At 40.9% G+C, this 72,089-nt stretch overlaps 2 protein-coding genes across 2 annotated transcripts in view; both read right to left on the bottom strand.

The window, feature by feature from the left end:
- Positions 1–13,758, bottom strand: part of LOC143297165 (solute carrier organic anion transporter family member 2B1-like) — a 26,293-nt gene extending 12,535 nt beyond the window's left edge. Inside the window, exons 1-7 of the mRNA XM_076609354.1 lie at positions 13,639–13,758; positions 11,622–11,785; positions 6,530–6,770; positions 5,892–6,058; positions 5,424–5,517; positions 3,977–4,063; positions 1,071–1,391 (exon numbers count right to left, since the gene is read on the bottom strand). Of these exons, the coding sequence (XP_076465469.1) occupies positions 1,071–1,391; positions 3,977–4,063; positions 5,424–5,517; positions 5,892–6,058; positions 6,530–6,770; positions 11,622–11,785; positions 13,639–13,720 (1,156 nt within the window). The 5' untranslated portion in view covers positions 13,721–13,758. The remainder of the gene's footprint in view (positions 1–1,070; positions 1,392–3,976; positions 4,064–5,423; positions 5,518–5,891; positions 6,059–6,529; positions 6,771–11,621; positions 11,786–13,638) is intronic.
- A 15,188-nt stretch (positions 13,759–28,946) lies between these two features.
- On the bottom strand, positions 28,947–57,107 carry LOC143296872 (DDB1- and CUL4-associated factor 12-like). The gene is made up of 9 exons (XM_076608846.1): positions 56,893–57,107; positions 53,366–53,736; positions 50,784–50,990; positions 49,650–49,710; positions 48,062–48,237; positions 46,980–47,042; positions 45,751–45,922; positions 42,897–43,051; positions 28,947–38,608 (listed from the first exon to the last, which is right to left on the bottom strand). The coding sequence occupies exons 1-9, from the start codon at positions 56,990–56,992 to the stop codon at positions 38,453–38,455; spliced, it is 1,461 nt and encodes a 486-aa protein (XP_076464961.1). The 5' UTR covers positions 56,993–57,107; the 3' UTR covers positions 28,947–38,452.
- Between the last annotated feature and the right edge of the window lie 14,982 nt (positions 57,108–72,089).

Raw genomic sequence — 72,089 nt, 5'->3', positions numbered from 1 at the left:
TGCTTTCCTCCAAAAAAAAGTTTAAAATGTATTCTGTACATAATATCACAAAGCATTGTAGGAAATAAAAGGGGTTTGGAAGCCAGGGAGTGGGGCATGGGGGCATAATAGCAGATTCGAACCATGTATTTTCTGTTTGAGAGTAAGTACACTTAAATTACAACGCTAAAGCGTGCCCACCAATGCTGGTAAAAGAATAATATTTAGAAACATGTTTTAGCATGATAAATCAGAAACAGTATTTGAGGTGATAACACTGTTTAAACAATGCTATTTCGGCACATTTCAATTATTCAAGAAATTCTTTGAAGGTAAAGGAGACGTTGCTATCGCCTCAGGCTCACCGCATCATGTAGCCGTTTTCTCCAGATCTGCGGAGACCCGTGTTTGAAAGGCTTAAAGAAACTACAAACTGGCCCATTCAGTTTCTCTTTCATGTTCCTTTTTGTTAATTATTCAGTATCCACTTTAAGTATCTATGTGCAGTAAACACGTCGATGGTGTGGTTCGTGTCACTGTGTTCTATCCTGATTTTTTAGTTCTATTCTTTAAATTGCAAACAAGATAAACAAGGTCATGCTGTCTTCAAACCCAAACATTAATTGTGACTTTTTGGATCCAGATACTCAACGAAATAAACCGTTGATGATAAGGAAATACAGCTTAATCTGGAAGACTTACATCCCATTATTGGTATGACTATATTTTATCCCACTAAGTTAAATCCAAATTTGGTATTGCCAGAGCCAGTATTTTCAGAGAAAATAACAAAGTTAAAGTCTACCACGGACACACAGACATAAATACAGAGACAAATACACACAAACACAGACAACCGAACATCGGGTTATTACACAGACTCACATTGTTTACACAAGTGAATTAAAAAGAAAGATATAATTAGATTCTTACCAAGAGAACACAGACTAAAGAACAGTGCCATTTTTCAAGTTCTAATCGGTTATGTCCACGATATAGTCGTATTTGTATGTGTGTGCATTTTGTTTGTGTGTTGTTTTTCTCAGCTCCACCATGGCTCGTGCAGAAGACAAAGAACGAGAATGCCTCACCTCTCAGTTCTGAAACAGCACGTCGGGCCAGCAAGGGACACGACTCCTGCTTCGGGCCAGCTGACCTCCCCTCCTCCTGACTGCTCTCACTCTCTCTGCACAGAGGCAGCGACGACAGGGGCGATGGTGGGGATGGAGGTAGAGGTGGTGAGAAGGGTGTGGGTGGAGGTAGAGGTGGTGAGGGGGGCGGGGGAGGAGGCTGGAGGTGCCGGGGGAAGCGGCAGAGGAAGACAGGCGCCACAGCAGCCAGGGAGCCAAAGATGAGGAAGCCCAGCCACCAGGCGCCCACCCAGTCTGGGTGTGTCGGGTCTATGTCCGTGGCTGTCACAGGGGATGGACATGCAATGGGTGGGTGGATGGATTGATGGATAGCGGACAGACAGATGGATAGAAAGGAGTGATGTTTGGGTGGATGGATGGGTGCGTAGACGAGTGCGTGGGTGAATTGGTGGATGGATAGAATGATGGATTTATAGTTTTGGTAGATGGGTAAGTAGATGGATGGATGGAGGGAGGGATATATGAGTGCATACAGGAGCACTGGAGTCTAACAAACTTATGAAAGAATGAATGAATCGAACGTCTTTACATATCAGAAATATTCTTTTCATCGATGAATGATTGTGGAAATCCCAAAAAGGGCCTCAGTCTGGGTCTTAGGATGAACCAATGTTCGATGTGAACGTGTGCATGTCAATCCCACAAAGGGACTCAGCCTCTGCCTCTGCCTCCGGGACTGACCAATGTTCGACGGCTTGACCCATCTGCAAAATTTACATGCCATGTACAAATGGATCTGTGGACTATGTCCAGTGAGGGTTAATGGGTTGTGGTAACCTCCCCTCTCTTTAGGGACAATCTACTTTAGGCAGGAGGTATGGAGTGCCGTGAAGAGACGTGAGAGTTATCCTTGCAGTGAGTTCGTGTTGTGCAACACTTATGCCTTGAATTATCCTGAACTTATGAAAAAATGGAGTGTAGCATTTTGTGTTGAAGGAGATCAAAGTGGATTCTCTCTCAAATCTGTACCCTACCATTCATTTTCGATTGTTGGGTCGAGGCAAGTTTACCACCTGGTCGATGCGAGTTCGACAAGTGGTTTTGAAATGCAGTTTGATCTAAATGGTTTGATCAACATTTTAACGGTGCCGTTGGCTGTGCAGAGTTTATGTTCAGGGTGTCTGGTTGGTTTGTCGAAGAGCCTCGAGATCTTAGATGCATCTTGTTGTGGTCAGTCAGCCTTTGATCTGCAAGCACCCCCTTGCAGTCCTGAGTGACCGCCCCTTGGGACAGCAATCCCAAAGCGAATTACGTCTGCTTCGCCGTGTTTCACAACAACAGTTAGGATTTTTGTTAGTTTAGTCAGTGTGGAGATTGACCACTGTCTTGTCGGGCGGAGGTTCGACGGTTTAGATCTGTTAAGTTTCAAGCCTTTGTTGTGGTTTTCAGCACTGCGGTGTAGTCAATCTGAGATGGACTTGTATGGTCGAACGAAGGTTCGACGGTTCCAATCTATTCAGTTTCAGATCTGTAGTTGTGGTAATGAGCACTGATGTATTATCTGTCTTTGGATAAAAGTTCTAGGTTCTGTTTCTGTCAAGGATGAAGTTCCTATTCTGTTCTGGTGAAGAAAAGTTAGACTGAAAATTTTATCGTTACTATTTTGGTGGTGAGTGCGAGTGTGGAAGAGAATAATGTGCCCATTGTAAATATTACTAAAATTGATATTCTAAAAAAAATATTTGGTGAACAATATACTTCACAGCATTGAAAATTTAATACCGTTTCGTGCGTTAAATCGTTTTACTGGGTAAAATAATTGGAAAGGAACAATGGGTATACAAGGGCGCCACAGTATCATTAAGTGGGATTTTGAGTAGGGCTCTGTGTCTGCTTGTTCTGCATGAATTATTCTAATCTTTAAAAAAATTTTAATGGGCAGATATCTTTTCACATTTAGTTTTAAAAACTATTTAGTTACAGTAGCCCTGTTAAAGGGTGTTTTCAACTCTTGTTTACTGAGCCGAAAGTGAAGGAGGGGCTGTGTTCCTGTACTGGGGACTTAGTGAAGTGCTCCTGTGCAGATCTCCTTGGGACCGATATCCTTGGTGGACCACTGCTTGGGCTGGGAGATGGGGGCGAGGGGGGATGCTGCTGAGAACTGACTCGTCGGGTGCTTGGGAGCTGACCAGTACTTTTCAGTAGGAAAGAAGAAATGAATTATTGTGAATGTTATCTCAGGTGTGGTCCGTTTCAAGAATGTTACTGGTGTCAAAGTGTTGTCATGTTTTGTATACTGACAAAATCTTACTTCTAGATACACATCAGCTTGACTGTATTCTAATTTTGCACAGACTCCCATTAGTCATATAAAACCCTTAAATAGTTGGAGTTTGTGACAGACTGACATTACAGAGTATTTGAAATAATGTAATTTGATTTGATAGTCTATTTATCCTAAGTGGAATCTAACTGTACATCAAAGGGAAGGGGTTTGGGAGAGCGAGGTGTCGGGATCAGGGGCAGTGGAATGGAGAATGAGAGAACAGCTGTAGGTAACGGCAGCAGTTACTGCAAAATTTATTGAGGAACCATCGAAATGATGTTGAAACGTGGAACACTATATAGTACGGGACTACAGTTAGCACATTACAGCTTTTCATAGAGTCCCGCTCGGCAATGGCAAAGCAAAGCACGGGGGAGTATAGTATAGTATAGTATAGTATAGTATAGTATAGTTTTGTAGTGCAGTATTCCACTGCAATGCATTGCATTGTATCGTGCACATCAGGTTGCAGCAGAACAAAACTGTCCAGTGCAGAGCACTATAAAACACTACGCAGAAAACAATAGTCACATCACGGTCCAGCATTGCGTGTGCAGAGTGGTGTGGAGGGCAGACTTACGTTGCAGGGACACGTGCACTTTACTGATGGCGCCGCCCCCCAGAAAAGCCACGGCCGCTCCCAGCATGGACACCGACAAGAAGATCCCTGTAGGAACACAGAGACACCAGTGTTCTTTCCTGTGGGAACACAGAGACACCAGTATTCATTCCTGTGGGCACACAGAGACACCAGTGTTCATTCCTGTGGGCACACAGACACCAGTGTTCATTCATTCATGAGGGCACACAGAGACGCCAGTGTTCATTCCTGTGGGCACATAGAGACTTCAGTGTTCGTTCATTCCTGAGAGCACACAGAGACACCAGTGTTCATTCATTCTTGAGGGCACACAGAGATACCAGTGTTCATTCCTGTGAATAATTGTAAGTTTGTCAACAGACGATGACTTCAGTGTTCATTCATTCCTGAGAGCACACAGAGGCACCAGTGTTCATTCCTGAGGGCACACAGAGACACCAGTGTTCATTCATTCCTGAGAGCACACAGAGGCACCAGTGTTCATTCATTCCTGAGGGCACACAGACACCAGTGCTCATTCATTCCTGAGAGCACACAGAGACACCAGTGTTCATTCATTCCTGAGGGCACACAGAGGCACCAGTGTTCATTCCTGAGGGCACACAGAGACACCAGTGTTCATTCATTCCTGAGGGCACACAGAGACACCAGTGTTCATTCATTCCTGAGGGCACACAGAGACACCAGTGTTCATTCATTCCTGAGGGCACACAGAGGCACCAGTGTTCATTCATTCCTGAGGGCACACAGAGGCACCAGTGTTCATTCATTCCTGAGGGCACACAGAGGCACCAGTGTTCATTCATTCCTGAGGGCACACAGAGACACCAGTGTTCATTCATTCCTGAGGGCACACAGAGACACCAGTGTTCATTCCTGAGGGCACACAGAGACACCAGTGTTCATTCATTCCTTAGAGCACACAGAGACACCAGTGTTCATTCATTCCTGAGGGCACACAGAGATACCAGTGTTCATTCCTGTGAATAATTGTAAGTTTGTCAACAGACGATGACTCACGGGAAGGCACTGCAATGAAATGAAAGATGTCTGCTGAGTCTATAAAAACTACAAATGGAGAAAGTTTATAAAAACTGTTGTCTGTAAAAGAAAACTCACTTTTGGTAAGAGGCGTCCAACGTTTTGTAAGACCATAGGTCTGTCTTCAGCACTGTGTTAGTTGAAAATGACAGTGGAGGCAAAAGCAATGTCTTCGTTGTGATCTTTCGTTCTCCGGCTGGTTTTCTGCCTACCCCCCCCCCCCTCCCTCCCGCGCCCCCTTCCGCATGCACCCTCCTTCCTCGTCTGCTGCCCCCCCACCCCCCCTTTTTGTTTGTTTATTCTTTCTTTCTTTCTTTCTTTCTTTCTTTCTTTCTTTCCGTCATTCCAAACACTCCTCTCCTTTCCCTGCTCCCTGTCGCCTCACCCATGTAGAATCCAGTGTCAGTCTTCTTGGCGTTGCTTTCAATGTATTCTGTGAACATGGGGAATGCTGTAGTGCCCATGGCTCCTCGTATCACCTGTGCATTAGACATCACGTAAAACGCGCGCTTGCGCGCGCGCGCGTGTGTATGTGTGTATGTGTGTGCACGTGCACGCGCAGAAGTAAACTGATTAGATAATGCTTATTCAGCTATCCATCACATACACATACACGGACACAGACACAAACACACACATACAAACACACAAAAATACACGTACACACATGCATCTACAGACGCGCATGCACGCACATACACAAATTTTCATACACATGCACACGCTCACTCATAGTACCAACATACATACATGAACACACACAATTACACACACATACACCCCTTCAACACACATACGCACACACCCAAGTGCGTGCGCGCACACACACACACACACACACATACACACACACCTGGCAGACGATGAGGAAGACGTACACGGGGAAGGCCCGTGGGTTGTAGGCCAGCTGTGTGGCCCCTCCACTGTCCGCGGTTCCATTCCACAGGGCTCCCACACCCTCACACCTCTCTCCCTCTCCCCCGCCCTGCCCCAACCAGCACAACGGCGGTCCAGTGTCAGCTGCCATGGATATAGCAATAATAATGATGATATTGATAATGATAATTGTAATAATAAAATTAATAATGCTTCTACAACTACTACTACTACTACATTTCTGTAGCATACTTAATAAGAATGGTATAACTGATAGCAAAACAACAATACCAATACTACTACTATTATTATTATCAGTAGTAGTAGTAGTAGTAGTAGTGCTATCATTATCATTGTTACTATTATTGTTATTATCATCATCGTCATTGTTGTTACTATTATTGTTATTATCATTATATTATTATCATTATCATTAATTTTCAAATCACATTCTTCCGAAATGGGTTAGAGCTCTACGTGCTTCACGATAAAAATACATGAATGGAAGGGAATACGCCAAAATAACTTAACACACACAACTGTGCACACACGTGCGCGCGCGCATGCACACACACACACACACACACACACACACACACACACACTAAAGGTCACCTGCACCAACAACAGAGCTGTTGTGAACGTCAGACACGGGAAAGATGAAACGCGACAGACCGATCATAACGCTAGCAAGGCCAAAGATCACAGCGGCAAAGGTCATGGACCTCGGCACGTGCAACCTAGAGGCCAGATAGCCAGAGGGCAGCACGAGACATAGACTCCCGATCTGGGCCGACGACACGATCTGCCCAGTCTGAGAGGACGTGAAGCCAAACTCTTTTTCCAGGGACGTTATCTGATGGAGGACAAAGAAGACAAAAAGATTCATAAACTGGCAGTATGTAAAATATCGAGTGTGCAATTGCACACACACACACACACACACACACACACACACACACTACAAAGAGTGAAGAATCAAGATACAAGAAAATGTTATTTCATAAACAATTGGAAACACTGAATGTAAAAGTGGATTGGTTCGTTCGTTTATTCATTTATAGTCTGTTCATCTATGATGATGATATTAGACTGAGAAGTGGGTTGGTGGTGACAGTTTTCCGTCTCCTGCACAGCTGGTTTAGACAGAAGTATTCTGCTGCTCATCTGGTTTGTACAGTGAGCTAACTCTGCACCTCTGGCGATGAGAGTGTTAACTAGCAATGAGCATTCTAACATATTAAATCAGAAATAAAAATTAAGATCAGGATATGGCACTCTTTATGAAATTTTCATGCTTTAAATATCCCCCGCAAACCATCCATGACAGACGCTGCTTTGCCAGTAGAGATAAACAGGACCTTCCAGGTGTAACAGCAAACCTTACCTCATCAGCCACTGTTGAACTGTTAGGCCTTCTTTAGGTTCTGGCTGGTGGTCAGTCTTAGTTGCTGCTCCAAACGCTATGATGGGGTGGCTAAGTTATTGACAAGGGACCACATACAGAACTTAAGAATGTATCATTGTGTGAGACGAAAAGACAAAATGAGTAATCCTCGAGATGGAACCATTTTGCCTGATGTAAGATTAAGTTAAAATCAAGTATGCTTTTAACTTATCTAAGTATGTATAAGCACAACGTGCATAATCTGCCAGTGAATGACACATAGATTTGTTTTTATAAATATTTGGAGCATTTGTTTAGAAGGGGCTTTCATTTAAATTCTGAACGCACGAGTGAAGATCACTTGGTCAATTCCGAAACGCTAAGCTTCAACTAGTGTCGCTGTACACCATTGGGTGAGCTGAAACTTGTGTTTCCGCTAGACCTTATTTAATTAAATATCTCTTTTGTCGGATCAGTAAATTGCAAGTATTATATACAGGCAGAATCGTCGCAATTCCATCTTTAAATCTATTCCATTTGTGTTTGCCTACGTTAAACTGATTTAACACAGTTTGTAATTTTCAGCGACAAGCTCGCTAAGCCATACCCTTTTCAGGTGACTTAAATTAAGAATATGAATTTATCTTAAATAATCAACACTTCATTTTATACTCATTAGAAAGTAGGTGTTGAGCTCTTTCTTGTGCGACCTATCCGACGTAAATCGGTTCAGGAATCATTTAGAAATCTATCACTGAACACCTTGTAACAAACACAATTCTAATCAGATTTAGCCTGATTGGGGACCTTCTGTTTCACGGGCCACGCGAGCGCCTTTGCAGTTCGCTTAACTTGCATAAGCATACGGAGTGGGTGATCGCTGGTCACCTTTCTACCTGGCCAGTCACTGGCTAAAGCCTGCTCTCTCTCTCTCTCTCTCTCTCTCTTGCTGTGTCGCAAACAGTGTGTGTGCGCGTGTTCCCGCAACAGCTAGCATCATCACCATATCTCTTGCACTGTTTTCTCTATTCTCTTCATCTTCTCCTTTATCTTCTCATAAATATTGTAAATAAAACAACAGAAAACCCTTTTGTGACTGGCCTCTACATGTTCCTGGCCTGCACGTGGAACTTTCCTATCCTTTAATTCGGTAAATCATTCAGTTAGTTCTTTTGTGCCGTCCCCTTTAATATAATAATACCACTTGGGTATCTCAGCTACAAAAGTGGCGTCACCAACAGGATTTTGATCCTTCAAAACATCCTTACGGCAGGATAAAGATCCATCACAACATAGATGAAAAATTATCCCTTTTAATGTTTCAATTCTTTTATCCAAATTAAATCCATCCCTAAACCACAGCCCTTTACCACCAAGTGTACTTTGTTACAACTTGGCACTTGTGAGCAGGGATGTTTTAATTCTTTAAATCTCTTATGAAAATTAAGGCCCCTTACCACTAACACATGGACAGCAACAATATTGTCTTACTTTTGTTAACAGATCAGTTGTCCACATCAAAGGGTGTCATGAAAGACACTTCATTAAATGCTGTCCACATCACGAAGCATACCTCTCAGATGAAACAATCATGTGAACATTATATCATTATGTCTGTTTCGTATGAAACATAAGACATCAGTCGCTCTGGCAACACGTGCTACACAGAGAACAAGTGCTGCTGAGGAGAGTGGGGGGTGCGGGGGGTGGGGGGGGGGGGTCCGTACTTTTTGTGCTTTTCGCAGTCAGAGAGACTGATTGGTCGAAATATAATCTGTCCCAGAAGACAAATTTGACAGTTTGGAATCAGGAGGAGTGTGGGAACAAGCTGGGGAACATATGTAAAAATGACGTCATTGTGATCTGCATTGTCACTTCTACACCCAGACAATTCCTTGAGTGCTTAATATCCATAAAGTAAGATTTAATTCGCCAGATAGAAAGTATCATAGAAAAATCCTTTCAGAAATAAACAGACATTGACTTCACTTTGTCTCACTGCAGTCTGTGGCAGTATCACTAATAGTGAGGAAAAAAAGCCATGGGGCTTTAACAATACTATCAATATTACAACTCATGTTTTAAGACCCGTGCAAACAGGATCCATGTTGACAGTCGGAAGTGACGTCATGGCCCGGCAGCAGTAAAACTTAGTTTTTTACGTGCAGCTTGTTCAGGATGTTGAACAGAAACTTATGTGGACAGATCCAAACATGTACACCACATCTGCAGATGTCTGATCCTCGGATAAACCCAACGCGCTGACCAGGCCTTGATGAACTGGTAAATGACAACAGAAATGTCACCAAATGTCTTTGTTTTTGAAGCGTTATAAATCAGTTTTCAATTGATGAACTTACGAAAACAAATAATGGAAAATATGTACAACGTTTCCAGTCAATTTACCTTTAGATGCTTGCCAAAAATGATTACAGCTCACCACCCCACCTGTCAATGTCTCTGATTGACATTTTGTGCAGGAGGTGTTATTATTGACACGTGCTTCCACCCGTGACCAGGTGAGAGAGAGAAAGAGAGGGATTCAAGATTCAAGATGATTTATTCATATAGGCCAAGGCCCCTAAAGAAGGGGTATGTGAACAGACTACAATGAAAAACAAAGAAAAACAAAAACAAATAACAATTCACATAATGCAACATACATAGAAAACTCGATATAACATAAGTTCCAAATGAAAACTAGCCTAGCAACGAAACAGTGTTTTCATGACGTAACAGTTAGAAAGAGAGGGAGAGAGACTGAGACAGTGGGCTGTGGTAAAGAGACAGACATAACAAACTGAACAATTTCTTATGGCACTTCCACATAAATAAATAACACTGAAAGCAGAAATTACACTGGGCTAATATTCAACTGTTTAAAAAAATAAATAACAGAATGGGTGTCCACGAAAAAGAGAGGTTGGAAACATGACACGTGACTGATTTTAGCAATATCGGGTGGTCAAGAACAAAAACCTACCTGCCGTTCTACAAACCCGCAGGCAGCTTACGTTTAGAAGAGGTAAATATGTCGAATCCTTTTGTTGCGGTGGTTATTTTAAGGGAAAAGAGGCGTTTTGCAGAGAGACCGTGTCTAGAATACAGGCTCTGGTGGACTTGATTTTATCCTTTGTTCGCTTGCCAGTAAAAAAAAAATGACGTATTGAGACTGGCAGAAGTCATAACATTCCATATGACTTAAGTATGTAGCTATGAAGTGAGTGCACTTGAAAACAATAGATTTGGAATGCTTAATGACTGCAGATCATCAAAATTCGTTCATTCCAGAGAAATATTTGAATCTGACTCCGTTATTTTACTTCATTTTTGCAATTAGCTGTAAAGCAGGGAGGACAATGTGTCGGAATGTGAAAGTGGCCCCTAGATTTGACAAGTTGCTGACTCTAATCAATACTTTGCCACAGAAGCTTAATTTTTCTCTTTTTTATGCTTTGCCACTGAAGCTTTTTTCTTTTTTTCTATCTTTTTTTTTTCCCCACTGTGGGACGGCATGAAGTAAAAGAGTATGCACAGAGTTAGAAGGGAATCCCCGGGATTGTTATTTATAGACCACGGATTTGCTGCCTGAGTGCACTCTGTGTGTCTTGAATATGCAGATAACCTGGCCTTCAAGGCAAACTGTAACTGCGGGTCCCTGCCCTGTCAAGGATAACTTGCCTTCAGGCAAAATGATTTTTGTCTTGAATATGGCCCCAGATGGGCTAATATATCCCCTAAGAGCTATCCATTCCACTAAAATGCAGCACCAAAGTACGCAATGAATAAACATTTACGAAAATGGAACACGTTAGTTTTAATCTTGTCTGGATTAGCATCCAATCTCAATAACCTAATAATAAAATTCAGTTGATAAGAGATCAAGTTCCTAGTGTTGTGGAGCAGACCTGGCGTTAGCTAATGAAAATGTATCACTTGAAAATAAGAGTACAACTTATCCACCCTCCCCCTTGTTATGACTGGAACAGAATAGTTTTTGTCTGCAAAATAAAACACACGGTCACATTTGAATATACAAAAATACTATCACCTGGGATATCCTAAATGAAAAGTTTTGTTTTAAGAATTTATGCCATGATGCTTGCCTCCAAATGATGATCCGATTCATTCTTGTATGTCGCCGTTGTTGCTGCAACCAAAGGATGAGAAAAACGATAAGGGGACACACATCAAAAGGAAGAAAAAACGACTAGAAATATCCGAATGCAAGAAAAGAGAGAGGAACACACAAAAAAGAAGGAAAAACAATGAAGTGAAAACTGTTTTTGTGGCATACAAAACATCACAACACAAACCAACCTGTGACATTATAAAAACTGTCGTGCAAAACTGGGTCAGAGCACACAAGGACGAAGCCAATGCGAAGGTCAGAGGACTTTTCCTGCCCAGTGTATGACAGAATCCCAGCATGCTGCACCGGCTGGAGGACTGTGTCACTTCCGTTTCCGTTCCCTCTATGTGCCCTGCAAGGAGACATAAAAAATTCATGTCTTGTCCATGTTAACTTTTGACTCAGTGTCTGGAGATCAACCGCCATTGTAGATAACAAAATGATATCACCAGGAAAAAGAAACAAATAGTTCTAAAAGATCAAGAGTTACCCTATGACGCTCATTCTCATTTATCTCCAAAGGTAGCTCATTGATATACAAAGAAGGTTCACCTGGCTGCACACGTCACCTTGCTTAACTGCATGAGAACACATCGCAACATTGACAATTTCGTTCTTCACTTACTTGAACTTTCATTTCATGCTTTTCAATACACGAATACAAGTTGCATTTTATTTAGTTTTTCAAATAAATTGTAAGTTTCCGAGAAATTGGATCGAAAACTTTTTCAAAGTTCACAAAAACAACATAAACCTTTGATTTATTCACAAGCTGTTTCTGAACGGTAGTTAGTAAAATAGTTGATGATTACGGTTAATTGTAGAATACATTTTCATAAAACCTGTCCGATTTTTCCGAGTTATAACATTCTGACTTATCAAATCGTGCAGTTTATAACGAAAACGACACAAGGAATAAGTCTATATTTCTTTCTTTCTTTCTATCTTCTTTCCCTCAACAAGTTTATGATGAGTCATCGGGGCCGCTCTCAGAAGAACTGTCAATCGGATTCTTCCAGATCTCACAGTTGTGTGTGAAATCCTGGGTCTCTGGAAATAACTTTCCTTTCCATTTTTCAGTGTTGTTAATCCATTGTTTTTTTCTGTCTTCCCTTCTATCTCCCTCCCACAACAGTTCCTTGGAAGATTGTTCCAGTAAGACTTTTGGATCTTGTCATGTGTCAATGCCAACGCAGTTTCCCTTCCTTAACTGGTGTCGGCAGATCTTCATACGGTGAAATGTGCTGCTCGATGGTACGGCTGGAGCACTTTGATTGCCTCATGCATCGCACGACTGGGGAACATCCAAATCTATGCAAGTTGTATTCATAATAGACCTTTGTCAAGGGTTTTTTTTTCTATAAGGAGAAAAACACCCAAAAAACAGTAAAATGCGGACATCATGTTTTGAAAATATATATGGAGAAACAGACAAACAGATATGCACACAGAAAAAACAGAGACAGACAGAGAGAAACCAAGATATCCACTTCTCCCATGCCATGTCTGTGTCTGTGGCACCAGTACTTATTTGTGTGTCTGTGGAACCAGCACTTGTGTCTGTGTCTGTGGAACCAGCACCTATTTCTGTGTGGAGCCAGCACCTATTTCTGTGTTGAACCAGTGCCTGTGTCTATGGCACCAGTATCTGTGTCTGTGTCACCTTTGCTGTACCTGTGTCACCAGTACTTGTGTCTTTATAACCAGTCCCTGTGTCTGTTTCACCTGTCCCTCTGTATCAAGTTCCTGTGTCTTTGGCACCAGTGCCTGTATCTGTGGCACCTGTACCGGCACCTGTGTCACCAGGACCTGTATCTGTCACCAGTACCCGTGTCTGTCACCAGTACCTGTGTCTGTGTCATCTGTACCTGTGTCCGTATCACCAGTACCTGTGTGTATGTCACCTGTGCCTGTACCTGTGGCACCAGTACCTGTGTCTGACACCAGTTCCTGTGTCTGTGTCACTAGTGCCTGTGTCACCTGTGTCTGTATCACCAGTATCTGTGTCTGTGTCACCTGTACCAGTACCTGTGTCACCAGTACCTGTGTCTGTGTCACTTGTACCAGTACCTGTGTCACCTATACCAGTACCTGTGTCACCTGTGTCTGTATCACCAGTACCTGTGTCACCTGTACCAGTACCTGTGTCACCTGTACGTGTGTCTGTATCACCTGTGCCTGTACCTGTGTCTGTATCACCAGTACCTGTGTCTGTGGGGGAAGCTGGAGCATCAGACTGCAGCAGTTGTGTGGTGTTGACGACACACTCACTGGACTCTCCTTCCATCCTGGTGTGGTCACCGCCTGGTCACTCCCAAGTCTTAACTCTCTCCATACGAACGGCGAAAGAGACGACGTTAACAGCGTTTCACCCCAATTACCATCATCAAAATATTGCAAGCAGAAGGCTCTTATACTGAAGAGGTGAATGTTGACAAAGAATACCACAATTCTGACGACGGAAGCTAAAGGTTGGGTCATTCAGACACCCACTGGACATCCGAGGGGTCTGTGTAGAGGAGAAGAGATGACTGGCCGTATTGAGTGAGTTAAGACTGGATTATAGTCCACATACAGGCACAGGAATTCATTATTCGACATGTGCAACAAATACATTTATTAAGTAAATTGCAAATAAGCTAACATTAGTAAGTTCTAGCATATAAATTCATTGAACTTTTCAAAGTCGGTGTGCTCATTTGACTAAATCAATTCTCTCTCTCTCTCATGCCCAGGGCTGGATGGAAAAAGCATGTGTATTTGCTTATCTCATTACCCTGGTAAAATAAATTTTCGTTTCCTCTCTCTCTATCCCTCTCATAATAAAAAAAAAAAAAACATATACAGAGGATCTAACCCCTCAACGAAAACAAGTATGTGTCATTTGGATTCTCAAACGAGAAAACTATTTGGTATACCCGATATCACTAGTTTCGTCCCCTGAGGATCCGTCAGGGTTTCTGCCTGTGCATTGTACAGTCCTCGGTGGAATGAGATCTAAAGAGACCTTTTAAGATTTATCAAATTTGTTCACCATCTGACCAGGAAGAGGGTCACCGTTCAACGACTTCGATATTTTTCTGTGTAACTGACTGATCATTTGTCATCGCGTTATTGTTTAATTATTGAATTATTAGTGAATTACAAAGAGGGCCTAAAATTGGTATAGCACCGGGCGAAACCACGCGAAGACAACTGTTGTGCTTATGCAATGTTTAGCAGACACATCACAAGTGAGGGCTGTGTGGGCAGGATTTGAAATTGTGTAGCTGAGACTGTGTATTTGAAAACTGGATGTTAAAACCACCCAGTGATTCAGTGTAAAAGTCTACCAGGTGTTAAAATCACACTGGTCAGTGTAACAGACAGTCTACAAGCTTCAGAACAAAGATAAGTGATTTTTCTGTGAATTTGATTAATAATATGTCATGGCGTTATTGTTTAATTTTTGAATTATTAGTAAATTATTGAGAGGGCTCAATGATAAATTGTCCGCCAAATGCATGGAAAAATCACTTATCTTTGTTGTGGACAAAGTGATTTTTACTGTGTAAAAATTGACTGATAATTTGTCATTGCATTATTGTTTAATCATTGAATTATTAGTGATTACAGAGAGGGCCTAAAATTGGTATAGCACCGGGCGAAACCACGCGAAGACAACCGTTGTGCTTATGCAATGTTTAGCAGACACATCACAAGTGAGGGCTGTGTGGGCAGGATTTGAAATTGTGTAGCTGAGACTGTGTATTTGAAAACTGGATGTTAAAACCACCCAGTGATTCAGTGTAAAAGTCTACCAGGTGTTAAAATCACACTGGTCAGTGTAACAGACAGTCTACAAGCTTCAGAACAAAGATAAGTGATTTTTCTGTGAATTTGATTAATAATATGTCATGGCGTTATTGTTTAATTTTTGAATTATTAGTAAATTATTGAGAGGGCTCAATGATAAATTGTCCGCCAAATGCATGGAAAAATCACTTATCTTTGTTGTGGACAAAGTGATTTTTACTGTGTAATTGACTGATAATTTGTCATTGCATTATTGTTTAATCATTGAATTATTAGTGAATTACAGAGAGGGCCTAAAATTGGTATAGCACCAGGCGAAACCACGCGAAGACAACCGTTGTGCTCATGCAATGTTTAGCAGACACATCACAAGTGAGGGCTGTGTGGGCAGGATTTGAAATTGTGTAGCTGAGACTGTGTATTTGAAAACTGGATGTTAAAACCACCCAGTGATTCAGTGTAAAAGTCTACCAGGTGTTAAAATCACACTAGTCAGTGTAACAGACAGTCTACAAGCTTCAGAACAAAGATAAGTGATTTTTCTGTGAATTTGATTGATAATTTGTCATGGCGTTATTGTTTAATTTTTGAATTATTAGTAAATTATTGAGAGGGCTCAATGATAAGTTGTCCGTCAAATGCACGGAAGAATCACTTATCTTTGTTGTGGACAAAGTGATTTTTACTGTGTAATTGACTGATAATTTGTCATCGCATTATTGTTTAATCATTGAATTATTAGTGAATTACAGAGAGGGCCTAAAATTGGTATAGCACCGGGCGAAACCACGCGAAGACAACTGTTGTGCTTATGCAATGTTTAGCAGACACATCACAAGTGAGGGCTGTGTGGGCAGGATTTGAAATTGTGTAGCTGAGACTGTGTATTTGAAAACTGGATGTTAAAACCACCCAGTGATTCAGTGTAAAAGTCTACCAGGTGTTAAAATCACACTGGTCAGTGTAACAGACAGTCTACAAGCTTCAGAACAAAGATAAGTGATTTTTCTGTGAATTTGATTGATAATTTGTCATGGCGTTATTGTTTAATTTTTCGAATTATTAGTAAATTATTGAGAGGGCGCAATGATAAATTGTCCGTCAAATGCACGGAAAAATCACTTATCTTTGTTGTGGACAAAGTGATTTTTACTGTGTAATTGACTGATAATTTGTCATCGCATTGTTGTTTAATCATTGAATTATTAGTGAATTACAGAGAGGGCCTAAAACTGGTATAGCACCAGGCGAAACCACGCGAAGACAACCGTTGTGCTCATGCAATGTTTAGCAGACACGTCACAAGTGAGGGCTGTGTGGGCAGGATTTGAAATTGTGTAGCTGAGACTGTGTATTTGAAAACTGGATGTTAAAACCACCCAGTGATTCAGTGTAAAAGTCTACCAGGTGTTAAAATCACACTGGTCAGTGTAACAGACAGTCTACAAGCTTCAGAACAAAGATAAGTGATTTTTCTGTGAATTTGATTAATAATTTGTCATCATGTTATTGTTTAATTTTTGAATTATTAGTAAATTATTGACAGGGCTCAATGATAAATTGTCCGTCAAATGCACGGAAAAATCACTCATCTTTGTTGTGGACAAAGTGATTTTTCTGTGTAATTGACTGATAATTTGTCATCGCATTATTGTTTAATTATTGAATTATTAGTGATTACAGAGAGGGCCCAATATTACAGAAGGACCTGTAGTTTTCCGCAAAATACAATCTGCTATGCAACAATACCCAGATGCACCCTTCCACTGGCTAAGAGGAGAGAACCTGACTAAAATCCCGAATCCCACGGCTTTCATACAGTACCAATGGGATGAATGGCTGTTGGGTTAAACTAACTGTATGCAGTCTGGCCTTAGGGCGACACCAGGCTGACGGACTCCACACAGATGGACATCCATTGCCCTTCCCTGATAAGAGGCTCTGTCAGGCCGACCGAATATTTTCCCTCACCACATAGCTCACCACATAGAACACCCTTCTATGGATACTAACAAAACCCTGTCTCGCGTGCACCTCGGGGATCAGCTGCATAGCACGAGACATAAATTCAGATCCCCCAAAACCCAGAACAGGCGTGGCAAAAGAGGTGGGAAAAGATTGTGCTTAGGTAGCAGAATGACAAAAGCAGAGCGGCTGTCAAAGAAATTCTTTAGAATTGGCAGTTGGAATTGTTCCAGCTCGAGAATAAGAATCTCAACAATTGAGAAATTGGCATATGATTTTGACATTTTATGTCTCCAAGAGACCAGGACAAGTGCAGACAGATCAATACATTTTGAGAATTTCACAGTCTTTCAAAGGAATGAAGGAAGAGGAGTAGCAATCATACTGAACAAAAACCTAAAAAACAAAGTTTCCACCATAAATCTAGAGAAATGGTGTAGCAAACTAGTGGGGGTGTGTCTTGAAAAACATGACGGAATTCACAAAAGCATTGTGCTCATCAATGCCTATGTTCACCCAGGAACCTGCACAACAAAAGAGGATTGGGCCTTTTTAGAGGAAATAGAGAACGAATTTGGAGACTCAGTCATTATCTGTGGAGACCTTAATGCAAGATCGAAGTTATGGGACCAGCGGAACACCAACCCACAAGGACTCGCACTTGAAGGAATGATAGAGGAAATTCTTCTTAGCCCATTAACAGCCACATCCCCAACTCGCCTTGGAACAAGACAAGGGGACAGTGACAGTGTGATCGACATCGCTCTAACATCTCCAAAATTCAGAGCAGAAATGAATGCAGAGACGCTTCCACACCAAGGCAGTGACCACCTCCCGGTAGTTTTCAGTCTACTGAAACTGTCAGATAAACCCTGTATGAAACTGCGTGATCCATTTCAGTATGAAAACAAAGAGACAACCATCATCGAAAAATTAAGACGCAGAAGAAACAGAAGAACGGCACCGAACAGGATGCAAACTATTCAGCCCCCATAGTGGAATACCGACACAGAGAGAGCCTGGATATAAAAACATGCGGCTGTCAAACTTTGGCAAAAAGAAAGAACAAAACCATCTCCGGACAAAGATATTGAAACAAAAATGAAAGAAAAAACTAAACAGTTTGAAGTCATTGCTCAAGAGGCCAAAAATGACAAGTGGAAACAGTTTTGCGAGGCACTCAGTTATGACACAACATTGTCAGAGTTCTGGCAATTTTATCGTGGCATGGAAGGGAAAACGAAGCACAACAACAACCCCAGACATGTTAGACACTGACGGAACCAAGCTTAAGACAAACGAAGAAAAAGGATCCGCCCTGTTCAAACGTTTCATACAACAGAGCGATCAAAGAAACTTAGATGAGAAAAAGAAATATGTTGAGGAGTTAAACCAAACCCTTATGCAGACTGGACCCGATGATGACTTGACAATAGATGATCTAAACGAAACAATAGCCAAATGCAAGAAAGAATCGGCTCCTGGCCTAGACAAAGTTCGCTACTCGGACAACAAGGAGCTATCGGAAGAAGACAGAAGCAAACTTTTCAATCTATATCAAAACAGTTTCCACAATGGACATGTGCCTGTCCCTGTATCAACGCTTGCTCCTTGAGATTCTATATTTTTTCAGCTGTTCTCCCCCCCCCCCCCACCCCCCCGAGGAAAAAACAAAAGCAATGACAGACATACCAGTGACACAAACAACGCAGTAACCATGTGGAAACTGGAGAATGCACTGAACACTCAGCCCTCCTTTAAAACTCACTCCGGTCTCCCTTGCTTTTCCCAGAAGAGGACCCATTTAAAAGGGTAAGGGAAAAAATCACAAAAAATACAAAATATAAAGTAACTGAATGAAACTCACTGTACTTGACCCACTGACCCCTCTCCTCACGTCGTGTGAACGCCCATCCCCCTCCCTCCTTGAGGTGACGGGCACACGACGCGTGGGGAACGTCACGGGCACACAACGCGTGGGGAACGTCATGGGCACATGACGTATGGGGGAACGTCACGGGCACAACGTGTGGGGAACGTCCGTCATGGGCACAACGTGTGGGGAACGTCACGGACACATGACGTGTGGGGGAACGTCACGGGCACACAACGTGTGGGGAACGTCATTGGCACATGACGTGTGGGGGAACGTCACGGGCACAACGTGTAGGGAACGTCACGGGCACATGACGTGTGGGGGAACTTGAACGTCACGGGCAACGTGTGTGTGTGTGTGCGGTACACAACGCGTGGCGAACGTCACATCTACACAACGCGTGGGGACGTCATGAGCACATGACGTGTGGGAGAACGCCACGGGCACATAACGCGTGGCAAATGTCACGGGCACAAAGTAAAAAAAGAAATAGGGTAGGTATGGGTAATTGTGATCGATCCAGTCGAAGCGACCAGCTAAACGTGTGTACTGTAAAGATATGTTGTATGACAGTCAAACGTAATTCTTTTATTTTCTGAAGGCTTTCTCCGACTAGCTGCACCAGGAACAGTTCATCTGCTTATTCTTTTCAACGTTTTGTCGACGTTTGAAATAGCAAGGGTACCCGTGAGTGTAAATGCGGACGGGTAAGTGTAATTGCGAACGATGATGGCCTTGGGTACATGTAGACAATTAAAACAGGAGCAGGTCTTTAACTCATTAAACATATTATTGGAACATCCCACTAGATTGTTGTACTTTAGTTTTGATCACACATGCACACAAACAGACGTTTCAACACACACACCCCACATTGCACACACTCTCTTTTGAGTATGCTCAGTAACTGTACAGCATCGTTCGCAGTTACTCACGTCAAAATATCCTATGGTCTAATTGCAGACGACAATATTTTGCAGATTCCTGTTAAAACTGATCTGTCACCAATATGCTTTCTTAAATTCTCCCAGCACTGGTATAGACCTTGTTCTTTAGAAAACCGGAAGTCAGTGAAAAGTTCAGTCTCTTCACCTTGGGACGTCCGGATGAGGCAACATGGCGACTCTGTCCGCTGAAACTGAAAGAGCGCTTGAATCCATGAAAGTTAAAGAACCGAAAGAGTATTTTAAAAAAGAACGGACAACCAATAAGTAGCACGAAAGTTGAACTTGTTCGTCGTGCAAAGATTTTCAATTGTCGCAGAACCAGAAACAAGATGGCGAAGTCAAGTCAGTTTCTGCTGTCACAGAGACATTTCTGCTGTCAAGCGACATTAAACCTCCCGCAGGTTTTTAACAACTGAACTTAAGAAAAAAGTATTGCTTCTGTGTGTGACCCATTCAATCAGAATCAATAAACATTCTAGCTTTTCATATTGTTGCTACATAGTATGAGTGAGTGTGTGTGTGTGTGTGTGTGTGTACGCACGCACGCCTTCTAAAAACAGATTTCAGACTTGAGAAAATGGCCATTGCTGTTCCAATGAATTTGATCTTTTTCTGGCTTTTCTATCACATGACTTTTTAATACATATTGTGGGGAGGAGAGTGTTGGAGTTGATCATGGAAATCTGTGGGGAAATGAGTGGTGCAGTTTAGCATGGAAATTGTGGGGAGAAGAGTGGTGGAGCTGTGCATGGAATTTGTTTAAGATAATCATCATCAAGACTGATTCATGTGTGTTTCATCACAGTTGCATTGATGATTAACTGCAAGTAAAGAATGATTTCATCTTATGGTGTAGCATGCATGCATGTGTGCATACAGTACTCACTCATTCATCATTATAAGTGACATGCACTGATAAGTCTTCTCAAGACTCCCAGACATTCAGACACACCAGTCTGGTACAATCAGCTGACCTGTTTACCTAAAATGGATATGTCTGTACTTTCACCAGGTTAGAATATGTATTTCTTTTATGGAAACCTGTAAGTTCATTGTATCTAACAACTGGCCAAAGGATTAACACATACATACCAGCTTTCTCTTTGCTGCCATTTTTTTAGAAACTGGTAGTGCTGTAAATTCTTTGTGTAAATATTTGCATTTATTTACATATATGCATGCCCCACCTCCCAACTTTTATTTCCTGTATTATTTTTAACCATATATATATATATATATATATATATATATATACATTTCATTTCATTTGCTTATAGCTTGCTTGTGAAATCTGTACAATAAAATCTGGACTGTTTACAAAATGCAGTGTAAACAGGTCTGAGTCAAACACAAACCGACTTGAAGAAAATCACTTTGATTAGATATTTTATTTTATTTTTTTGTATCATTCATTCATACCTAAATGCTAAACACTGAACAATTGTCTAAACAATTTGAGTTATTTATGATGTGAACACCATTTAGTTTTGGATGTTGTGCATGTGTGCATGTGCGTGTGTGTGTGTGTGTGTGTGTGTGTGTGTGTGTGTGTGTGTGTGTGTGTGTGTGTGATATACATCTGTATTGAAGTTCAATGTCTACTACATTCACAAAGTTTTGATTTTTTTCCCATGATCAGAAAGATAAAACCACAAAACTCTGCAGTGAATCTTAACTGCTTTGAACCACACTGCACCCCTCCCCACCCCCACCTTTCTCACTCAAAGAGAAGAAGAAAAATCACAGCAACAATTTCTGAAGTCTTATTTAAATGCACCATATGATCAATATCATTAGCAAGCAGTGGGTATAAGCTTTGGCTGTTGAAATCAAATTATCTCTTGTATACAAGTGATGTATATATTGCATATAAATCAACATTATATCAGATAAATATAAACAGTATATAAACAGTTGCAATATTTGTTCACATCAGTATGAAAAAAAAAAAAAAATCAGAAGCATTCAAACTCCACAATTCCCAAGAAGAAAGCTTAAAAAAACTTCATACACAGATAATAATCTGACTGTCTTACACAATTTATCAATACCAATGATCTACCTAAATCAATCCGCTCTCAACTAACACACACACACACTCTCTACAAATTGACACCCACTACTGTAACCCCCCTTCAGTCTCATTTTTCTGACAAAACAGTCTTCAGGCCCTAGTAAGTCATCTTTCACTGTGTCAGCAGTGTCAGATTGGTGTAAAAGGGGAAGCAAAGCTGTCAGATCATTACATATTTTCACTTCCAAATTTGTTAAATTTGGTAAAATTACTCAATTTACTGTCAGCAGCACTGGTTTCCACTGCTGATGCAGAAGTAGCAGTGATGTCTTCTTGGACTTGCACATCTGACAGCTGTGACAAAAAAAGAAAAGAAATTATAATTATAGCTTGAATGATATGACATTTGTTTTAGTTACACATTTTCAGTCAAACTCCATACAACCCCCAAAATGTGTCAGATTTATTCACTGCATTATGCATGTGCAGAAACTCAAGCCAGTGAGTTGTTTAAATTTGCAACAATAACAATGCTTTATCTTGCTCTCTCTCTCTCTGTGTGTGTGTGTGTGTGTGTGTGTGTGTGTGTCTGTAAACATTCACGTTGCCTGTGGAAGTAGCAAGGATCTCACTGTCTCAGTATCATTGTTAGAGCACTTTCTGAACATATGCAAGCATTTCCACTTTGAAAGAAGTATGTGCTGACAAATGTTATACAATGGAAATTCTGCCGTGTTTGTTTCTGGGGTACACTAGTCAGTTTTGTACTATGTGCCAGAGATGCATATATCTGTGCTGAATAAATATCACAGCTAAGAATGTGACCAACAAACACACACAAAAATTCCAGTTGAATGATACAACATTGGTGACTGGAAGTTGAAAAAGACCAATCAGCTGGTGTACTGTAATTCTCCGTTTTAAATGTTAAATTGTGCTTTTGGATTCAAACATTAGACAGATAAATGTGTGAGAAATGAAGACAGTATAATCATCCCTCTTTGAGAAATCAGACCCAAAACATTCTTAGGCTTGGCTGTTGAATTGATCGTTGTTGCTGATCGTTTTTGTATGATGGCGGGGAAGACAAGTTTTCGTCAAAACAACATTCGATATGTTGAAACATTACCGAAAGAAGCAAGGGAACAGTCCAATGCCAAAATTTGGGTGATTGGCGACATAGATCCCAACTAAATATCAACTGAAGAGAGACAGGGATTTTAGTCAGTCAAACCTCAGTCTCAGCGTCTGGGTATAGACCGTGTTCGTTAGAAAACCGGAAGTCAGTGAAAAGTTCAGCCCCTTCACCTTGGGACGTCCGGACAAGGCAACATGGCGACTCTGTCCGCTGAAACTGAAAGTGCGCTTGAATCCACGAAAGTTAAAGAACCGAAAGAGTATTAAAAAAAAAAAAGAACAAAAAAAAGAAGAAAAGAACGGACAACCAATAAGTAGCGCGAAAGTTGAACTTGTTCGTCGTGCGAAGATTTTCAATTGTCGCGGAACCAGAAACAAGAAGGCGAAGTCAAGTCAGTTTCTGCTGTCACAGAGACATTTCTGCTGTCACAGCGACTTAAAACTCCCGCAGATTTTTAACAACTGAACTTAAGAAAAAAGTATCGCTCCTATGTGTGATCCATTCATTCAGAATCTATATACATTCTAGCATTTCATATTGTTGCTACATAGTATGAGTGAGTGAGTGAGTGTGTGTGTGTGTGTGTGTGTGTGTGTGTGTGTGTGCGCGCGCGCGCGCGCCTGCTAAAAACATATTTCAGACATGAGAAAATGGCCATTTGCTGTTCCAATGAATTTGATCTTTTTCTGGCTTTTCTATCACATGACTTTTTTTTTTCTTTTTTTAAATTAAATTTTTTTTTTTTTATTGGAGTAGCTTTAATACATATTGTGGGGAGGGGAGTGTTGGAGTTCAGCATGGAAATCTGTGGGGAAATGAGTGGTGCAGTTTAGCATGGAAATTGTGGGGAGAAGAGTGGTGGAGCTGTGCATGGAATTTGATTAAAGAAAATAATCATCAAAACTGATTCATGTTTGTTTCATCACAGTTGCATTGATGATTAACTGCAAGTAAAGAATGATTTCATCTTATGGTACAGCACACATGCATGTGTGCATACAGTACTCACTCATACATCACTGCAAATGACATGCATTGATAAGTCTTCTCAAGACTCCCAGACATTCAGGCACACCAATCTGGTACAATCAGCTGACCTGTTTACCTAAAATGGATATGTCTGTACTTTCACTAGGTTAAAATATGTATTTCTTTTATGGAAACCTAGTTCATTGTATCTAACAACTGGCCAAAGGATTAACACATACATACCAGCTTTCTCTTTGCTGCCATTTTTTTAGAAACTGGTAGTGCTGTAAATTCTTTGTGTAAATATTTGCATTTATTTACATATATGCATGCCCCACCTCCCATTTTTTATTTCCTGTATTTTCTTTTTGAATCATAAATATATATTTCATTTGTTTATTGCGAATCAAATTTGGACTGTTTACAAAATGCAGTGTAAAAAGGTCGAGTCAAACACAAACAGACTTGAAGAAAATCACTTCGAAAAGATATTTTATTTTATTTATTTATTTTTGTTTCATTCATTCATACCTAAATGCTAAATATTAAACAATTGTTTAAACAATCTGATTTTTTATGATGTGAGCACCATTTAGTTTTGGTTGTTGTTGTTGTTGTGTGTGTGTGTGTGTGTGTGTGTGTGTGTGTGTGTGTGTGTGTGCACACGCGCGTGTGCGTGCGTGTGTGTGAATTACATCTGTATTGAAGTGCAGTGTCTATATTTACAAAGTTTTGATTTTTTTTTCCATGATCAGTGTTATCTCAGCTGATTTGAAGCATACTGCACCTCCCCAACTTTCTCCCTCAAAGATAAGAAGAAGAAAAGGGAAGAAAAATCACAGCTACAGTTCACATCAGTATGAAAAAAAATATCAGGAGCATTCAAACTCCACAATTCCCAATAAGAAAGCTTTTAAAAAAATCTTCATACACAGAAGATAATCTGACTGTGTTACACAATTTGTCAATACCAATGATCCTTCTGAATCAATCTGCTCTCAACTAACACACACACACTCTACAAATTGACACCCACTACTGCAAGCCCCCTTCAGTCTCAATTTTATGACAAAACAGTCTTCAAGGCCCTAATAAGTCATCTTTCACTGTGTCATCAGTGTCAAATTGGTGAAAAGGGGGAAGCAAAGCTGTCAGATCATTACATACTTTCACTTCCAAATTTGTTAAATTTGGTAAAATTACTCAATTTACTGTCAGCAGCATTGGTTTCCACTGCTGATCCAGTAGTAGTAGTGATGTCTTCTTGGACTTGCACATCTGACAGCTGTGACAAAAAAAGAAAAGAATATATAATTATAACTTGAATGTTATGACATTTGTTTTTGTTGCAAATTTTCAGTCAAACTGCATACAACCCCCAAAATGTGTCAGATCTATTCACTGCATTATGCATGTGCAGAATCAAGCCAGTGAGTTGTCTAAATTTGCAACAATGACTATGCCTTATCTATCTCTCTCTCTCTCTATATATATATATATATGTGTGTGTGTGTGTGTGTGTGTGTGTGTGTGTGTGTGTGTAAACATTCACACTGCCTGTGGAAGTAGCAAGGATCTCACTGTCTCAGTATCACTGTATGTTACAGCACTTTCTGAAAATGTGCAAGCATTTCCACTTGAAAGAAGTATGCGCTGACAAATGTTGTATAGTGCAAATGCTTTGTAGTGTTTGTTTCAGGGGTACACTAGTCAGTTTTGAACTATGTGAATAAAAATCACAGCTAAGAATGTGACCACAAAAACAAACACAAACACACAAATCCAGTTGAATGATACAATATTGGTGACTGGAAGTTGAAAAAGACCGGCCAGCTGGTGTACTGTAATTCTCCGTTGTAAAGGTTAAATTGTGCTTTTGGATTCAAACATTAGGCAGATAAGTGTGTGAGAAATGAAGACAGTATAATCCCTCTTTGAGAAATCAGACCCAAAACATTCTTAGGCTTGGCTGTTGAATTGAAACAAATATATTTTGAAACATAAAAATGAATATTCTATTCAAAATGTCACATACCGTGCTTGTTTTGAAAACCTTGTTTGTAAAAAGTGAAGGAATATCATCGCCACTGAGGGTGCGGTCCTTGGCTTCAGTTCACGCAGTGATTCTGAGATCGCCACGCTCTTTGCTGTCGGTTTGTGGCTGTTATTCGTTGCGATATCTTTTTTTCTTTGAAGTTCGAACAGCACACACAGTACTTAGTTCCTTCCGTTTTCCCCCAGACCCATTGTGAAGCATTTACACAAGTACAATCGACGAACTCGCAACTTTCACTTTTCGAGACGTCCCACGAATTCTCTTTCCGGCTTAATCAAGGGCAAATTAAATTTTTTTTTAACGAACAAGGTCTACAGGGACCTGTACAATAATTTCTGCACCATAATTATGAGTGCAATGGTTTACACATACGGGTATTTGCAGTACTCTCTCTTTTACCGAGCTTTGTATAACAAGGGAAAACTTCGCGATGGGCTGCTCGTTCGCACTGTTGGTGGCCGAGTGACCAATGTCCAGCCTGTGTCATTGGGTGTCCGCCTCCCAGCATGCCCTGCAGCCCTGTATATATTGAGCCTACATTGTAGGTTTGGGCACTTTTTGCAATACTCATTTTGCTTCAGCGACGCCATCATGGATACCTCTAACATGAACTTCAAACGTGCTCAGCTCCATTTGCAGGACCTTACGGACTATGTGCGTTGCAATTCATCCCTCGAAAATGTGTCTGTGCGCGCGACAGCGGCACCCGCAGATACTGGTTTAAACCAATGACGACTTCAGGCTATCTCCAATGTTGTGTGGAGGCAAATGTCTCAATTCATGTTACAACAGTCAAGAATGCAGGCCCCTGTGGGGCCTGCCAGTGTCCACATCCACAGCTTCAGCCAATCTGGCCCAGTCTGTGGATGTGAGCTTGGCTCCCTGCACCACTGCGGCATCTGCTCTCTTGCCTCTGCCGCTTGGTGGGCATAGCCATATACCAATGTCAACTTTGTCAGTATATGTGACAGGCACAAAACATTGTCAGCTTCACATGCTTCATGTTGTTCACGGACGGACTCGACATCAATTCTGCCTCGGTCAGACAACACAGGCCCGGTACTGGCGTATTAAAGAACACTGTTTTCACTCTCCCGGAATAAACGTAATGGAATGAAACTAAAGTGTTTAAGTTTTATAATTTTCATTGATTCCCCTTCAGGTGTTTCTGCAAGCACGAGATATAATTTTTTTGTCACTGAAGAACATGCTTCATATCGTCCATGCAAGCTGTCGAAGAAACCTGTGAATAATGACTGATCTCCAAACCTTTATTTCAGTTTCCTTAAACATTATATAGCAAAGCAAATAAGTAAAAAACTGGACAGAGGCAGTCTTTCCACAACACCAACTGCTGTAAACAGGAAGACCACCGCATGCGACACTGCTCAGCCATTTTGGAATCGGCCATTTGAGGATAATGTTGTTTGGGAGCGTGAGGTTGATCGTGTGGCTTGACAGCGTCGAAAGTCTGTTCATCAGCACAAGCCATTATCGCCGACTTGTTTCCACAATTTGGCGCACATTGATCTATCCCTGGGTTGTCTTGACTGGGGGTATTCTGAAATAAATGCGAGTCAGACCTATTCTGGCATCCTCGTCTCTCTGTGTATGCATCCGACTATGCCGCGTTTTTATAGAGGTCTATACTTGGCTTGAGTAAAATGTTTTTCATGTCGGGAGTTAGGGTTGTGAAAACTACTGCAAAGTTTTTCTCTTTAAAATGGGACATTTGCTGTATTATAAGCCGCATGCAGTGAACTTGTTGAGTTTCAGGTGCTGAATCAAAGGGAGAGCAGCTAGCAGTTGATACTGACGACTAAGTGTGGTTTGTAGAAGTTTTACACAACACCCGTGTACATAATCTTTTCTTTTTTATGTGAACTTTGCTGCAGTTATCGCACACATTTGAAACATAATTAATTGTAGACATGTGAGAATGCAAACAGATAGAAGCTTCTTGACAATGTTACAAGATGATAAGAACTATTTTTTTCTTTATCTGACTGACCCCCCCCCCCCCAAAAAAAAAAAAAGAAGAAAAAAAAAAAAAGAAGAAGAAAAAAAAAGAAGAAGAAGAAAAAAAAAAATCACCTGTGCCTCCCATTTTAGCTGGTTGTCGATATTGATGTTGATGTTTGTTCAACAGCTGGATATTATGTGATAGAATGAGTGGATTTTAAGCCTTTTTATCCCCATACAGTTACACTCACACTGTTTTGGGGGATGGGGTGTTGGGGAGGTGGGGGGGAAGGTTTAAGGATCATACTGTTTTCTGAGCACCTGCTGGTTGTAGTAAATTTAGAGCACATCAATGATAGAATGCAAGCAAGCTTAGCTAAATTTACTACAACTTTATCAAGAAGAGTGGATTCGCCTGCAAATGTGTTACATGATACTACAGACGAGGAGATGCATAGCGGAAGATCTTAAATATAAAGGCCCAACAGTGGGCCAAGAACACAGAGAGATAACTAGAGAGAGGGGGACAGAGAGCGAAGAGAGAGAGAGAGAGAGCAAAATCTACTGATTAAGCACACCACAGCAAAACAACCCCCCCCCCAAAAAAAACAGGACACACACTGTACATGTTGTACTTCTTTCTCTCCCTCTCTGCACACCAAGCATAAGTATCAAACAACGTCAAACCCATATTCAGTTGAAGCCAATGTCACATACATGACCACCTTTATTTTGCTCAACAAACAAGTGGCAGACATTGACCATTACACAACCAATCTAATCCATTGGAAAAAAAAAAAAAAGGGGGGTGGAGTGTGAGAGGCCAAAAATACCTTGCAGCGTTCTGCTCTACAAGTGACAAAAATGGCACCAAACGACACTCTCCATCCTGCTACATTCTATCGCTTCACACCTGACAGCACACACACACGAACGCACACACACACACACCTAGAGTTTCAAGCTTTGAAGTGCTGACCAAATCTAATTTTCTCAGTCAGGCAAGTAATTTAAATGAAAGAAATTAAATCTCACATCATGATCTTTTCATAGAAAAATGGTTTCAAACACACACACACACACTCAAACACACATACATGCACAAGATTTCAAGATTATAATTAACATGTGACCCCTACTGGGACACTGAGGATTTCAGAAAGCAACATAATCAATAACACAACAGCATTGATCAAAACGTTTGCATCAAATTCAAAGATAACGCAAGTGGTAATTCTCCAATATCAATGTGAAAGTGTCCACTACAACACTGAAAGAACCTGTTTGTCTGCAGAAAACAAGTTACAAAATGAGAACACACACTAACACACACACACAACACATCTACAGTTACACAAACACACATCAGGCATTACCAGCACCAGTAAGCTGAGTGAAGGATGACGATCATAATCATAAACTGATGACTGGGTGCCAGCTTCTCCAGACACATCCAGATCAAATCACTATCATTGCCACATACAGTGTTCTCACAAAGTTAAGGACCACGTAGGAACTCACACAGTTTTCCTTTTTTTTTTTTTTTAGGAGGGGGTGCAGGCTGGGGGTGGTGAAATGCTGCTTAAATACAAAAACACTGTGGTGTATGAAGCCAGTATAATGAGAACTACTCATAACCAAAGACGCTTTCTTGCACATGTACTATTTTTTTTACCATGAAAAATGCAAATGTACTTCTATTTTTCACAATGAAAAACAACAGCTTTCATTCATATAAATGGCTTTAATAACTGTCCACTTTTAGCTGAAACGTTGATTTCTCAAATGCATTTTTCAAGCTGATCATGGTGCATGTGTGCCTGAAACAGCCATCAGTGTGTTCAGTGAGAAGACCGGTAGACCAAATGCAGCTTGCATAATTCGAATCATGCCTGGAGTTGAAAAAAACTTTTTTATTTTTCAAATAAAAATGATTATGTCTTCTCTTATTAAGTTATCCTTCACTTTTTGTGAATCCTGAGTTTCACTGCTGTTGCTGAGTGGGTGAGTGGGTGAGTGGGACCCAAAACAAACTATGGACCAGCACTCTTCTCAAAACTAAATTATTTTTCTTCTTAAATAAGTTTAAATTTAACCAATACTATTCTTTAAACCATGAAATCCTTCATTAAAATTTTGTCTCATTTTAAAGTGTTTGCTTTTGGGTTTTTTGGTGAGGTTTTTTTTTTTTTTAAACCAATAAACAAACAGAAATATCAGGAAGTGCAAAGCAACACTTTAAAAAAAAAAAAGTCTTTCTCCACTTTAAAAAAAAAATTATTATTATTTTTTTTTTTATACATTATAGAACAAAACCTTGAATAAAAATCATCATGAAAATAATATTTCGAAGTCAGAAAAAAGTGAAATTAGAATTTTGAAATGTTCCTTGGCTTTCTATCATCAGAGGTTTGTATGGATAAGAAATTGTTTGTAAGCTAATGCATTCAATGCAAGGCATTGACAGATCACTGAATATCACTGAGAGTTTTGATACAGAGCGAGGGGGGGAGAGGGCAGTGGTGGCTGAAGGAGAGTAAGAATGACATACCCAACAATCTGAATTTGGGGTCTTCATTCTGAGTCTTAAAAAAAATAATATAACTTTATAAGAATACTTTGTTATCTCTGTAAGATAAATTGTTGACATGTTTGCTGATGAAAAGGCAACAAATAAAATGATTTTTTTAAGAGAACAAAAGCACAGGCATTACAACCACAGAACACAAAGAAAAACAGCACTATTCACTGTAAGTCTCTTCTCTTTAAATCTTTTTGTTCTCAGACTTGTCTTTTCTTCCATGGTCTGTAATACTGGAAACATTATTTTATGCTTTTGACATCACAAACATCCATTTTAAAACATGTCTTGTGTCTGACTGGAGACCTAAAATAAAGAGTTCTAAAATCATACAATATGCAATGTTCCACAATGTACATACGTTACGTGCTGAGATCAGTTTGTCATTCAACAGTGTTTGTTTTTTTTAATTTTCTTGTCTCTTTCTTTTTTTCTTTATTCTGCAGTTATTTGCTTTCAATCATTTGTTAGGTTGCTTCTCTTCATCATACAATGTAATAACTGATTTTAAAGATAAAAAAACAGGAAATAAGAGTGGTGAACTTCACATAAAATGAAAACAAGCACTAAAAACCAGGTAACATGAAGCAGTGTGATACATGTCCGCCAGGGACTAAAGGGAGGAGTGGTCATAAGGACCATGAGACAGAACAAGTCCAGTCTCTCTCACTTGATACCATCCATCAAATCCACACCCCCCCCACCACACACACACACAACATACACACACACACCCCACTGCACACACACACACACACTCATACACACACTACACCCACCCACAACCCCCACCCCTCCACACACACACACACAAACCCACCTACATGAATACAATATTAAAAAAAAAAAATTGTCACGTTAAGTCAATGATTGTACAACAGCATTACAATATAATTCAAATCAACCAACCAACCAAACAAACGAACCAAAAACAAGTCAAATTTCACTCTTGAGTTTATCAGTTTATGCCATGATCATCGGTCATACATCATCAACATTCCAGCATCTTTGAAAACACATTACAAAGTAAAATATCTGTCCACGGTTCAACTCTTCCTTCATACCCACACTCTTGGAAAACACACTACAAAGTAAAACATCGGTCTGCGGATCATTAATCCTCGACACCCCAAAACTCTTTCATACACATCTGTGATCAGCGAAGAGGGCAGAATTCTCTGGCAGATGACGGGGTCCACACACAGTTACCAAGGACACAGTCCTTCATCACCAAAGTCACAAGTCACTAGTGAAAGACATGCTCAAGATGAGGAATCAGCGATGTTCCACAACCACCCTACCACCTACAGGGCTTGGGTGATTGTCACGGAAAGGTTCTGTGATGGCGTATAAGGACAACAACATGCATGCATACACACACTCACACACACACATTCACATCTTCACACACACATTCACACTCTCACATGCCAACCACACACACTGAGAAGACTGCACAGAGAAAGCGGTCTGTTTTTCCACTGAAGCCAAGCAATCAAGTCACAGCTACAACTGCAAGCTCTGGCTCACAGCAACACAACATACATAGCCTGGCATTTGCGTCCTGGAGACACAAACACAGCACAGCACGCTCTGGCATGGAATTCCAGTTTTGTGTGAAGACAGTAATCATCATACATGTGTCATTCAACCATCGAGAGCAGGAGAGAATATCAACACACATTCCCCCCCCTTCCTTACCCCATCTCCTTAACTCACTCCGGACGATGGAACACTGTAATGTTCCTGACGTAAGGTAGCATTCCGGACGACGGAACGCTATGGCGGTTTCGACAATTAAAAATTTGTCCACATTTCCTCTTGGGGCACTGCGAATGTGTCAAGGGTCGAATGGAAAGTTTCCTTGTGAGGTTTCCGTAACTATACACTTGCTGGTCAGCCGTTGACCTTGGTACCATACATGACAAGCTAATCTGCATACGTATCAAAAATGGGGTTGCAGGCAATACAAGTGGAAATTTTTGGAGCAAACTAGACTAAGACAGCAGCTTTTTACTGCTGCTGAAGTGATTTAAATGCTTCAAACTGAAGGTTTTGACAACAACAAGGATGATGAAGACGTTGAATAAAGTATCTGCAGTGAAGAAAGCTAACAGCAAGAAGGTACTGACAGTGACTCAGCTTTGGAGAGGGAGGGGGGTTGGCGTACACATGATGTTAGAAGAGAGGCCAGTGGGTCAAGTACAGGGAGTTTCATTCAACTTTGTGTTCTGTATTTTTGTGATTTTTTTCCTACCCTAACAAATGGGTCATCTGCTGGGGAAAGCAAGGGAGAAAACTATTCGTCCGGAGTGAGTTAAGAGATATGGTATGGCCTTGACCTGAATAAAATATTTGTATTCCGTTATTAGTAAACATTCATATTCTCTCTCTTACACACATACATATCCTCTCCCAACCCCATCCTTTTTTTCTATCTCTCACACACACACAACAACACACAGTCAGTCTTTAGCATTATATGATGATGAATTCTGATGAGAACATGGGCGGCCAAAGAAAAAAAAAATGTGGGTAGGTCTGTCAAAACGGGCAGCACTGCTCAACTGGAAGGTCCACGAGTCACACAGATGCCCACTGATGCACCAGCAAACTTAAATCCACAGGTATGTCCATCAGCATCACACAGAATATAATAATGCCCATGGCCCGCATGTCCTAAAAAACACTAGCCTGCACTTGCTCAAAACTAGCCCGCACTTGCTCAAAACTTGCCCCATCACAGTTTTTCTCTCAAGTGTTTGTCCTTCACTTGTTTGAAGCAACATTTGCTGTGTTTATCTCAACACCTTTTTGCTCAGAACTTGACTTCTCAGCAAAACAACGCACTTCACACATAAATATACCATCGCTATATGAACACCAACTTTAATCCAGACACTAGCTGTCACACACACAGACATACTGCACTACACCACGCTGATAACTTCACAAACACATGCACACACACACCAACGACCACCACTACTGCCATACAGGGTCCTCAGACATGTGACCAAACAAATTTCCATACATTTTCCAGACCTTTTCTTGCTGAAAGTGAAGATCTTCAATGCCAAACACATAGCCAAACTGAATGAAAAAAATTTTTTTTCCTGCTACATCCCTGATGAAACAGATCAGCATAGATCCCAGCGCTGATGATCTGTTTTCATTAGTTTTTGTCCGTTTGTTTGTTTCAAGAATACATTAAGTTGTTTGTTGAATGGTACTGGTCAATAGTTTGGGTAAAAATACCAAGACTTTTCAAGACCTCACCAGAAGGCAAAACATATTCCCCCACCATTCCATTTCTTGGAAATGGTTCTCCCATTTTGCCCCAGATCTTTTTCCAGATTTCCAAGACAACAAAACACTGTGATAACACCACATCCCAGCTAAATTACTGTCTGTCACGCACACACACACAAATCTCACAGCACACATCAATCACACCCACTGCCCTGTGCCCACATCCAGCAGTTTGGCCAGCACCAACACTGACTGCTGGCTGATGAGCGGTGTGGACACATGGACACAAAACAACACAGGGATGAACAGCCAGCCTTACACACCCATGTCCTGCTGGCTCCTTAACAAACAGTAACCATCCAACAGTCCTTCACTATCTTCAGGTGACAGAGTCTCAGCATGATTCATGCTCTTCTTTCATTTGTGTCACTTTTTTCCTGTCTCCAGACCTTGCATTTCTTTCCTTCTTTTGTTTCCTCAAACCTCTGCACTCTGGTCTTTCCAATCCTGGCCTTAAAGCCTACCTCTTTCCAAAATACCCCATCCTACCCCCCTTCTTCTTTGTCTATTACAAATTTCTACAGCTTCCAACAATTTATATGTTTTGTATTTCATCACCCTAAATCAGAGTGATGCATACATGTGAATGACTGGTGTGATAGTGCTCTGATTTGTCTAGCACAAGATTCAGGACTGTATAAACACTTTTTATCATCCTCACAGTGAGAAGGAACACTGGATTCCCCAGGACCCTTACCACCCGAGGTGATTTTCAGAAAATGATGTCCACATTCCCCTTGTATACCTCAGCATCTATCACATGTCCCAGATATCCATCTCTACCTTCATTTTCTCTTCTTCTTCTTCACTCATGTGATACTACTCCCACATTCACACATATATTTACCCCCGCCAGTCATACTGCGTTTTCAGGGGGGTGCGTACCTGGTATGTTCGTTTCCAAAACCCACCACATGCTGACATGGATTAAAGGATATCTGAATGCTTATTTGATCTTCTGCATGCATATACACAAGGAGGGGGTTCAGGCACTAGCAGGTCTGCACATCTGTTGACCCAAGAGATCAGAAAAATCTCCACCCTTTACCCACAAGGCACTGTGACCTGGATCTGAACACAGGACCCTCAGACTGAAAGCCCAACGCTTTAACCACTCGGCTGTAGCATCTGTAATTTTCTCTTCTGATAACAGTACACTTCTTGCTAATGTTTGTCTTAGCTTAATGCTGTTCTTTTTGAAAAAACCTAAGTGCTCAGCCAGCAACCGCTCAGGATAAAAACTGTGTGCCTTTTGCAGAATAAGTGTTTACATGCAAACTTACAACTATTCTATACATATCTAAAAAAACAACAACAAAAATCAGCTGGTGACTTGCTTATATTCCAGTTCTAATATGGGCTGGAGTTACTCTGCAGATTGAAAAATACCAAGAATGTTTACACACCACTTTTTTTTAATTTTTTAATGTAGTACATCACTGGTTTATTCTTTAATTAAATAATAGTCTGGATCCAATTTTCATCAGACTTATTATTTTGTGTGTGAGAAAGGCATTATTGAGGCAAAAGGTGAAAAAAGTGAGACTGACTGATACATTTTTGTGCCTCCCAGTAAAATTTCTGATGTGACAAAAAGTTTATATAAATGCATTTCCACTGAATAAGAATAACAATATAATACTGAGATAGATGCAGATGAAAAAAAATGCATGTTTGCTTTCTGTCATATTCACCAATCTTTTCTTCTTCTTCTTTTAATTGTTGTACCAAATCCATGATAAACCTTGCATATACCTTGAGTTTTGAATTTTGTTTTGAATGTCTATTTTGGTGGATTAACACAATTCACATGTATCCTATGAATGCATGCTTTAAAAAAAAAAAATTGTACAGCCTTTTTTCTGTGAGTGGTTTTATCCTTCTTGCTTGTCGCTATGTGATGGTGCCAGCTGAGGAATAGCATGGATAAATAAACACCATAGCTCTTCTCCGTAATAAAGACTTTAGGTGCCAAAAAGATAAATATATTGTTCTTAAAACATGTAATCGTTGAGTTTAAAAAATCCCATTGTCTTTAACAGCCATCAGGGCAGTGAATTCCTATGCACTGTGTCCAGGGGCTCAGCGTGGAAAGGCAGGGCCCAATCCTCTGCTGGCACTGCTTTTACCTTTCCCAACCAAAGATCAGGTACTCATTCACACCTGGGGGAGAAGGGGTGGGGGGGAGCGGAGTGAGGAAACTCTGAGTAAAGCGTCTTTCCCAAAGACACAACACCATGCCGAAAACAAAGCCTCGAACCGTGATCGCTGGTGAACACTGGATCAGAAGTCCAATGCCTAACTGATCCTGCCATGGTGTCTCTAAATCTCAGTGAAGAAGTGTTACAACAGACCGTTTTCTTGTTCCATACTCCATCAGGCAGAGTGTGCCTGGGGTGTTCATCCACTTGGCACAGCTACACACAGTCAGAGAGCCAACACAAACCTCTTTTTACCCAGCTTGTGTGTGTACATGATAGCATGCATGAGTTTATGTGTGTCTTCAACTTTGCATTACCTGTGCTAACATTTCTGACAGTTTCAGTTTCTCAAGAAGGCATCACTGCATTCAGACAAATCCATACACACTGTACTACATCACATCTGCTCTGCAGATAAATGACCAGCCACATAACCTAATGCTATGACACATAGTCAGAGAGCCAACACAAAACTCTTTTCACCCAACTTTTGTTCCTACATGATTGCATGCATGAGTTTATGTGAATTTGCAAGTTTGCATTAACTTTGCTAACATTTCGGACAGTTTATTTCTCAAGAAGGCATCACTGCATTCGGACAAATCCATACACACCACACCACATCAGCTCAGCAGATGCTTGACCAGCCACATAACCTAACGCTCTGACATCTTTATGTACTTATTTCTGAATCTTTTTTTGGAAAAGTCAATACGATTTCTGAAATCATGTGCATTCTAATGCAGTCTTGGGTCACATTTGTTCCACAGTCAAGCCTGTCGCCCAAACACATTCAACACTTTCACAAGATCCTGGGTACTATGGAATGTCAGAGAGGTGTATTTATATACACAGTGTCGTCTGTCTCACTACTTTAGAGAATGTTCATCATTTGAAATCGTCTTCTATTTCTTCCTGATTTGGTCTTCTTTTGATATAATCACCCCTGTTTAATTTTGTTCATGTCACTATCTTGATTTGGTTTTTTTTCCGTTGAGTTTATGTTCATCCATCTCTATATTTTTCTTTTCTACCTTTTTTCCTTTCTCTAATATCCTTACCCTTATTCAGTTCTGTTTCTGTCTTTACCCTGCCTTTTTTTCTATTAGATTTAGCTAATGTTCATCTGTCTTCTTTTTTTTTCCCCTTTCCTAACTTGTTTTCTTTCATCAATATCCTTACCCTTACTTCATTCTGTTCATGTCCATATCCAAGCATTAAAGTTTATGTGCTTTATACTCATGAATATATTATTGTCCTGATCATGTCTTAAATTTTTATATATAAATATAAAAATTATGAATGCTATTGTCCTGATCCTGTCTTAAAATTTCTTCTTTTAAAAAACTTACGAATAAATTATTGTCCTTACCCTGTCTTAAAATTTCTTCTTATTTTTTAATTAAAAAGACATTAAAATTTCTTTTATTTAAATTAAGAATATGTTATTGTCTTAGTGCTGTCTTAATTTCATTAATTTTTTTTTTTTTACTAATATGTAATTGTCCTTACCCTGTCATAGAATTTCTTATTTTTAAATCATGAATCTGTTCATGTCCTTAATTCTTAAAAATAGATTACATTTATATTCATGTTGGTTTCGTGTTTTCATTTGTTTCCATGAAGTTTCTGTTGACTTTGTTTTCATCCATATATATATTATTCTATATCCCCCTTCTTTCCTTTTACAGTAATAAAACTGTTCTGACTTTGTTTTCATCCATATATATATTATTCTATATCCCCCTTCTTTCCTTTTACAGTAATAAAACTGTTCTGACTTTGTTTTCATCCATATATATATTATTCTATATCCCCCTTCTTTCCTTTTACAGTAATAAAACAAACAACAACAAAAAACCCCACAATAAGTCATTTCATGACGGCTAAAATGAGATTCAGAAATGGGGACACATCCCTCCCTAACAACCATCAACATTTCAATCATTCAAGGGGAGCAGTTGATTTGTGATATATCCATATCAATAATCCAACGCTGGGAACACTACATCAACGATGGACATACACACCGGCACACACCGACAGACACTGCACCAATTCTCCGCTTTGCACGCATGAAATGACTAGCAGATGATGGGGGAAGGGAGGGAGAGGTGGTGATGATGGAAGCAGCTGAAGGAGTTGTGGGGCCTGACACCAGAGGGACCGTGACGGTGCTGGACGACATGACAGCCCCCCTGCGTCAATGCCACAAGCCGGCGTAGTTGCCCCACAGACCCGCCGGCAAGGGCCCGCCAGCTGTGAATAACCGCACGCCCGAATCGTCGTAGGCGTGCGTGTAGATGGCGTTGGGGTACGCTGCCCCGAAGAAGATGTCTCGGTAGTTCTCATCCTCCTTCTGCAAGCACAGTCAGCAGGCTGCTTAGTTAGAGTGGACAGTGACATTGGATTTCAGTTTCAGTGACGTCTCTGCTTTCAGACAATACACTACACCACACCTCAATGGCAGACACCTGACCAGCAGCATAAGCCAGTACGCCAGTCAGGCCCTGTATACATGCATATGATATTTGTGTACCTATCACAGTGGAACTCTATCGAGAATACAGAATTTTGCAAGAGGACAACACTTTATCTTGCCAAGTTCGTGTTGCACACGGGACCTCGGTTTATCGTCTCATCCAAATAACTAGATGTAAAGTTTCATTTTCCAGTTAAAATTGGAAGAAAGGGCAAGACCAGGATTCAAATCCAGACCCTCATGGGACTAATACTGGCACACTATTATAATTTTTTTTTAAACATGTTTTTAATTTTTCATTTTTATAACACAGACAACTGACACAAATACGTGTAAATGAGAGGGGGAAATGACAAAACGGATGAAAAACGGATGAAAACATGATGAAAGCAAAATATAATGACACATGTAAAGTATTCCAAGCAACACAAATGTGAATAAATGTATGTATCGATATATCATGTTTATACATCATCAAATATGAGATAAGATATCCATGCCACTCAAAATGTCTCACCCGTGTATATCTCAACATGTGTGCCAGCACTAGAAACAGGGGAGGGGGTGTGGAGGGGGGTGGGGTGGGGAACAAACAAACAAATAAAAACTGTCATGGAAACAAACAACAAAAACAAAACAAAAAAAAAAAAACAACAACAAAAAACCCATCACAAAACAAAATAAACAAACAAAAAAAAAAAAAAAAAAAATCACAACACACACACAAGACTGAAGTGAAAACAAAAATGCAAACGACAGGTGATTATTTCACCCGTACAGACAACCGTCAAATCATTTAACACATATTCTGATCAGGTTTATAAGCATTTTTACCTTAATTGTGGCAGTTATGGGTAGATTCTTAATTATTGTCATGTAGGGCAACAATTTTATTTTAAAGTCATTTAATGTCCATGCCATTCTTGCGTTATGTTCTTCAATTTAGTATCGCGAAAATAGGTAGCTTTTAAAGGAAGATAGGTTCGGTGTGCTCTTTTCCATTTTGCACCTGAAAAAATATACCTTTTACCAATGAGTATTAAAAAGTCAAACACGGACTCTGTGCGCATTGAAAAAATATACCTTTTACCAATGAATATTAAAAAGTCAAACACGGACTCTGTGCGCATTGAAAAAATATACATTTTACCAATGAGTATTAAAAAGTCAAACACGGACTCTGTGCGCCTTTTTTCAGCTATACCAAATAATACTATATTTCCTGTTATTCTTTTGTTTGTACACACTGTACTTTTTTCTTTTAACAGCTTTTCGAAGTTTTGCCAAAATTGTTTTGTGCTATTACATCTCCAGAATATGTGTTCAATATTATCCTTTGCTTCCATACAGAAGTCACAATAACTCTCAGGATAACTTTCGTTCCAAGAATTCCGTGTACTATACGTAATTGTAATCATTTCAGTTTTATGTTATATATTTTCTGTATTTTATCAAACACTTTTTTCCACGAAATATCTACTCCTAGTTTTTCTGACCACTTTAGACAGGCGCTGGGAAGCTTATTGTCAGATAAAAAAATATCTTAGTATGGCCTGGTTCCTTTAGGTACAGAGGAAAAATCTTTAACGCTGAGGGTATATCGTGCGTTGTGTTTTCTGATATGTTTAATTTTGTTTCCTGTATATACTTTTTAATGGCTAGTAAACATCTACTGAAACTTAAAAAATGTGCATTAATTCCATATTTTCTTTTAAATTCATTTTTCGTGAGAAAATTCCCATCATTGTATACAAAGTGTGCAATGCAATATATTCCCTTGTTTATCCAATTTCTATACTTAATTGTGTTGATTCCTATTCCAATGTTTTCATTATAAAATATTGGTTCAGAAAATGACTTGGTTATCCATGTCGGTTTTACAGGCTTACAAAAGTGGTTGTATGCCATGAATACATGTCTCCAGAAAAGAAATATTATCAACTTTACTTAAAGTTAACTAGAGCCATATTTTTCCAATTCAGTAAAAAATGGATATAATTCTACAGTGATATATTCTTCCATGTTTATAGTGGCACATTATTATCTTAACCATTCGGCCAACTTCCTCAGTCTGCCCTCATCATTCTGTGACTGTACATAGCATTGCAATGGTTAACAAGCAGCACCATCCTCATCAGATGTGAGGTATGTCACCTGTCCCAACTGGGAACAACCGAAACTGTCACAATGGGGATATCTCACCCATCCCAACTGGGTACAACCTAAACTGTCACAATGGGGATATCTCACCTGTCCCAACTGGGTACAACCTAAACTGTCACAATAGGGAATATCTCACCTGTCCCAACTGGGTACAACCTAAACTGTCACAATGGGGATATCTCACCTGTCCCAATTGGGTACAACCTAAACTGTCACAATGGGGTATATCTCACCTGTCCCAACTGGGTACAACCTAAACTGTCACAATGGGGATATCTCACCTGTCCCAACTAGATACAACATAAACTGTCACAATGGGGATATATCACCCGTCCCAACTGGGTACAACCTAAACTGTCACACTGGGGATATCTCACCTGTCCCAATTGGATACAACATAAACTGTCACAATGGGGATATCTCACCTGTCCCAACTGGGCACAACCTAAACTGTCACAATGGATATATATCACCTGTCCCAACTGGGTTCAACCTAAACTGTCACAATGGGGGTATATCACATGTCGCAACTGGGTACAACCTAAACTGTCACAATGGGGGTATATCACCTGTCGCAACTGGGTACAACCTAATCTGTCACAATGGGGATATTTCACCTGTCCCAATTGGGTACAACCTAAACTGTCACAATGGGGAATATCTCACCTGTCCCAACTGGGTACAACCTAAACTGTCGCAATGGGGATATCTCACCTGTTTCCAACTGTGTACAACGTAAACTGTCACAATGGGGATATCTCACCTGTCCCAACTGGATACAACCTAAATTGTTGCAATGGGGATATCTCACCTGTCCCAACTCTGAACTGGGTACAACCTAAACTGTCACTGTGGGTATATATATGTGACAGCCTAGAGGTACGCGTCTGCCTAGGAAGCGAGAGAATCTGAGCGCGCTGGTTCGAATCACGGCTCAGCCGCCGATATTTTCTCCCCCTCCACTAGACCTTGAGTGGTGGTCTGGACTCTAGTCATTCAGATGAGACGATAAACCGAGGTCCTGTGTGCAGCATGCACTTAGCGCACGTAAAAGAACCCACAGCAACAAAAGGGTTGTTCCTGGCAAAATTCTGTAGAAAAATCCACTGCGATAGGAAAAACAAATAAAACTGCACACAGGAAAAAATACAAAAAAATGGGTGGCGCTGTAGTGTAGTGACGCGCTCTCCCTGAGGAGAGCAGCTCGAATTTCACACAGAGAAATCTGTTATGATAAAAAGAAATACAAATACAAATACAATATCACCTGTCCCAACTGGGTTCAACCTAAACTGTCACGATGGGGGTATATCACCTGTCCCAACTGGGTACAACCTAAACTGTCACAATGGGGGTATATCACCTGTCCCAATTGGGTACAACCTAAACTGTAACAATGGGAGTATATTACCTGTACCAAGAGGTAAGTGGAGGTAACTGTCTCAACAGACTGAAATAAAATACTAATAAAGATGGGCCATGTTCACAATAATTCATGCTATCACCAACACTTATTTATATATCACTTGTGCATACTCTTGATCTTGTTCTTTTTACAAGGCGTCTTGTCACCAAAGACCTTCTCAATGATTGTTGGATCAGAGGAACCTGCCATCATACTTGTACTATTATAAAACATACTTTATCTTATAGTTTTGTGTGTGCATGTTCGCACATAGTTTTTCTTTGTTCTCTATGTTGTTTTGTACTATGAAAAAAATGTCATTTACAAAACAAAAAAAAAGAAAAAAAGATAAGCCACATTCAGCAAACTTGTGCGCAACCACACATACATACACTCACACACACAAATACACATACAATCACTCACACACACATGCATATTTTCACACACACACAAGCAGATACACAAACCTACAAACAACAGTTCGCACTTTGACAGACACAGCCCTAACCACTCCACCGACACAAACACACAGATATGCCCAGCGATCAGAGACAGAGTGGAGGGACGGACAGATAGACAGACTGACTGACTCACCAGCCAGCCAGGGCCAACAGACAGCTGGTAGGGGTAGGGGCAGGTCTCCATGGGGGTCTCCAGGAACTTCATGGCCCGCACGTCAAAGAAGATGAGGAAGCCCATGCCCGTCCCTATGGTCACCACGTCCCTCCTGAAGCTCAGCGAGCGTATACCTGGAAGGCATGCCCAGGTTAATTCAACACGGCCCATACAGCTCTGCTTTCACTTGTCTCTAGGGGAACACCATTGTGTGATAGTCATGTCTGACAATGATGACCATCAGAACAGCAGAAAAGACAACTGCTGTCCTGATTATCCAGGCTAGAATTTGATTATGGTGGAGAATGTCCAACTGTCCTGCCCAAGTTACATTCCAAATCTCTCGGCCAAAAGGGCTTTTGGACAGTTGGGTGTTGGGATGGTCCCCTATGGCCAGTTAGCCCCCAAGGCTGCAGTGCCAAGAGCCAGTGCTATCTTGCCTTCTTCTTTCAGCCATAGTCCTTCACAAAAGACAAAGCTGTAAATGACTTCCCATTGCTATGCCATGGAGAAACCACTGATCATACAGCTCTCACATTGCTGTTGGCCCAGCTATAAGCTCATGTCAGTCTGTGATATAAACTGAACGTTGAATGATGATAATCTGTTAAAACAGCACTATAATACTGGTACATGCAGAAGCAAGCTCTAAGTGCTTCACAAATCCAATACTTAAAATGGATCAAATGAACACATAAGGTGAAGTAGAAACATATAAAAAGAGCTACAAAAAAGAAACCATAAAAGCACAATCATTGATATTATAAAAGCATAATGCATAAAACCCACGAAGAAATATACTCCAGCACACATACATAAAAACCCTAGTAAACAGTTCAGAGCAATCACAGTTAAAATTTATACATGTTTAAAATTTTAATCTACAGGAAACAAGATTTATAAAATAATGAAATAAATGAAAAGTACAGGATGAAAAGGTTAAAAAGGGGCAATCAGTGACAATTCTGTTGTTTGAACCACACAGCCACCCCTTCCCTGTTCTCAGTCTTTCATCACACACACACACACACACACACACACACCACTCACATTGCCATGAACCTGAGAAAACAGAACTACTTGGTTACAACACAAAGAGATGAAACCGACTGACTGACTGACTCAGAGTTTCAACACCTGACTGCTATCCTTCTGGAATCAAACCCTGGAAGTTTGGGAATTTGCGGGAGGGAGGAGGGTGGGTGCCTATCTGTGCCAAATCTTTCTTCATTACCCCCCCTCCACCACTCCCACCAACCTGCCCTTTTTTGTTGTTGTAGTTTTATCCTGTATGTTCATACTTCTATGTATTTTTTTTTAAACTGGATATTATAAAAACAAATTTTTATTTTATCATTTCTCTCAGTTATCGTTTTAACTGACAACCCTGACCAGCAAACAGCACCAAACCATGGCTGAAAAACTGTAAACATTAGCCCTGTAGAACCGGAAGGAAAAATAAAAATACCTGCAAAAGAAAATAAGGCACAAGTGCAGCCACGCTTATACATCAACCTGGGACGTGCCTCTGATGATGACCATTCCCATCAACTCATTTTTCACCAGAGGATTTTGAAAAAAACAACCAACAAACAAAAACAACGGAACATGATCCATATTCATAAACCTGGCTGGCAATTATATGTGAATCCAAAGGCTCGTCACTCACACAACACACATGTATTCTGAGAAACACTACATCAGAATGAGAAACTCAAGGATACTTATTTTCTTTTTTCTTTTTCTTTTTTTCTAGATACTCATTTTCAATTCTCAACATGCAGGTGCAGAAAAATAACGACAGATGACAGTTGCAGCCTTGTGGTAGTGCATTTTGTCTGGGAAGCGAGAGAATCTGAGTGCACAGGTTCTAGTCCCACACTCACCATCATTTTCTCCCCCTCCACAAAACTCTGAGTGGTGGTCTGGATGCTAGTCATTCGAATAAGACAATAAACGGAGGTCCTACATAAAGTACTTAGCGCATGCAAAAGAACCCCAGGCAACAAAAGGGTTGTCCCCAGGCAACAAAAGGGTTGTCCCTGGCAAAATTCTGTAGGGACATCCTCTTTAACAGGAAAACACATACACCTGCAGGCAGAAACTAGAAAGAACAAACTGTGCAGCTCTAAGTGTAGTGGCACGCTCTCCCTGGGAAGAGCAGCCTGAATTTCACATAGAGAAATCTGATGTAACAAAAGAATAATAACAACAACAAATACAATACAATACCATACAACACAACATGATATATACAGAGGCAGATGAACCATAACCAATTTCACAGAGAAATCTCTAGTGACAAAAGAATAATAACAACAACAATCAAAATACAACACAGCTTCAATCTATCAAGGAGGCATCACTGCATTCGACAAATCCATATATGCTGTACCACATCTGCTAGGCAGATGCCTGACCAGCAGCATAACCCAACATGCTCAGTCAGACCTTGAGTGCATGCATATATACTTGAGTAGCTATCAGAGTGAGTTTCTTCTAACAGAATTTTGCCAGAGGAAAACACTCGTTGCCATGGTTTTTTTTTTCAGTTCTGCACACAGGATTTTGGTTTACAGTCTCATCTGAATGACTACCTGCTCAATTTCACTTTCCAGTCAAACTTGGGAGAAAGGGTGAGAGCGGGATTCAAACCCAGACCCTCAGGGGACTCTCTGTATTGGCAGACGAACATCTTAACCATTCTGCCATCTTACAACACGATACAAAGTAATGAACACAGGAGGCAGCTGAAATCTGCCACCTTCCCCACTACCACAAAGCACAAAGCGACACACACTGAGGAGGCAGGTGAAGCAGAACCATGATGTACCTTGGAAAAGCAGGCCGCGGTCCCTCTGGTTGGCGTGGACGTGCTGGTACAGCTTCTTCCTGGAGTCCACCAGCGTCAGGTAAGAGTGGGAGCCGATGGCGTACACCGACTTCTCCTCGCTCACCGCCATGCACACGTTCTCCCGCCCACACATCAGCTTACTGCTCCACACCTGAATTGTTCATTGTTTATAGTTCAGCTGACCGCACAGGGTCATACAAGGACTGTCAAACCATACAAATGCTCCCATCTACAAAAACACACGACAACAAAAAAACAAACAAACACATCAAGACAATCACACAAAACAGTTCATGATACATTATCCTAACCAATTAACTCTTTAGGGTGAATAAGACTAGGCTGTGCTGAGGACATCAGCACCTCCACTTATTTCATCATCCCCAGTTTATAAAAAAAATCATAAAAATGGATAAAAAAACGACAATATTTCAAAGCCAAACAAAAACACATAAAAAAGGCCATTTAGGCAAACAGCACTGCAGAATGAGGCAGCTAGTGCCCATCCCAGTGTGTTTACAGTTTCACTACCTAATTGCCAGAGTAAAACAGCACAGACAGTACATCACAGACTGTGGGAAAAGAGAAATTAAAAAGAAAGGCTTGCTCGAAAAAAGAAAGGGGAATGGACTGGGAAGGACAGAACAGTGAAAAAAAAAAAAAAAGGACAGAAATAAAGAAAGCAATAAAAAAAAAAAAAAAAAAAGAGGGGGGAAAAAAGAGGAAATTTCTAGCACAGAATTTCCAGAAAGTGGGAATGCTGTTCACACAAGACCCCCAGCGTCCCCATAGGAGCCACCACACCTGAACCACACAGAGATATCATCATGTGTCCTGTAGGCTGGAAGAAAGCACAACCTGCAACGACAGAGGAACTTTCCGTGTGGAGAAAGATCGGAAACATGAGAAAAACAGTGCTGAGACAATTAGTCAAAATAGAAACACAGTTTGACAATGGGTGATGATATGCGTCAGACATAAACATATGACTAAAACCACAGTCACTTTACCTGAGTGAATGTTTCTGTAACTTTACCTGAGTGAATGTTTCTATCACTTTACCCGAGTTCACTATACCTGAGTAAATATTTCTGCCACTTTAAACCGAGTCAGTATTTCTGTCACTTTACCTGAGTCAATGTTTCTGTCACTTCACCTGTGTGAATGTATCTGTCGCTTTACCTGAGTGAATGTTCCTGTAAATTTACCTGAGTGAATGTTTCTATGTCCCAAAGATGATAGAAGGCGTTCAAACTCAATACTGCCATTTCCTGCACAAACAAACACACTATCAATCAAAATCATGCCATTAAAAATCAAATAATAATGAAATCAACTTCACTGAATCTAATGATGAAACAAATCAAGGCCCTTTCACACACAACCTTCACTCTCATGCATAACTCTGAAACAAAGGATAAAAGAGAAAACTTATAGACAAAAATCTATAGAAACCATGGACGGAAAAAGGGACGGTACTGAGGCACTATTTTGGAAAGACCTAGGTTTTTAATTCCAGACACGAATGCAGGGATCTGACAAAGCAGAAGAGGAAAATCATTCCCAGTGTATGGTCCAGACACAGAAAAAGCACCGGCTGATCGTGGAGTGTTTGAATCTGGGAACTCAGAGACAGAGTGGGTCTGAAGGTGACTGTGGAGAGTGTGACAAAGTGTAGAGGTGAAGGCAAACATTGACAGGATGGGGCAGATTTCTTTATGCATTAATCATAACAAAGAGTGCAAATTTTGTAGTTTATTCTGTGCGAGACAGAGAGCCAATGAAAGGACTGTGAGAGAGAAGTGATGAGCTCAGGGTTTGCACACATCAGATTATTATTCACATTTGACACAAGCACACACAATTAAAAACATAAACATTAAAGGCAGATTTTGCAATTATCAGATTATTCAAAGTTCACACACACACACACACACACTAAAAGCAAGAGCATTAAACTAATTAAAGCCAGGTTTTACGCACATGAGGCATCCAGAGTTGGCTTTATTGTGTTAACAAACCTGACCACAAAGGGACTCATCAGCAGCAATTACTCTATGTGTGATATGGGTTATCCATCTGTGACACATTTCTCACATCATTCATGAGCATAAAGTCTTACAAACATGTAATCAATACCAACACCAAAAAACTGAATGCAGTTACACACACACATACACACATAAAGTGAAACCACCCACAAAGAGCAAGTGACTGACCAACCAACCAATGGTCTGTGTGCACCTTGGACCACCACACTACTGATGGAAATCAAGACAAACCAACCCACCTTTCTGCTCCTGTTTATACTGAGAGCTCGCACTTTCTGCGCCTTGTCACACTGTTTGACAACCAGAGGCTGCTTGACGGCGTACTCAGGGACATACAGACATGACATGCGTGAGGTGCGGCTCTCGTCCATGTTGTTGTCGATTCTCCACATGGCCATGTTGTTGTCACGAGAGCCTGAAAGTAGGTATCATAACAATAATAATAATAATAATAATAAAGTACATTTATGCAGCAATTTCAAACCTATCAAAGCGCTTTACAGTAAGTCAGTCAGTCAGACACAAAGCGCACAAGAACGCACATGGACATAACATGCACACACACATACACACGTCCATCAATACACGCACAAACATGCGTGGAAGAAACAGAAGTTGATCCACAGAAAATATATCTATATGTATGGAAACACTTTGTTTGCCAAAAAAATAACCAAATACACACATCAATGATCTCTCCCTCCACACTAACTCAAACATTCCACTGCCATGCTGTATTCACAAACAACTTCAGGGGTCACAAGATGCACTTAAATTGTCCCCTCTGGTCTGGAAAGAAAGAAAGAAAAGAAAAAAACAAACACACCACAAATATCCTACATCCAGACCATTATCTATGAAACAGAGTTCATAGAAAACAAATCCTTACCTAAAGTAAAATGTACATGGCAACACACCAGCACCTCAATGCTACAAGAACATTAACACTCATACAGAAATCACTCACACAGTGCAGCAATATCACACCCACACATCTGTTAATGACCAGTTCAAGTCATCTTGGTATCATCAAAGGCAGTATAGCTACTGTACTGGATCAAGAAACTGTGAAAAACAAGAGTTTGCCAGACTGTGCACAGAACTCAATTGTGTAACTGACTTCTGTGTAGATCTGTCAACAGATTCTGCTGAGATGATTTCTGCCTTTTTTTTTTCAACTGTGAAACACAATAAACCTTTTCCAACATCAGGGTACTCACTTAAGAGAAAGAGACAGATGGATGGACAGACACAGACATAGAGAGATGCATACATGTATGAAAGAAAGTGCTCAGATAACACTGGTGCAAACATGAGTTAACTCAAGCTACTTGAGTTAACTTGTTCCACTCTCCTACCAACACACTATTCTAATTTCTTTTATTTTTTTCCTTGGTACAGTTGGCGTTCAAAACTGAACAATTTACAGATTTCGGAAGAATGAAAACGAAGCTTTGTTCAACTAATTAAAATTAAATCCACCGTTTTCCACCTGTTTTTGTTGTTTTAGTGAACATCCCTATTCTTTACTGCAGTGGTCTCATGAAGCACTGGTCAAGGGGAGTTGTAGCAGGCATGTAGCTGTGGGGTAGAACAAGTTAAAACCAATGAAGTTCATTCTCTCACACACATCACAAACCTCCCAGACTTGTCACAAAGGGCGACCAATTTGATTTTGGTGACAATTTGGGGAACAAAGCCTGGCGACAAGTTGGGGCATAACATAGGTCACATTTTGGAACTTCAAACAGCTTCCAGTTTTACAGTGTACTGATACGCAGATATGGGAAATTGAAGGGCCTAAGATGACTGAGTGGATCCACTCACCAGTGATAAGGAACTCATCATCAATCCACTCCAAGTCAAAGACCCAGTCACTGTGTGCACCCTGCAGAACAGAAAAAAACAGCTTTCTTAAACTAAGTTAAAGTGTTTACTATGTTATGCCATCAGGGGTTGTTGTGCAGGTACAGCCTCTGTGAGTGAGTGAGTGAGTGAGTGAGTGAGTGGTGTTGTGTTGTGTTGTGTTGTGTTGTGTTCTGTGTGTGTGTGTGTGTGCGCATGTGCGTGAGAGACATGATCATTGTTTATTGTGTGCATGTGTGTGTGTATGCATGCATGTTCATTTTATGCATACCTATTACCATGTCTTCATGTCTGAAGTAGCATTCCATTTGTAGTGCCTGCTGTCTATAAACAAATACTGGCAACACAACACATGATCGTCTGCTGTCACACTTTATATTCCACAGGTTACATCTCCACCGACAAAAACAATAACAATAATAACAATGAAAACAATGAAAAGAGTTTTAATAAGGTAATCTATATAGAGCACATACCCTGCAGCTCAAAATGCATTTTTAACATTACACGTGGTAAAAATAAAACAGGATAACTAAAAAAGTTGAGATGCAAACTCATTTAAAATAATGTAAGATAACAACTCATTAAATTATCATTTTCAAACAACAGTGTAGCGTCACTCACAACTTGCACACCTCTCCCACCTCACACACACACACAAAAAAAACAAAAAAAAAAACAAACAAAAAACAACCCCCCCCACACACAACCCCCCCCCCCCCCACCCCACACACACACTAATTATATATACACCTGCACACAATTGGAAAGCAACTGATATGCCATACGAATCACAGGAAGCTGTGAAATGGGGGTCATAACAAAAGCAGTATTTCACCATCTGAGTCATCAAGGTCAGTCTGTCTGAAATGTTCGAAATCAGTGTATTCTGTTTACCTATAAGTGTGATGTATTGTGACATGTTGCAAAAAAACCCACAAAAAAACCAAAAAACCAACAACAAAAAAAACCAAAAAAACAAACTGTCTAAACCATATGCATAAATGTCATACAACAATATTAGAAGAACATGATAAAAAAGAAGCTCTTACACACTGAGACTGAGAGTCTCAGCACCCCCCTCTCAGCACTCACCTCTCCGACACAGAGGGGGTCGAAGGTGGGCAGCCTGTAGATGCCTATGTCGTTGGTGTTGGAGGCCCCAGTGGCCAGCATGGTGCCAGAGGGGTTGATGGAGATGCCGTGGATGCCGCAGGGCTGCAGGGCCGCCACGCTCTCTTCACTTGACTGCAGGGTGGGGATTGTGGTCATGTGCCCCGTTTGGGTGTCCAGCACCACCAGCTGTACCCACAACCACCACCGTCATCATCGTCATCATCACCAGCATCAATGCATCATCACCATCACCATTACCGTCATCATCACCATCACATTATCATCATTTTAACCATTTGCACCACAATCATCATCGTTGGAAACTGAAAGAAAGGAAAGCAGATATATCTGTTTCAGAAACATGAAAACAGGAAAGCAGCTGGTTCCGATAAAATCAGTAGGAAGACTTGAAATAATGTGCTGCTCAACTTTGAAATGTTTTTAGTTGTTGTTTTCCTAGTCTGTTGTGTACCTGAATTGTGGAAAAAGTCTATCACTATCATCTGTCCTGTACCCAAGAAAAGCAAACCCATTTCTCTCAATGACTATTGGCTTGCAGCTCTAACCCTTCTTGTCATAAAATACTTTGAACGATTTATCCTTAAATATGTTGTTCTCAGATCACTCCATATTTAGACCCAAATTAGTCTGCATACAAGCCTGACAGAAGTACTGATGTGTATGTGTGTGTTTAAAATACTTGTCACTGGAAAGTTAACTGTGCTGTTTTCCTGGTCTGTTGTGTACCTAAATTGTAGAAAAAGTCCTGTACCCAAGAAAAACAAACCCTGTTGCTGTAACCCCCATTGTTATGATATGCGTTGAACGATTTATCCTCAAGTATGCTGTATCTCAGATAACTCTACACTCAGACCCTAATCGGTTTGCATACAACAAACCTGACAGAAGTACGGATGTGTATGTGTGTGTTTTAAAAAGAACATTAGAACTTATAGAAGAAAGTTTATATGAAAAAAAATTTTTTAACAAAAATATTGGACTTGCTTTGCCAATTTTTGCTGTTATGCTTATAATCTGTATGTATCACAGACTTTGCTACACTTACTTTCTCTACTGAGATAATAAAGTTTTCTGAAAGATTGTAATCTGATTCTGATTCTGTCATCACAACCACAATCATCAGTTTTTCAAGAAGAGGAAAAAAAACCCTCTTACTACAATACTAGTCTCATTCTTACTCTTGATTTCTTATCATCTCGGCAGTATCACAACTTCCAAGCAAATTAATTTTGTCAAGGTTCTGTCATGATTATTACAAGTACAACATTATCATAAACAAAAGTGAGCTGACCTACACACCCCACCTGCCCCCTGCCTTACCCCTCCCACCCACTGTTTACCAGGCTGTCACACCAAGTCAGACCAGTGATGATGAACCAGGCTATCAACACACTGTCAATGCACTGTCAGCACAAAGAATCCCAGCCACAACAGCAACAGCAGCAGCAGTGTCCTATTCAGTCACACAGACATGACACATGTCAATCATCATACACTGATGCAGAATAGCTCACCATGCTGTGACCATGTTGCGAAGCACCACTCACTCTTATTTTGAGCAAACTGTCAAAAGTTTTCTACGTGTCACAGACTCTAGGATATAACTATAAGGATAGTGACAACAGAGGTTCAACTTTTTTCTCTCACTCTGACTATAAGTGTGGGTGGAGTATTTGGGGAGTGTGGGGTGGAAGAAGAACTGTTATCAAGGTAATAGGCGTTAAGGGCTGGGAGCCTGGACTGAGAATGGGAATTGTCATTTATCTGCAAATCAATGCCACTCCATTGTATACACAAACACAGCTCTCTAAGCATTTCAGATATAATAATAGCCTGCCACTCATGCATGTCTCGATCACTCATACCTTCGAGTTAGAAACACCACAGGCACTGACAGTTCACTTCAAGACCTTGAATTATACAAACAAAGGTGTGATTTTATACTTTAGTTTTTGATGAAATTCATGTGATTTTATACTTTGGACACAGTTTAGTTTTTAACGCAATTCATGTTAATAAAGACTCTCACTGCGTTATCTATAATCACTGTCTGAAGAAAGTACCTGCAAAGAAGAATCAGATTCTTTTTCATAACTGAGCCACATACCGATACTGACAGAGATATTTCACTACATCCTAGAATTAAATGAATGGAAAATTTCATTTCAATGGTCTTCGTCTTTTGAATGAATGACGATTCCCCGAATTTTCCATAAATATCAATACCAATTTCAGTTCACTGTGTGTACACATGTGGCACAGCATGAGAGGGACATAAGGTTTTAAAAGACATACAAAGATCCACAGATTTATACATGTATATACATGTATGTATGTGTATCACTATGTCAAATCACCCATAGTTTGCACAGGACAAGAATGTCAGACCCCTGCCGGAGTCTGCACTTGTGGGTCACGGTTAAGTATGTGTAATTAAACACCCATTTGCAGCGAGTTCTGGAGACTGACCCAGATCCAATTCATCCACATACCTGTACAAATTACATTATCATCAACCTCCCAAACGGTAATGGACTCACCTGGTTGCACTTGGTCCCAAACACCACCTGCTTGTCGTTAAGCCACTGCGAGGCAAACACTTTGTTCATGGTTCCCAACTGGAACTCTGTTTCATCCAGAACGTGGGGCAGCCTCTTGGACACCAGCTCTTCATAAACCCCCAAGGGGTTGGCGTGGGCATGGCCGTACTGCCGGGATGTCAGGTAGCCGAAGGTGTTGGCCGAGGGCTTGGGGTCCAATGTCATGGGGCCCAAGCGTAGTTTCTCATCCTGCTGACTCTCTGCTTCCATGATCGCCCCGTCAATGGCAGCGGCTTCTCGCTCACCTAGAGCTGGAAGGTGCACCCGATTCCTTTCCTCCCGGCTCAGGATTCTTTGTATGTTGTTGTTGGCTGTTTGGGACAGAGAGATCTCTGTTTTCAAGTTAGTGTAAATGAGTTGTTCTCCAAAACTGGTGACTCAAATGGGTTCATGCACACAAAAATTAGCAATCTTTGACATCTACACATGCTAACACACCACAAAACAGTCATATATATATATATATATATATATAGAGAGAGAGAGAGAGAGAGAGAGAGAGAGAGAGAGAACAGAACAGAATATGTCTTTATTACCAAGTGTACCGGGGTCACAAGGAATATTTATACATATACATATATATAAAATTAAGTATCAGCATGATCAGTTACAGAACTATAAAAGTGCTGCTAAGTTTAAAGAAATTATTTGGAATGAAAATTGAGCCTCAAAATGGCCGCCGAAAATTTGTGTACAGCTTCTGCCAAGTTCTGGAAACAAGTGAAAAAAGTGAAGGAGGAAGAAGAAAAGAAATCTGTGGAAAATACAACAAATACTGTGCAAAGAAAGATAAAGCAGTAAGCTGCAACCTCTGCGAAACCTGGTATCACACACTCTGTGTGGACATTGATGACGCACTGTACGAAGCAATCAAGAAGGATAGCAACAGACAAACCCAGATGATCCACTTTTACTGCCCAACTCCTTGCAATGACCTAGCAAATAAATTCCTCCTCAGCATGGCTAAGCTTGAAAATAGTTGATAAGCTTTCGGATGAAGTTGACAGCATTAACACTAAGATGACCAAGCTGGAAGAAGGCCAACTGCCACCCAAGATGGTTGATGCAGTAAAGCAGATCGTGCAGCCGCTCTCTGGTGAGGAAGCTGAAGGAGCTGTGGAAGGAGCAAGCTTGCAGGACCTTGTTGCAACCAAGACCAAGGAGCAGATAGCAGAGATGGAAGACCAGGCGAGAAGAAAGACAAACCACCTTATTTTCAAATTAGAAGAGGACACTACAGACAAGAACACTGGACGCAAAAAAGATGATGAGACAGTGCAGACACTGCTTGCGGAGATAAAGGTGACCCACCAGCCGAATGACATCACGCGTCTTGGCAGTCTACGTACGGACAAAGTGGGAGAAAATGAACCAAAGAAAACAGGGCCACTCCGTCTGACCTTTGTCTCAGAAGCAGCAAGAGATGAGACACTGAAAGCTTTTCATCAGGCCAGAAAGCAAGCAGAACAGAAGAACAACAGTGAAAAACTGGTAGCAAAAATCTCAGTCAGGAAAGATTTGACACCACAAGAGAGAACGGAAGAGGAGGCCCTCTACCAGATGATGAGACAAAAAAGGGAGGAGTTAAAAAAGGAAGGGGATCAAATAGCCCACTGGATTCGACACAAAGGCCAAGTGGTCAACGTGGGGAAATATCCCAAGGCCCAAGAGGGCAAGGGGCGAGGCAGTTAAAGAAGACAAACAGAAAAGATATACATAGTTTTAAAAAAGTTTCTTCAGTTTCTAAACTAGAATCTTCATCTTTTTCTGGTTTTAACCAAAGCTGCAAGTTATTATACAGCAATGTAGACACTTTGAAAACAAAGAAGCCTGAACTAGAAGCACTCGTGAGGCTACACAAACCTGGCATAATTGGCATTGTAGAGTTAAAACCGAAACACTCAAGATTTAAGTTTCAAGGGTGTGAACTGAAACTGGAAGGATATGAAATGTTTCATAACCTAGACAAGGACGACGATGGGAGAGGCAACTGCCTGTATGTTCTCAAAGATCTGAATCCATCAGTTTTCTATGTGGACAACGACTTCGAAGAATCAGTATTTGCTGAATGCAAATTATCAGAAGGAAAGAATCTACTTGTGGGCCTAGTGTACAGAAACCCACACAGCAGTCCAGAGAACACAGAAAAGCTGAACACTCTAATGCAAATGGCTTCAGAGGCTGCTGCTCAGGGAGATCTACTCATAATGGGAGATCTCAACTTCCCAGAAATTGACTAGTCACGAGAAATCAGCACTGCAAGCGCAAATCATGTGGCAACACATTTCTTGAAAGCGACATGTGACGCCTTTCTCATGCCACACCAGAAGGATCCCACGTGCTACAGAGAGGGTCAGAAGGCCAATGTTTTGGACCTTATCCTGACAAATAGAGACAATCTAGTTGAAGACATCACAGCAGCACCAAGCCTAGGCAAAAGTGACCATGTAAATCTGATCGCCTCCTTAGACATGGAGTACAGACCACCGCCAAACAAACCATGTCTCAACTACCACAGGACAGACTATGACCTGCTACGAACAACACTTCAAACTCATGACTAGGAAAAGGAACTGGAGCAAACATGAGTTAACTCAAGCTACTTGAGTTAACTTGTTCCACTCTCCTACCAACACACTATTCTAATTTCTTTTATTTTTTTCCTTGGTACAGTTGGCGTTCAAAACTGAACCATTTACAGATTTCGGAAGAATGAAAACGAAGCTTTGTTCAACTAATTAAAATTAAATCCACCGTTCTCCACCTGTTTTTGTTGTTTTAGTGAACAACCCTATTCTTTACTGCAGTGGTCTCATGTAGCACTGGTCAAGGGGAGTTGTAGCAGGCATGCAGCTGTGGGGTAGAACAAGTTAAAACCAATGAAGATCATTCTCTCACACACATCACAAACCTCCCAGACTTGTCACAAAGGGCAACCAATTTGATTTCGGTGACAAGTTGGGGCATAACATTGGTCACATTTTGGAACTTCGATTTTACTCATTTCCACTCTAACAGTTTGCAATCCCCCCCAACCCCCGCACCCTGCCCTCCCCCTCACCAAAAAGACTATGTCTATCAGTATAACTATAATACGCCAACGAGTGTGCATGTTCACTTTGTGTGTGTGTGTGTGTGTGCAGGCGCGCGTATGTGTAATGGATGTGAATTCATGTGTAAAATGCACGAAGATTCTGGTTTAAACAGGTCCCATAATTTATGATACAAAACAAAAACTTCTAAACCGACACCGGTGACCGACGCCACCGGTGACCGACGCCAACAAAGGCATGCATTTGGTAACAGAGGCATGCCGCACACACCATGTGTGTCCTGATACAGACACAAATTCTGACGAAACGCGAGTGCCAAGGGTAGATTACACGTTCAGAATGCCCATTTTCTAGACGAAACACAAACATGATATGGAGCTCGACTCTTGCCATTTGAACACAACGTCACTTTACCTTCACGTAACGATTCATCGAGATCTGAATACAAATGTTCCCACAAATGTATTTGTCTTCGTTCATTTTGTCTACGTTCTCTACGTTCCCTGCTTGTCATATTGTTTGTGTAAAATGACTCCGTTGCTAAATCACACCACGAAGCACTTAAAAATGTGTTTATCAGTACTGTTTTGAATGGTATTCAGCAACATCCACAACCGCCATGTCATGCAAGTTGCGCAACTCAGTGACTTCCGCTTTGGTGTGAGTAGCTTCCCTTGACAATACGGGTGGCCTAATCCAAAGTGTCAGCCCGAGAATGTTTCCCCATAGGACAGTTTTGCAAAACGTCCCCTGAACATTGAACTCTCCCAAAGAAGTTGAAATACCATCTTTACGGGCTTTTCTGAGGAGACAGATATAGAAAGAGACAGACAGACATATATATATAAAAGAAAGGAAGATAAAAAAAAATAGATAAAAAAATTTAAAAAAAGGAAGAAAGATAAAAATGAGTGGATCCTGTGAGAGGGGACTTCACTGAGTTATGACCGAATGGTGTGTCTTGGTGGCAGCAAGACTGGCAATGTATGTGGATGGACCTTGTGAGAGTAGACCCAAAAAGACTGTGTGGTGTGTCTTGGTGGCAGCAAGACTGGCAATGCAATTATTTATTTTTTTTTTTTTTTTTTAAAGCGCTGACTGGTAGGCCCCCCTTTCTTAACAGCGACATAAGTCGGAATCAGAGTTTTGATTGTGGTCGCTCTACGGAAGAAGAAGACAGACAGAGACAGAGGCAGAGACATAGGCAAAGAAACACCGTAAAGAGACAGAGAGGCCTGGAGAGAGACACAAACAGAAAGAAATAGAAACTCACTGAGAGAGAGAGAGAGAGAGAGAGAGAGAGAGAGAGAGAGAGAGAGAGAGGGAACATAAAGAAAACCTTGAGACAGAGAGACAATATGAGTAGAAACGGGGATCGAGAAGAAATCAAACTAGAGGATGTCCTGTTGTTACAAAGTTTCATACATACCTGAAGACTTATTCAAAATAATCACATCGTAGGTGCAAATGTGACACAGAGCGTGCACACTCACATAACTGAAGCGGCGGCTTGAAAACTGAATGCACGTGCGCTCACACACACTGACACACACACACACACACACACACACACACACACACACACACACACACACACACACAGATAGTGGTCTTTGCCTCGGCGACGGACTCCTTACAGCACTGAGGGTGTTGTCGTCAGTCAAAATAAACGAATAGATAAATCAGATGAATAAATGAACAAATAAATGAATAGATGAATAAATGATAAATAGATAAGTAAATTATGAATAAATAAATAAACACAACTGAACAAATAAATGGATAAATAGATAAACAAATAAACAGGAACAAAAATGGAAGCATGGTAAACGAACCCGTGCGCACCCATACTGTACACGCACACACACACTCAGAATAGCAAGCGTGGAAGCACGCACACACACACTGACAGACACACAGACACACCGGCAGACACACACATACGGCACGCAGACATGACACATAGACACAGATAGCATAGGCTACACACACACACACACACACACACACACACACACACACACACGTACGCCGGTGCACGAATGCACACACACACAGACACACAGACACACACACAGACACACACACACACACAGACACATACACACACACACACACACACACACACACACACACACACACACACACACAACACACACACACACACAACACACACACACACACACACACACCCCTCGGTCTTTTATAGCGGTAATTTCCTCGACAGAACAGCTTACACACAACAGACACGGCGTACGTTGTCATCAATGTAATGGGGCGAAATCAAATTTCGCTCAATTGTGGATCAGGGGCTGTGAATTGATGTTAAAAGGGTTAAAGTTCCCCACTATATAAAAATATAACTTTTTATGGACGGGCATTGCGCTGTTCCACTGAAAGATTTGCAGGCTAGTATGCCAGTATAAAAGCTACATTAAAAAAACCAACACAACCAAACATGATATTCCGATCAAATTCCGATAAGTGACGAACTGAAGATACAATTATGCGTTCTTTTGCCGTCAATTAAGTATTAAAAAGAACAAAAAACAACAACAAACAAACAACAAAAAGAACAACAACAGAATGCTGAAAAAAAAAACGTACGTAGGTCTCCAGGAATCATATGCAATAGAAGTGTGAGTCAGTCAGTCAGTCAGTCAGTCAATCAGTCTCTCTCTCTCTCTCTCTCTCTCTCTCTCACTGTCTCTCAAAACTGTTCAAACACGTGTTGCCAACTATATACGAACAAAGCTTTTTAGATCAGAACGATTGTATTATCAGTCGTTGCTGTGTTACTTTCATGTCGTACATCTGGGTGTGTTAACCTCTGCTGATATTGGTCAAAAGCCTAACAAATAATCAATGTCAGTGTCAGTGTCAGTCTCTCTCTCTCTCTCTCTCTCTCCTGCCCACTCGCCGTCTCATTTTTGCCACTCTATGGTCATTAATTTTTTTAAATATTCGTTCAAATCCCTCCCAGTTTTATGGAGGTGTTTTTGAATTTTGAATAAGGCATATGCACGTCTCTCTCTCTCTCGGTTATGCATCAACATTATGGGACTCTGCAAGTGCGAACACCATGAAGCCATTACTGAATCTTCATAAACGGGGACTCGTGCTGGTTCCAGATGAGTGCCTATAAGACGTCCACTGACGTCCTGCAAATGTTCCAATTTTTCCTTCATTGGAATTTGGTTCAGTTCACATAAACAGACACTGAACGGTTAGTGCGATGCGTCTGGACTATAAAAATACTATTTTAATCAGCATACATCAGGTATAAGACCCCTTTCTACTCGATAATAATTTGCGAACTGACCGCGTGATATGCGCGTGGTGAAGGGGGTTGCATCGTGTGCAAAACAAAGGCATTGAAAACTGTGTCCAGTAAAGCAAATAGTCACAGTCGGCAGATTTACACAATTCTGAAAACTCTGCTTGTGGTTATGGACAGCTTTCGCGATGGAGAAGAATCTCTCTTGTCTTATGACTGGTTTGAAAATGGAGGTGATTGACAACGACAGTGATGAAACTGACAGGCCAGTCCGTCTATCCAATCAAACAGCGTTTTTGAACAAGTGGCTATGACTGACAGAATACGGGGGGCGTGGCTGTTGGGAATGAGTGTGTCCACATTTCAATGCAGACTGGAGGAAATCGACAACCGCCAATGCTCCACGATTTTTACGAAACGCAGGATGAACTTGCACTGGCCGTGACACACGTGTTTTTTGTTTTTAACGCCATTCTTTCGGTGAATCAGATGGATGACTTGTTTGAAGGTGTTTGAGGTGTCTGCACAGCAGACACTTTAATCGGCCCATGTGGAACTTGACAGGAGTAAATGTCATCAAAGAACTTCACCCTCTCACTTGCGAAAGCTCTTTGCTGTCAAAAAGCTTGCCAGCTCAGTTTCTGAGACCGTGATTGACCTTTTCGTCGACTATACCCACCTTTGTCATTGCTGGGACAGTGATTTACTTACATGTCTGCACGAGCTATGATTTGTTTTTATAAACTTATAGCCTGTTTTGATTTCTTCTTCAGGTATAATCTGACAATAGGCATGTTATTTCTAGCTGTATTTTGTTTCTTTTCTTTATGGATGTCATTATGTAGAGGTGGCACAAAAATTAGTATCTTGACTTTACATGCCTGAACAGCTATCTACAATCAACCTAATTGGGGGAAAAACCCGGGGCAGAATCTACACTCATTTTCCTTCACAAAAATGTTTACTTTCTTTCTGTATCACCCATAGCTTTTGTGCGAGAATTTTTTGTGATTTATTACTCCCCGAATCCTCAAAATTCCCTGGCGAGGGGAGAGCACTTTAAAAAAAAAATCTCTGACACTCTTTACTGGCTAAAAAGACTTCCCATTTCGACAAAGACTATAAATAAGCGAATATTCTCACACTAATCCGTAGATGAGGGCAACAATGGAATTACAATGCACAAGATTATGACAGGTAATGCACCACATGCATTGATAAACAAATTTTCTGTTAATTCATCAAAGAACCCTCCCCATTCCCCCACCCTCACCCCACCCCCAAGTCCATATTCCAATCCCAAGAATTGACTCTTTCAAATCCAGTCTGGTTTACTCAGGCGCAACCCTATGGAACACGCTTCCAGAAACAATTAAACAACACCATTGCCCAATCACCTTAAAAAAACAAACAAACAAACAACAACAAAAAACCTTTCCCACCTTATGACATAATGTGTCATGTAAATCGCTCATTTATTGATGCTGTTTGTGACATTTGACTGTGACGGTTGGCTGAGAACCTCCCTCACCACCCGTCCCCCATTCTGGTCTGTGGTGTGGTGTGTGGTGTGTGTGTTTCTTTCATTTTGTTCTTTTTTTTTCCTATGCATTTTCTAACACCATGCTTGTGCCTGTGTGTGTGTGTGTGTGTGTGTGTGTGTGTGTGTGTGTGTGTGTTAATTTAAAAAAAAAAGTTGATTAATTGTTTAATTTCTCCCTCAGTTATGTATTTCTACTAACACATTGCTTTATTTTTATTTAGCATTTTGTAGTGTAGACCCTATTCAGGGCGGTGACAAGGTGTAAAATAGCACACCAGTGCTTACCTATTATCCTCGAAATAAAGAATTTTGTCTTGTCTTGTCTGTTTTGTTTTTTTGTTTTTTCCTTACGCTTTTCTTTCTTGATTTCGTACGCTGGAGCCGGGTGGAGAAAAAAACAACAACAAAAAAACACCCACTAACACTTGGTATTGTGCTTATCTTTCTTGTGCAGTCACCGGCTCGTTTTTAACACACACAATCAGGCAGTACAACCACCCTCCCCCCCACCCCACCCTCCCACCAAGCTCCCCAGCCCCGCCCCCTTCCCCCACCACCTACCAAACACAGCGTGGTGCCCACATACGGGTGGAATCTGACAGTGCAGCCACCTCTGAACACCACCAGGCAGATTAGCTCACTGGTAGTGTGGGGTCTCCTTCGCTGTGTGGCCACCCGATATTTCTGTTTCCCTTCAGGCTGCCAGCACAGAGGTGGTCCAATTCGCCTAGTCCCGGTTCCGTTTCACCTACTCTTCGATCGTGCGGCCACTCTCGATGACCTCTTGAAAGTTGGACTCTTTGTCCGGGTTCGTCTTCCCGCCGTTCACGTTCCGCCTACTCAGTCTGTCAGTCTGTCTGTGTCTGTTTCTGTGTATGTGTGTCTGTTTGTCTGTATCTGTCTCTGTCTGTCTGTCTCTCTCTCACGTACACACACATACACCGGCATCAGTCACGCACACACACACACACACGCACGCACGTAACATACACACACGCACACACAAACACAGAGGCTCTTTATGTGTGCGTGCGTGATATATATATATATATATATATATATATATATATATATATATATATATATGTGTGTGTGTGTGTGTGTGTGTGTGTGGTAAACCTGAGAGTGACAGCGAGTGGTTCAAAGCCAAAACAGGAATTGTAGGACACAACAAAGTGACATCACGGCGTGTTGTCTTCACTGATTCTTACGCCCCTTTAAAGTATTTACCTCCCCTCATCTCAACGGCCGCTGGCCGGAACGACCAGAGGGAAGAACAACACATGGACCATCAATAGCTCAAAGGAAAACATAGCAAAATCATTTTTACCCACCCACCCCCACCCCCCACCGCCACCCCTCGATTCTTCTCCTTTCTTGTCACTGTCACTAGATGTTAATGTATATGTATTTGTTTACGCATGAATTGCCCGTTTCTGTTTTATAGTTAGGTGATATAAAGAAGTGGGGTTGGGTGCGAGTGGAGGGGTCTGTGGGTCATGTCCTTCATGAATAAAACATCTGCATGTTGTATCTCTGTCTATTGCCTGTCTGTCTCAGCAAGCCGCTACCGCCAGAAGCTATGCCCTGCATATGTTCCAAATGGACGTGTCTGAAGAGAATAGTGTGTGTGTGTGTGTGTGTGTCACCGTGCATGTTCATGCGCACAAAGATTTTTCTTCCTGTTCCTTAGCTTTTGTGTGCACTATTTGTCGGCGATATAGATTAGCAAGGACAGATATGTATATATAATAGGCTATGCCTAAAATCTCAATCTTTCAGGAATAAAGTTTTAAGTTTCGAGTTCTTAAAAAAAAACAATTACAGCAACAAAAACAAAAAAACAACAACAAAAAATAAAAACAAAAATCACCTACACCCACTGCCATCCTTTCTGATTATCTTGGAACATTAATTTTTCATTTCATTACAGTTATTTCCACTTTTTCATTTCCTGAATTCCATTTTCTTTTTCGTGTCTAATTTCTTTTCCCTTGCATATTTGAATCCTTAACAAATAAACGAATAAATAGATAAATAAAACGTTCCCCACTCCAACTGCTTGCCAATACAAAACAATAAGCAAAGCCTTCATGGCTTACATGTAGTTTCTGCTATACACCAACAAAACCGAAAATGTGCCGGCGGTGGATTAGGGGTGTGGGGGGATGTGCGTGGGGAGTACCGGTGCACACACCTTCTCTCTCTCTCTCTCTCTCTCTCATTTCTTTATTTCTCTGAACACTGAACTGAACACTGACATTTTTCATGTCAATAGCTTTTAGCCTCAACGACATTGGAGAACAATTAACAAGAATAACGCTGAAAAGAAAACAAAAGTAACACTGAAAATACACCGTATGCAGCATCTCAACCACCCACATGATCAAGTATGTAAGCGTGTTGTAAAGGAATCATAGTGCACCTGCAGAAGAATGTAAATGTTATACTTAGTTTTAACTTCAATTATTATGATTTTTAATATGAATAGGTTTTTTTTTGGTTTTTTTGTTTGTTTTTGTTTTGTGTGTTTTTTTGTTGTTGTTTTTTTTGCACTGAAGGCTTAGATGCTTCAGCTATATACTTTGCAAGTGAATGTACCAACTTCTGCTCTGATTGATGTTAAACACGTCGAAAAGGATCTTCATTCTTAACTAGATTTGTCTTAGAGACATCATATTTTTCACGATATCATCAATAAGCTCATACAATGACACACAAAAACATAACCTTACCTTTGAAAAACTCACATTGGACAAGGGGAGCATATCGGCTGGTCAGTTTGAAACCAGTCTTTATATGCATGCATTCCGGGAATTCTCGACCTAAACCTGACGAGACTTAATTAATCTGTGCCATTTGTTGGACACGGCTGCAAAAATGTGTTTCTGCTTGAAAGATAGGTATGCGTCTAAAACTATGAAACGAACAGTACTTTTTTTCCCCCAGTATTTTCCATTTTTAGTGCCATGTTTACTGACATTTATGGAGTCTGTCTTTGAATTCTGAAAGAAATTCGTCTTCACATTCAACTCGCTGACACATCCACACAATATCAAATCCATTTTCAGTTGATTTATTTATTTTTTTTTTTTACAAGGTACACCTAATTTCATTTTCATCTCTTGCATTCACTTACTAAAGTGGAGTTATGGCCTAGAGGTAACGCGTCCGCATAGGAAGTGAGAGAATCTGAGCGCACTGGTTCGATTCACTGTACAGTCGCCAGTATTTACTCCCCCTCCTCTAGACCTTGAGTGGTGGTCTGGACGCTAGTCATTCGGATGAGACGATAAACCGAGGTCAATTGTGCAGCATGCACTTAGCACACGTAAAAGGACCCACGGCAACAAAAGGGTTGTCCCTGTAGAAAAATCCATTTTGATAGGAAAAACAAGCAAAACTGCACGCATGAAAAAAAGAGTGTTGCTGTCAGTGTAGCGACACGCTCTCCCTGGGGACAGCAGCCCGAATTTCACACAGATAAATCTGTTGTGGCAAAAAAGAGAAATACAATACAATTTGTGCGTCTGTTTACATAATCTCGAATGGGGCAGTCTGATAAGCTGCAGACAATATTTTATATATTGAACATAGATACGACCTGACATACAATGGGTATCTGCTAGTCTCTCCATATAATACAGTATTTGAGACATACCATGGAACATAAAAAAACATTCAATGGCAAAAGTATCATTTGTAATCAGAATGATATTTGTCATCACACAGAGAGACAGACAGAGATACAAACATATAGACACAGACACGCGTCTGCATAAATGTCTTTTTTATTTCTTTTTGATTAATCCAAAGGTATAATTTACACACGGTAAAGCAATGTGCAATTTGTAACACACAGTAAGGTCATGAGTGTATGCCGTTGATAAATACCAGTTTGCAATTAAACGTACAGCATCCACGCGCACATTGGCTGATTTAGCTGGGTACTCAATACCCCCGTTATTCATTGTGGTCAACAGCAGAAGCAGACATCACACGGATACAGGTATTTTGTTTGTTTGTTTGTTGTTGTTTTTTGGTTGTTTGTTTTCGGGTTTGTTTGTTTGTTTTTTTTTGTTTTGTTTTTTTTTGTATTTTTTTTGTACCTCAGTTGGATGAAAACCACGGAGCACCTTTGCTATTTTTCTCCTTTTTCCCCGTTCTTTTGGCCTGAAAAAAAAGAACACATTGGAAAATAAAATAAATGATAAAATTATCTTTTAACATTAGTTGGAAATAAACTTTAAAATAAATTCAGCTCATGCATGCATGCGCGCGCGTGTGTGTGTGTGTGTGTGTGTGTTTGTGTGTGTGTGTTTTCGTGCGCGCCAGCTCGCTTGCTTGCTTTTCATGGGCGTCTGAGTGGGCGTGTCGGGCATCTGTCGTCCAATCAACCCTCCGGAATTTGAAACTTGAAATGACGTCAGTGGTGTCGAGGAGGTGGGGAGGGGAGGGGGGGGAGGAGGAAGTGGGGAGGGAAAGTACGTCCACAAGTAGAGGCGGAAGGGAGGGGGTGGCGGGGGGGCGGGGGGAGGGGCGTGGTGGGGTGGGGTGGGGGGAAGCTGACAGATCAGTATGCTGTCCACACACCAACATTACAGCCACATGGACATTTGTGTGCATGTCTGCAGGCGATTAAAAAAAAAAGGTTTTGTAACAGGAGGCGCTTGGTGCAGGATCACTTCCATGACAGAGAGAGAGAGAGAGAGAGAGAGAGAGTGAGGGGCAGAGAGAGAGGGAGAGAGAGCGCGAGCTCAGAACTCAGAACTGTTCTGATGTAAGACCACCGACCTGTATAAATGCACGTGTTGTACACACACACATATGAAAACCAAGAGAGAGAGAGAATGATAATAATAATAATAATTATATTTAAAAAGCGCTGAATCTCGTGCAGAGACAAATCAAAGCGCTTCCGCACCAGTCATTCACACGCATGCATAACTCTAAAAACTGAAAACATGGAAGAGGCAGGGAAGGAAGGCTATTTTGGGAAGAGGTGGGTTTTAAGACCAGACTTGAAAGAGCTGAGTGCAGAGACCTGACGAAGAGAAAGAGGAAGTTCATTTCAGTTGCAAAGTCCAGAGACAGTGAAAGAACGGCGGCCAACAGTCGAGTGTTTGAATGTGGGTATGCGTAAACAGGGTGGATCGAAGCCGATCGCAGAGAGCGAGATGGAGTGTAGAGGTGAAGGCAGCCACAGAGATAGGAAGGGGTAGATTTGTGAATACATTTGTAACATAGAGTCCTGATCTTGTACTTTATTCTGTGTGAGACAGGTAGCCAGTGGAGATGTTGCAAAAGAGGAGCGATGTGCTCAGATCTTTTCTTTCTGAAAACGAGTCGGGCAGCAGAGTTTTGTATGCGCTGAAGGGACTGAATGGATGAAACAAGCAAACCAGACAAGAGAGAGAGAGAGAAGAGATAGAGAGAAAGAGGGTGAGTGAGGGGCAGAGAAAGAGAGAGAGTGAGTCAGGGGCACAGAGAGAGAGAGAGAGAGAGAGAGAGAGAGAGAAAGTGGGTGAGTGAGGGGCAGAGAAAGAGAGAGAGAGAGTCAGGGGCACAGAGAGAGAGAGAGAAAGAGGGTGAGTGAGGGGCAGAGAAAGAGAGAGGGTGAGTGAGGGGCACAGAGAGAGAGAGAGAGAGAGAGAGAGAGAGAGAGAGAGAGAGAGAGAGAGAGAGAGAGAGAGAGAAAGAAAGAGGGTGAGTGAGGGACAGAGAAAGAGAGAGAGAGAGAAAGAGGGTCAGTGAGGGGCAGAGAGAGAGGGGGGGGGGGTGAGTGAGGGGCAGAGAGAGAGAGAGAGAGAGAAAGAGGGTGAGTGAGGGGCAGAGAGAGAGAGAGAGAGAGAGAGAGAAAGAGGGTGAGTGAGGGGCAGAGAGAGAGAGAGAGAGAGAGAGAGAGAAAGAGGGTGAGTGAGGGGCAGAGAAAGAGAGAGGGTGAGTGAGGGGCAGAGAGAGAGAGAGAAAGAGGGTGAGTGAGGGGCAGAGAGAGAGAGAGAGAGAGAAAGAGGGTGAGTGAGGGGCAGAGAGAGAGAGAGAGAGAGAGAGAGAGAGAGAGAGAGAGAGAGAGAGAGAGAGAGAGAGAGAGAGAGAGAGAGAGAGAAAGAGGGTGAGTGAGGGACAGAGAAAGAGAGAGGGTGAGTGAGGGGCACAGAGAGAGAGAGAGAGAGAAAGAGAGAGAGAGAGAGAGAGAGAGAGAAAGAGGGTGAGTGAGGGACAGAGAGAGAGAGAGAGAGAGAGAAAGAGGGTGAGTGAGGGGCAGAGAGAGAGAGAGGGGGGGGCGTGAGTGAGGGGCAGAGAGAGAGAGAGAGAGAGTGAGTGAGGGGCAGAGAGAGAGAGAGAGTGAGGGGCACAGAGAGAGAGAGTGAGTGAGGGGCAGAGAGAGAGAGACAGAGAGAGAGAGAGAGTGAGAGAGAGAGAGGGACAGAGAGAGGGACAGACACTGACACTGACACTGACATATTTTTATTGTCCGTTTACCATTAAAGCCCTCTAGGCAAGCGGGAATGGCAATTGCTTTCATGAAATCAAAATACCATTCTAATGGTATCACACACACACACACACACACACACACACACACACACACACACACACACACACACACGCAGAGGGACAGAGAAAGAGAGAGAGAGCGTGAGGGACAGAGAGAGAGAGAGAGAGAGAGAGAGAGCGTGAGGGACAGAGAGAGAGAGAGAGAGAGAGCGTGAGAGACAGAGAAAGAAAAAGAGAGAGAGTGAGGGACAGAGAGAGAGAGAGAGAGAGCGTAAGGGATAGAGGGGCATTCAGAAAGAGAGAGAGTGTGAGGGGCAGAGAGAGAGAGAGGGGGGGCAGAGAGAGAGAGAGAGAGAGAGAGAGAGAGAGAGAGAGAACGTGAGGAGCAGAGAACAAGAACAAGAACAAAACTTTAATCTCCAGGCCTCCGGCCCCTAGAAAGAGGTCAAAAGTACACAATATGGTGATCACTCAACCACAACAAAATGTAAAATACGTACTAACTTAACCTGTAGAACAAAAGTGCTTCTCGTGCATTGTAAATTAATTCTAACTTTCATCATTGTTGTCACAGAATTCCTGTCGTATCTTCAGGGCATTAAATATATAAACGCATAGTTTACGAATACTGTAAACAGAACCATTCTTCATCAAGTGAACATACGATTGACCTTCAGAGTTCAGATGTTTTTGCCGCAGGTCATTGTAAAGGACACAATTGTTTATAAAATGGTTTTCATCTTCGATTACATTACAACGTTTACATGCGTAATTTGAATTACATTTGAATGTTCTTCTAAAAAATGATCCATTTATTGGGAGCAAACCAAGCCGTAATTTTACTAAACAGTCCCTAAAACACTTTTTATCCACATATTCAAAATATTGCTCACACTGAAAACCAGTTTTAAACAGTCTGTAGTTATGATATATATCTTTAGACATCACTGACTCGTCCCACTCCTGCATAAATATATCTTTCATTCTTTGCTTAAATAATGACAAAAATGTTTGCTCACAACCAACGCCTTGTTGCAACCAGACATATCCAAACCCAAGTCTAAATAAAGTATTTTTTACTAAAGACACCCGGCATTTTTTTCCCCTTTCGTCTAAGTTAAACAACATCAAATATGCCTGTCTGGGTAATCGTTGCACATTCATATTCAGCAACCTTAACCAGTACTTGATACACCTTGTTGCACTATTTATATATAGTGGATAACGTCCTAATTCGCCGTATGCAAACTTGTTTGGTACTCTAAGTGTTATGTTCAAAAAACGTTTACATGCAAAGGAATGAACTTTCTCAATATTATCAAGTCTGTTAAGACCCCACATCTCAGAAGCGTACAAAAGAATGGGTTGTACCTGAGCATCGAATATTTGGAAAAAACATCCTTTGGAAATATCATTCAGCTTCGTTATATATTTTATACAGTCAATGCATGCATGTTTGCCTTTTGCTGCTAAAATCCCTACTCCTTTGTTTATACTCATTTTTGTTGTAAAAACAAACCCTAGATAATTATATTCATTCACTACTTCTAGAGCATTTCCATCGAGATTCCACTTTTCATATCTTCCCAAAAAGCCACCTTTTCGAAAAACCATCACTTTAGTCTTGTCAGTATTTACATTCAAGAAGAGTGTTTTACATGCATTATTCAGAATATTAATTTGATTTTGCAGACCAATCGCAGTGTTAGATAGCAGTACAATATCATCTGCGAACAGAAGAATGAACAACTCTAATAAATTAGGCAAAAACTGAATTCCATGAATACCACTGATTTCAACTGCTGAAGCAATTTCGTTAACAAATAACGAAAACAATATAGGGCTCAACATACAACCTTGCCTTAAGCCAACGGGACAATAAAAAAACTCAGTTAACTTATCTTCAATACGTACGCAAGACGTAACACATTTATACATAGCAATGATAGCATTCATAAATTTCCCCTTTATACCTTTCTGAATCAAAATATCAAACAAAGGCTGACGTTGCACAGAGTCAAATGCTTTTCTCAGATCGACAAAACAGGCGTAAAGCTTGCCTCCCTTCTTTGATAAAGATTTCTCAATAACCGCGTTCAGAGTAAAAATATGATCTATTGTGGCATAACCACGCCTGAATCCAGCCTGTGACTCTGTTAGCATATCATTTTCTTCAGCCCATTTGACAAGTCTTCCGTTTAGCACTGATGTATAACATTTGCTAATAAGACTGAGCAAAGACACGCCCCTATAGTTGTCTGTTGATCTACTATCTCCCTTTTTAAAAATTGGAACAATTATTGCCTTCGCCCATTCATCTGGATACGTGCCCTTATCAAACAGAATGTTAAAAACAGTTTTGTTAAAAAAAAGTACAGCAATATTATCAGCTGATTTTAACATTTCTGCCAAAATACTGTCTACACCACAAGCCTTGCCTTTTTTTAATTTCCGAATAGCATCTGCAACTTCTTGTTCTGAAATATCATGACTTAGTTCATCAGATATATTTGATTCCTCTGGTTGCACTTCACTAATGGCTCTGTTATCAGTAGTGATAACCTCGTTCTGAGTAAATAAATTCCGAAAGTGTTCAAACCATTCATTTTCTTTAATGTCTTTACATGAGGAGCAGAGAGAGAGGGAGTGAGGGACAGAGAAAGAGAGAGAGAGAGAGAGAGAGAGAGAGAGAGAGAGAACGTGAGGAGCAGAGAGCGAGAGTGAGGGACAGAGAAAGAGAGAGAGAGAGTGATGGGCAGAGAGAGACGGGGGGAGGGGGGGTGCGGGGGGGGGGGGGGGGGGGGGGGGGGGGCGGAGAAAGAGCGTGAGGGACAGAGAAAGAGAGAGAGATGGAGAGAGTGAGAGAGAGAGAGGGCTGAGAGAGAGAAAGAAAAGCGAGAGAGAGAGAAAGAGAGAGAGAGAGAGAGCATGATGGACAGAGATATATACATATACAGAGAGAGAGAGAGACACAGAGGGAGACAGAGTGAGAGAGAGGGAGGGTGGAAGACAGCGAACAAGAAAAAGAACAACTGTTTTATTTGACAAGGACTTTGGGGGCCGATCAATCAAATGGGGGGACATGATAAATGATATGGACGTGAGCATGCAATATCAAATACGATATAAGAGAGAGAAAAAGTATATTGATCCACATATTAAGTGTACATTATTGACTTGGTTTAATGATTGCATTTGTTTATCAAGAGATTTTGTCACAAATTATTATTGACAAGGCCTTCAGTTTCAAAATATCCCTGGAAGATAACATTTCTTTGATAGCGTTCGCTCTTGCCTTACATGTAATGTTTTAAATTTTTAAAAAAGGAAACTTTGACGTATTTTGCTGTACCCCTAACAAGAGAAAAGAAAGTGTTCCTCGTCTTCAGCTGCCTCTTTACAAACTGGACATGAGTTTTTATATGGTTATTCTATCAATGTTTATGATTCATTAAACCACACAGTCTTAGACGAGATTTCATTTAGTTTGTCCTAAGTCTTTTATTCAATATTGACGTTAGTACTGTTCTGGACCAAATGCATCTTTGAAAGAAAAGTATCACTGGTATTTGTCTCCGATATCTATCATTTCACGCCAGTTCTGTTGGAAACAGGCGATAAGCCTTTCTTTAAATTCACAAATAAAACTTTCTTCGCAACCAACAGCCTGACTCAACCAGTCAATACCAAAACCATTTACTGTTCATATGTTCTTCACTTTTGTTCCCCAGTTTTCTATACCATTATTATGTTGTATCAAGAGCATTTCGTAAACTTGTCTGTTCAGTATTGATATTGGAAGTCGTGTGAGTTTCATCCAGTATTTTATACATTTTACAGCTGTTCTAACATATGAGATATCTACCTGTTTCTCTGTACATGAGTTTATTTGGGGAAAGTGATGGAAGGCCTAGCGTTTTCTTCATTGCAAATGTGTGTACGCTTTCAATACGTGCAGTATCTTACAAACCCCACACATCAGCAGCATAAGTCAGAACAGGCTCTATTTGTGAATCAAACGATTTCCAGAATATAGGAATGTCTACTGAATTTAGTCGTCTCATTGACTTATTTGAATGACTCCATTTTTCGCCTTTGGACATATATCTTAAAAAACTGAGCAAATAGACAGTTTAGTCAAAAAGGTCATGTCCAGATACTTGTAGCTGTTCGTTACCTTGACTTCTTGGTCTCCATACATCCATTTTTCTCTTGTTCCTAGATAACCACCCTTCCTGAAAACCACTATCATGGTTTTATCTGGATTTACTGTGAAAGAAAGTCGATCTGCTT

Source organism: Babylonia areolata, chromosome 22 (assembly GCF_041734735.1).
Source record: "Babylonia areolata isolate BAREFJ2019XMU chromosome 22, ASM4173473v1, whole genome shotgun sequence".
NCBI classification, from domain to species: domain Eukaryota; kingdom Metazoa; phylum Mollusca; class Gastropoda; order Neogastropoda; family Buccinidae; genus Babylonia; species Babylonia areolata.
Note: the sequence above shows the minus strand (reverse complement) of the source record. Positions and strands in the feature narration are given on the sequence as shown.

What these genes read in the sequence shown, in the direction of transcription:
- LOC143296872 (XM_076608846.1), bottom strand. Translation starts at nt 56,992, where the DNA reads ATGACAAGCAGGGAACGTAGAGAACGTAGACAAAATGAACGAAGACAA. An exon ending in TGATGAGTTCCTTATCACTG is followed by an intron (nt 48,238 to 49,649) that starts GTGAGTGGATCC and finishes ACCTACTTTCAG; the next exon opens with GCTCTCGTGACAACAACATG. An exon ending in CCGCGGCCTGCTTTTCCAAG is followed by an intron (nt 43,052 to 45,750) that starts GTACATCATGGT and finishes CATGCCTTCCAG; the next exon opens with GTATACGCTCGCTGAGCTTC.